This window comes from Megascapheus bottae, chromosome 12, assembly GCF_031878675.1.
Source record: "Megascapheus bottae isolate mThoBot1 chromosome 12, mThoBot2.hap1, whole genome shotgun sequence".
Classification (NCBI taxonomy): domain Eukaryota; kingdom Metazoa; phylum Chordata; class Mammalia; order Rodentia; family Geomyidae; genus Megascapheus; species Megascapheus bottae.
Genome location: NC_143520.1, coordinates 60,824,750 through 60,896,838, shown reverse-complemented (window position 1 = coordinate 60,896,838; position 72,089 = coordinate 60,824,750).

Genomic DNA, 72,089 nt, shown 5'->3' with positions numbered 1-72,089 from the left:
ACCATAACCCTCGCCCTCACCCTAACCTTAACCCTAAAACTACCCCTAAAACTACACCTGAATCTCACCCTCACACTCACCCTCAACCTCACCCTGACACTAACCCTCACCCTCATCCTCACCCTCGCCTTCATCCTCACACTTTCCTTAACCCTAACCCTCATCCTCACTTTCACCCTCATCCTCATCATAACCCTATCCCTAACCCTAATACTAAAGCTATCCATACCCTTACACCCTAACTCAAACTCTAACCCTAACCCTAAAACCCTAACTATAACCATAACCTTCACCCTAACCTAACACTCACTCTCAACCTCACCCTAACCCTCACCCTAATTCTAACCCTAATCCTAAACCTCACCCTCATCCTAACCCTCACCCTAACCCTCACACTAAATCTAATCCTAACTCTAACCCAGACCCTAACCCTCACCCTCACGCTCACCCTAACCCTAACCCTAACCTTCACCCTCACCAGCACCTAATTTTAACCTTAACACTAAGGCTAACCCTCACCCTAACACTAAATGTAACTCAACCTAACCCACACCTTCACCCTTACACTCACCCTCACACTCATCCTAACCCTAACCCTAACCCTAACCCAACCATAACCCTAAGAGTAACCCTAATCCTAAACCTAACCATAAAACTAACCCTAAACCTCACCCTCACCCTAACCCTTCACCTAACCTAAAGCTTCACCATCACTCTCATCTTCACATTCACCCTAACCCTAAACCTAACTCTCACCCTCACCAAACCCTAATGCTCACCTAACATTATCCTTAATCATATTCCTAATTGTAAACCTAACCTTAACCCTCACACTCACCCTCATTCTCACCCTCACCCTCACCATAACCCACAACCTCACCCACACCATCACCCTAACCCTAACCCTAACCCTAACCAACAACCTAACAGTAAACCTCAAACTCAAATGCAAACTCACCCTAACCCTACCCCTAATCCTAACCCTCACCCTCACCCTCACCTTCACCATCACACTAACCCTAACCCTAAACCTAAACCTAACCCTAGATCTCACCCTCATCCTCATCCTCACCCTCACCCTAACTCTAACCCTAACCCAAACTCTCACCCTCATCTTAACCCTAACCCTCACCCAAAGCCTAACCTTAACACTAACACTAAATCTCACCCTCACCCTCACCTTAACCCTAACCCTAACCCAAACCCTCCCTAACACTAACCCTAACCATAACCCTAACCCTAAACCTAACCCTAACCCTAAACCTAACCCACACAAACACCCTCCCCCTCACCCTAACACCAACCCTAACCCTAAACCTAATGCTAACCCTCACCCTCACCCTCACACTAACTCTAACTCTAACCCTAAAACACTAATCCTAAAACCCTAACCCTAACCCTAGCCCTAACCCTAAAACCCTAACACTAAACCTAACCGTAATGCTCACCATAAACCTAACCCTCACACTAACCCTAACCCTAACCCTAACTTACACCTTCACCCTCACACTCAAACTCATCACCCAAACCCTAACCCTAACCGTAACCCTAACCCTAAGTCTACCATAACCCTAAGCCTAAGCCTAACCCAAAACCTCCACCTAAAACTCACTCTCACCCTCACCCTTAACATAACCCTAACACAAAGCCACACCTTCAACCTCACCCTCACCTCAACCTCACCCTAACCCTAACTCTAAACCTAAACCTCACCCTAACCCTAACTCTAAACCTAAACCTCATCCTAATCTTAACCCTAAACCTAAACCTAAACCTAACCCTAACATTAACGCTAACCCTAACCCTACACCTAACCCTAACCCTAACACTCACACTCACCCTCACCCTCACCCTCAGTCTAACCCCAACCCTAACCCTAACCCTAACCCTCACACTCAACTACCCCCTTTCTCTCACCCTAACGCTCACCCTCACCCTCAACCTAACCCTAACCCTAAACTTCACTTCAACCTCACCCTCACCCTAACACTAACCCTAACCCTAATCCTCACCATCACACTCACCATGCCCCTCACCCTAACCCTCAAACTAAAAATAACCCTCACTTGCACCCTATCCTAATGCAAACACTAACCCTAACCCTAACTCTCACCCTAACCCTAACCCTCACACTCAACTTCCCTCTACCCCTTACCCTAACGCTCACCCTCACCCTCAACCTAAATGTAACCCTCACCCTCACTCTCACCTTCACCCTCACCCTAACACTAACCCTAATCCTCACCTTCACCCTCATCCTGTCCCTCACCCTAACCCTCAATGTAAACCTAACCCTCACCCACACCCTATCCTGACTCAAACACTAACCCTAACCTTAACCCTTACCTAAACCTTACCCTCACCTAAACTTATCCGTCACCCACACCCTATCCTAACCCAAACACTAACCTTAACCTTAACCCTCACCTAACCCTAATGCTAAAACTAAATGTCACCCTTACCTTAACATTAACCATAACACTAAACCTAACCCAAACCCTAACCTTCAGCTTCACCCTCACCCTAAGCCTAACTTTAACCCTAACCCTAAACTTAACCGTCACATTCATACTCATCCTAATGCTCACACTAACCCTCACCATTACCCTAACCCTAACCATAACCCTAACCCTAACCCTAACCCTAATACCAACCGTGACCCTAACCCCACACCGAACCCTGAACCTAGCCAAAAAGCTACCACTAACACTAGCTGTAAACTTAACCCTCAGACTCACGTTCACCCACAACCTCACCCTCAATATCACCCTAACCCTCACTCTCCATCACCCTCACCCTCACTCTCACACTAACCCTAACCCTAACCCTCACCCTAAACCTAAGCCTCAACCTCAACCTCACCCTCACACTCACCCACAACCTAATCCTAACCCTAACCCTTACCCTCACCATCAGCCTAGACTAACCCTAACCATAACTCTCACCCTCACCTTCACTCTCAACCTCACCGTAACCCTAACGCTAACCCTAACCCGAACATTAACCCTAACCCTAAACCTCAACCTCAACCTCACCCACACCTTCATCCTCACCTTAACTCTCAGCCTAACACTAACTATAACCCTAAACCCCTAACCCTAAAAGTCTAACACTAACCGTAACCATAACCATAACCCTCAACGTAACTGTAAACCTAATCCTAACCCTAACAATACCCTAACCCTAACCCTGACCTAAAACTAACCGTAATCCTAACCTTAACACTTAGCCTAAGCTTAACCCTTACTCTCTCTGTTATATTAAACCTAACTCTAACCCTAACACTCACCTTCACCATCAGCTTCAACCTAACTGTAACCCTAACCCTAACAGTCACTCTAAACCTCACTCTCACCATCACCCTCAAACTAACCCTAACCCTAAGCCTGAAACCCTAACCCTAACCATAACCATAACCCTAACCCTAAAGCTGAAACCATAAAACCCTAACCCTAAATCTAAACCTAACCCTAAACCTAACCCTAAACCTCACCCTCAAACTTACACTAACCCGAACCCACACCTTCACCCTCACCCTCACCCTTACCCTAACCCTAACCCTAACCCTAAATTTAATCCCACCCTCACCCTTACCCTAACCCTAACCGTAACTCTAACCCTAGCCCTAACCCTAACCTTAACTCTACCCTAAACCTAACCCTAAACCTAATTCTAACTGTAACACTAACCCTAACCATAACCATAACCATAACCTAACACTAACCCCAACCCTAACCCTAAAACTAATCCTAAACCTCACCCTCACCCTCACCCTAAACCTGACCCTTACCCACACCTTCATCACACCCTCACACTCACCCAAACCCTAATCCTAAATGTAAACCTAACACTAACACTCACCTTCACCCTAACCCTCACCCTCATCCACATTCTAAGCCACACCCTAAGCCTACCCCGAACCTGAACCCTAAACCTAACCCTACCCTATCCCTAAACCTAACCCAAACCTAACCCTAATCCTAACCCTAATCCTATCCCTAAACCTATCCCTCACCTTCACCCTCACAATAACTCTAACCTAACCGTAACCCAACCCTCAGCCTCAACCTCACCCTCACCCTACCCTCAACCTAAACCAACCCTAACCCTGAAATCCTAACCCTAAAACCCTAACTTAACCCAAACCCTAACCGTAAGCCTGAAACCCTAACCCTAATCCTAACCATAACCCTAACCCTAAACCTAACCCAAAACTTCACCCTCACAATAACCCTAACCCTAACTGTCAGTCTAACCCTAAACCTAACCCTCAACCTCACCCTCACCCTTACACTAACCCTAACCCACACCTTCACCTTCACTCTCACCCTCACCCTCACCCTACCTCTAACCCTAACCTTAACCCTAACCCTAACCCTAACCCTACCCTAACCCTAACTCTAAACCTAACCCAACGCTAACCCTAACCCTAACCCTAAACCTAACCTTAAACCTCACCTTCACCCTCACCCTAATCCTAACCCTAACTCAAACAAACACCCTCCCCCACCCTCACCCTGACACCAACCCTAACCCTAAACCTAACGCTCACTCACACACACCCTAAACCTCACCCTCAAACTCACCCTCATCCTAACCCACACCATAACCCTAACCCAAACCCTAACACTAACCGAAACCCTAACACTAACCCTCTAACAATAACCCTAACCCTCTAACCATAGCCCTAACCCTAAACCCAATAATAACCCTAACCCTAAACCTAACCCCAACTTTAACCCTAACCATAGCCCTACCGAAACCTCATGATCAGCCTCATCCTCATCTTAACCCTCACAATCACACTCACCCTCACTCTAAACCTTAACCTAAACCTCACCACAATGCTAACCCTCATCGTAACCCTAACCGTCAGCCTCACACGTAACCTCAACCTAACCCTAACACTAAAACTAACCCTAATCTTTACCAGCACAGAAACCTCTGTCTATCCCTAACACTAACCCTAACCCTCACCTCACCCTCAATCTCACCCTATCCCTAACCCTAACCCTAAACCTCACCCTCACCGTAACCCTCGACCTCACCCTCACCCTCACCCTTAAACTCACCCTAACCCTAACCCTAACCCTAAACCTCACCCTCACCCTCACCCTCACCCTAACCCTCGACCTCACCCTTACCCTCACCCTTAAACTCACCTTAACCCTAATCCTAACTCTAACCCAAACACTAACTCTCAACCTCACACTAACCCTAACCATAACCCTCACCCTAACCTTAACCCTAAACCTCAACCTCATCCTAACCCTCAGATTCAGGCTCACCCTCAACCTCACCCTCAACCTCACCCTAAACCTCACTCTCACCCTTACCATCACCCTTGTGATCACCCTCACCCTAACCCTTACCCTAACCAACAACCTAAGAGTAACCCTCAAACTCAACCGCAACCTCACCCTCACCCTCAGACTAACCCTAACCCTAAAGCTCACCCTCATTGTCACTCTCATCCTCATCCTCACCCTAACCCTGACCCTAAACCTAACCCTAACACTAAAGCTCACCCTAACCCTCAGCCTCAGCCTCACCCTCGACCTCAACCTCAACCTCACTTTAACTCCAACCTTAACATTAAAACCGTAACCCTAAAACACTAACCCTAATGATAACCCTATCCCTAATCTTAAAACCCTAATCCTAACCCTAACTCTAAGCCTAACCGTAACCCTAACCCTAACCATAAAACTAATCCTAACCCTACCCTAACCCAAGCTTAACCCTAAACCTAACCCTAAACCTACCCTAAGCCTACCCCTAAACATCACCCTCACACTGACCCTAACCATAACCCTAACCCACCCTCACCCTCACCATAACCATAACCATAATCATAACCTCACCCTCACTGTCACCATCACTGTCACCCTAAACCTAACCCTAACCTTAACTCTACCCTAACCTCACCAAACCCTAAACATAAACCTAAGACAAACCCACACCTTCAACCTCACCCTAACGCTAAACCTAAACCTAACCCTAACCCTAACCGAAACCCGAAAGCTCACCCTAACATTAACCCTAACCCTAACCATAAACCTAACCCTAATCCTAACACTCACCATCACCCCCACCACCACTCTCATCCTGACCTTCACCCTAACGCTAATCCTAATCCTAACCCTAACCCTAACCCTTACACTCAACATCCTCCTCCCCCTCCCCATACCCACACCCGCACCCTAATGCTCACCCTCACCCTCAACCTAAACCTAACCTTAACCCTCACTCTCACCCTCACACTCACCCTAACACTAACCCTAATCATACTCCTCAACCTCACCCTAACCCTCACCCTCACCCTAACCCTCAACCTAAACCTAACCCTCACGGGCACCCTAATCCTAAACCTAACACTAACCTTACCCTTAACCCTCACCCTCACCTAACCCTAATGCTAACCCTAATCCTCACCCTTACCTTAACACTAACCATAACACTAACCCAATCCCTAACCCTAACCCTTGCTTCACCCTCACTCTAAGCCTAACTCTAACCCTAAACCTAAAGTTAACCCTCAGCCTCATCCTAAACCTAATGCTCACACTAACCTTCACCCTTACCCTAACCCTAACCTTAACCCTAAACCTAACCCTAACCCTCACCTTAACCCTAACAATAACCGTAACCCTAACCCTAAACCGAACCCTGAACCTAGGCCTAAAGCTAATCCTAACCCTAGCTCTAAACCTAACCCTCAGACTAACGCTCACTCTCAACATCACCCTCAACCTAACCCTCACCGTCACTCTCACCATCACCACTAATCTCAACCTCACCCTCACCCTCACCTTAACCCTAACCCTAATCCTCACCCTAAGCCAAACCCTCAACCTCACCATCACCCTCACCCTCACCCTCAACCTAAACCTAACACTAACACTTACCTTCACCCTCACCCTCACCCGAATCTTAACCCAACCCTAATCCTCAACCTCATACTCACCCTCACCCTAACCAGAACTCTAACCCTAAACCCCTAACCCTAAAACCCTAAGCCTAACCATAACCCTAACCCTAAACCTAAGCCTAAGCCTAACCAAAACCTGAAAGCTCACCCTAACATTAACTCTAATACTACCCTAACCTAAACCTGAACATCACCATCAACCTTACACTAACCCTAACCCACACCTTCACACTCACACACACACTCACCCTAACCCTAGCTCTAACCATAACACTAACCCTAACCTTAACCCTAACCCTAACTCTAACCCCAACCTAACCCTAATCCTAATCTTAAACCTAACCCTAAACCTCACATTCACCCTCACACTCACCCTAAACCTAAACCTAAACCTAACCCACACATTCATTCTCCCCCCACACTCACCCTATCCCTAACCCTAACGCTAAACCTAACCCTAACACTCACTCTCACCTTAACCCTCATCCTCAACCTCACCCTCATCCTAACCCACACCCGAACCCTAACCCTTAAACCTAACTCTAACCCACTAACCATAACCTGAACCCTCTAACCATAGCGCTAACCTTAAACCCAATCCTAACCCTAACCCTAACACTAACCTTAATCTTAACCCTATGACTAAGCTGAAACATCACCCTCACCCTCACCCTAACCTAACCCTAACCCTCAAACTCACCCTAAACCTAACCCTAACTCTAACCCAAACCCTGACCCTCTCCCTCAACCAAACTCTAACCCTAATCCTAAACCTAACCCTAACCCTCACCCTCACCTCACCCTCACCCTAACTCTAACCCTAACCCTAAACCTAGCCCTAACCCTAACCCTAATGTTCACCCTAACCCTAACCCTAACCCTAAACCTCAATCTTGCCCTCAGCCTCACTCTAATCCTAAACCTAACCCTAACCCTAAACCTAACTCTAACCCTAACCCACTTCTTCACCCTCACCCTCACCCTCACACTCACCCTGACCCTAAACCTAACACTCACCCAAACCATAACCCTAAACCTAACCCTACCCTAACCCTAACCCTAAAAGTTACCTTAAAACTAACCCTAAACCTCACCCTGATCCTAACCTGACCCTAATCCTAACCCAAATATTCACCTTCACCCTCAACCTCAATCTCACCCTAACCTGAACCCTAATCTAACACTCACCCAAACCCTAATGCTCATCCAAATATTTACGCTAAACCTAATCCTAACCCAAACCCTAAACCTAACCCTCCAAATAATTCTCACTCTCACCTTCAACCTCTCCCTAACCCTAACCTCACCATCACCCTCACCCACACGCTCACCTTCACCCTAACCTTCACACTAAATTCCTAACCCTAAAACCCTAACCCTAACTCTAACCCTAACCCTATATTAAAACTCTAACCCTTACCCTAATGCTAACTTTAAGTCTACCCTAACCATAACCCTAACCATATCCCTAACTTTAATCCTAACCCTACCCTAACCTTAACCCAACCATAACTGTAAAAATAACCCTAACCCTAACCCACACCTTCACCCTCACATTCACCCTCACACTCAACTCAACCCTAACCCTAACTCTAACCGTAACCCCAACCCTAATCCTAACCCTAACCCTAACCATACCCTAACCCTAATCCTAAACCTAACCCTACCTCTAACCCTAAAACTTTAACCCTAATCCTAATGCTAACCTAAACCTTACCCTAACAATAACCCTAAACATAACCCTAACCATGACCTTCAACCTCACTCTCACCTACACCCTCACCCTAAACCTAACCTTCACCCTAACACTCAACCTCACCCTGACACTAACCCAAATCCTAACCCTAAAAATAAATCTCACCCTCACCATAAACCTAACCCTGTAGATACCCTAAACCTCACCCTAACCCTAACCATAACGGTAATCCTATACCTACCCTAACCATAACCATAACCATAACCCTAACCCTAACCCTAATTCTGAGCCTAACCCCAAACCTAACCCACACCCTCACCCTACCTCTCACCCTAACCCTCACACTCACCATCACCCTGACCCTCACCCTCACCCTCAGCCTTACCCTCACCCTCACCCTTACCATCACCCTCACCCTCACCCTAATACTAACTCTCAAGTTCACCCTAACCCTAACCCTCAACCTCACCAGCACCCTAAATTTAACCCTAAACTAACCCTTACACTCAATCTCACACATACACTCACCTCAACCTAAACCCTAACCCTAAACCTCACCCTAACACTCACCCTCACCCTCACCCTCGCCCAAAACATAATCCTAACCCTCGCCTTCACCCTAACCCTAATCCTACCCTTATCCTCACCCTAACACTCACCCTCACCCTAACACTCACCCTCACCCTAACCTAACCCAATCCCTAAACCTAACAATCACCCTCACCCTAAATCTAACCCTCACCCTAACCCTCACCCTAAAATTCACCCTAACCCTAATCCTAAGCCTAACCCTTACCCTATCTTCAAACCTAACCCTCAACCTCCACCTCACCCTCACCCTCACCCTCATCCTAACACTAACCCTAAAACCCTAACTCTAATCATAACCCTCACCTTAACCCTAATCCTAAAACCCTAATCCTAATCCGAACCCTAACCCTCCCCCTCCCCCTCACCCTAACTCTAACCCTCACCCTAAACGTCATCCTCAATCTAACCTTAACTCTACAACTAAACCTTACTTTAACCCTCACCCTCAACTTCTCCCTCACCATAACTCAAACCTTAACCCTGACCCTCACCCTTACCTTATCCCTAACCCTAACCCACACCCTAACCCTAACCATAACACTAACCCTAACCCTAACCTTAACCCTCATCCTCAACCTAAATTTCACCCTCACCCTAACACTAACACTAACCCTAATTCTAACACTCACCCTGACCCTCACCCTTACTCTAACCCTAAACCTCACCTTAACCCTCTTCTTCCCTGTCACCTTCACACTAACCCTAACCCTAACCCTAACACTCACCCTCACCCTATCCCTAAACCTAACCATAACCCTCACCCTAACCCTACCCTAACCATAACCATAACCATAACCCTCACCCTCACCCTAACACTCTCATTCACCCTCACCCTATCCCTAACCCTAATCCTAAACCTAACATTCACCCTAACCATATCCATAACCATAACACTCACCCTCACCCTCAACCCCATGCTAACCTCACCGTAACACTAATCCTAACCCTAACCCTAACCCTGACCCTAAACCTAAACTTAACCCTTACCCTCACCCTCACCTCACCCTCACCCCACCCTCACCCTCACCATAACCTAACCGAAAACCTAACCCAAAAGCTATCGCTCAACCTAACATTAACACTTACCCTAAACCTAACACTAACTCACACAATCAACCTCACCCTCACCTTCACCCTCATCATCTCCCTGAACCTCACCCTAAACCTAAGCCTAACCCTAACCCTCACCTATCCCTCACCCTATCCCACACCCTCACACTCAGCTTAACCCTAACCCTAACACTAACGCTAACCCTCACCCTCACCCTCGCACGAAACCTCACCCTCACCCTCACTCACATCCTTACCCCTGAATCTCACCCACAGCCTAACCCTCACCCTAACCCTAACTGAAACCTAACCCTAACTCTAACCATAAGGCTAACCGTAACCCTAACCATAACCCTAACACACAACTTTACGCTCACACTCACCCTCATCCTCAACTCAACCCTAACCATAAATCTAACTGTAACCCTAACCCTAACACTAACCCTAACCCTAAACCTGACCTTCACCCTGATCCAACCCTCAACCCAACCCTTACCCTAACACTCATCCTCATCCTCACCGTCAACCACATCTTCAGCCTCAACCTCACCATCACCCTCACCCTAACCCTAACCCTCACCCTAAATCCAACCCAAACCCTCAAGCTCACCATCATCCTCACCCTAACCCTAACCCTAAAACTAACCCTCACTCCTACGCTAACCCTCAACCTTACCCTCACCCTCACCCTAACCTTAATCCTAACCATAAACCTAACCCTAACCCTCACCTTCACCCTCATACTCAACCTAACACTAAACCTCACTCTAACCCTCACCTTCACTCTAACCCTAACCCAAACCCTAACACTCACCCTCACCATAACCCTACACCTAACCCTAAACATCACCCTAAGCCTAACCCTAACCCTAATCCTAATCCAACCCTAAGCCTCACCCTGATCCTCACTCTCAGCCTCACCCTCACCATCAACCGCACCCTCACCCTAACCCTAACCGTAACCCTAACTCGAACCCTAACCCTAACACTAACACTAGCACTCTAAGCGTAACCATAACACTCTAACCATAGCCCTAAACCTAAACTGAATCCTAACCCTAACACTAACCATAACCATAACCTTAACCCTAAACCTAAAACCCTAACCCTAAACCTAACCCAAAACTTAACCCTAAAACTCTAAGAATTACCCTAACGCTAACCCTAACCCTAATTATAACCCTAACCTAACCCTAACCCTAACACTAACTCTACCCTAAACCCTAACCCAAACCTAACCCTAATCCTAACCCACACCTTCACCCTCACACTCACCCTCACCTCGACCCTAACCCTAACCCTAACTGTAACCCTAACCCTAATCATAGCCCTAACCCTAACCCTAACCTAACCCTAACATGAACCCTAACCCTAACCCTAAGCCTAAGCCTAACCCTAAACTAACCCTAACCCAAACCCTAACACTCACACTAACATTAAACCTAATCCTAAACCTAATTCTCATACTCACTCTCAATCCCATCCTCACCATCACCCTCACTGTCACACTAAACCTCACCATCAACCTCACCATCACCCTCACCCTCACCCTAACCCTAACCCAAATGCTAACCCTCACCCTAAAGGAATCCCTCAACCTCACCCTCAGCCCCACCCTCAGATTCACCCTCCAATCAACCTTCGCCTAACCCTCACCCCAACCCTAACCCTAAACCTCACCCTCAGACTCAGAGTCACCCTCACACTACCCTCACCCTAAACCCAAACCTAAACCTAATCCTAACCCTCATCCTAATCCTCACCTTAAACATCACACTCACCCTCACACTCACCCTAACCCTAACCCTAATCCTAACCCTCACCCTCATCCTCACCCTAACCCTCACCCTAACCCTAAACCTCACCCTCAGCCTCAGAGTCAGCCACACCCTAATCCTAACCCTAACCCTAACACTAATCCTCACCCTCAATCTCAACCTAACCCGAATTGTAACCCCAACCCTAACCCAAACTCTAACACTCTCACCATAACCGCAACCCTCTAACCATAGCCCTAACCCTAAACCCAAACGTAACCCTTTCCCTAACCCTAACCCTAACCCTAACCCTAACTCTAACCCTAAACCTAACCCTCAGCCTCAGTCTAACCCTAGCCGTAATCCTAACACTGAACTTAAACCTCACCCTCAACCTAACCTTAACGCTAATCCTAACCCTCAACCTAACCATAACCCAAACCTTAACCTTCACCATAACCCTAACAAAAACTGTAACCATAACCCTAAACCTAACCATCACCCTAAACCTTACCCTCACCATCGCCCTCACCCTCACCTTCACCCTAACACCAAACCTAAACCTAACCCAAAACAGAACGCTCAATCTATCATTAACCTGAACCCTAACCCTAATCATAACACTAACACTAACCAGAACCCTGACACTCACCCTCACCCTCACCCTAAACCTCAACCTCAACCTCACGATCACCCTCACACTCACCCTAACCCTAAATCTATCCCTAACCCTCACCCCAACACTAAACCTCAACCTCACCTTCACCCTTACCCTAACCCTAAACCTAACCCTAACCCTAACCCTAACCCTCACCCTCACCCTGACCCTAACCCAAACCGTAACACTAAACATCACCCGCTAACCCTCACCTTCACCCTCATCTTCACTCTAACCCTAACCCTAAACCTAACACTCACCTTCACCCTAACACTAACCCAACCCTAACACTAACCCTAAACTTAATCCTGACCAAAACCCTAATGCTCACCCTAACATGAAACCTAACACTAAACCTAACCCTAACACTAAACCTCACACTCATCCTCACTCTCACCCTCACCCTAAACCCTACCCTCACCCTCACCCCTCACCCTAATACCAAACATAACCTAATCTAAAACATAATGCTCAACCTATCATTAACCCAAACCCTAACCTAATCATAACACTAACACTAATCCTAACCCTGACACTCACCCTCACCCTCACCCTAACCTTCACCCTCAGCCTCACAATCACCCTCACGATCACCCTAACCCTAAACCTATCCCTAACCCTCACCCCAAATCTAAACCTCAACCTCACCCTCACCCTAACCCTAACCCTAAAACCTAAACCTAACCCTAACCCTAACCCTCACCCTCACCCTTAACCTCACCCTGACCCTAACCCAAACCTTAACACTAAACATCACCCCCTAACCCTCACCTTCACCCTCATCTTCACTCTAACCCTAACCCTAAACCGAACACTCACCTTCACCCTAACACTAACCCAACCCTAACGCTAACCCTAAACCTAACCCTGACCAAAACCCTAATGCTCACCCTAACATGAAATGTAACACTAAACCTAACCCTAACACTAAACCTCACATTCATCCTCAGTCTCAACCTCACCCTAAACCTTACCCTCACCCTCACGCTCACCCTAACCCTAACACCAAACCGACATCTAACCCAAAACATAACATGCAACCTATCATTAACTCTAACCTTAACCAAAACCCTAGCCTGATCCTAACCCAAACCTAACCGTAAAACTAACCCTAACACTAACCCTAACCACAATTCTACCTGAAGCCTAACCCCATAACCGAACTCTAACCAAACCCTAATCTTAACCTATACCTAAATCTAACACTAACCCTAAAACTAAACCTAACCCTAAACCTCACCCTCACCCTATCCCTCACCCTCAACCTAACCCTAACCCTCACCCTCACCTTAACAATAACCCTAACCCTAAACCTAACCCTAACTCTCACCCTAACAATAACCCTAACCCTAAACCTAAACTTCACCCTCACCCTCACCCTCACCCTAACCCTCACCCTCAACCTCACCCTCATCCTCACCCTAAACCTAACCCTAACCCTCACCCTCACCCTTACCCTCACCCTAACCCATACCCTAATCCTAACCCTATCGTTAACACTAAAACTCACACTAACCCTCAGCTTCACCCTCATCTTCACTCTAACCCTAACCCTAACCATAACACTAACACTCACCCTCACCCTAAACCTAAACCTAACCCTCACCCTCACCCTAAACCTAACCTTAAACCTCACCCTCACCCTCACTCTCACCCTAACCCTCACCCTAAACCTAACCTGAACCCTACCCTAACTAACCCTCACACTCACCCTCACCACCTAACCCTCACACTCACACTCAATCTCACCCTAACCCTAATGCTAAACCAATCCCTAACTCTTACCCAAACCTAAACCTAACCCTCACCCTCACCCTCACCCCAACCCTAACCCTAACCCTAACACTCATCCTCACCCTCACCCCAACCCTAAAACTCACCCTCACCATCAACTGCACCCTCACCCTAACAATCACCATAACCCTAATCCAAACCCTAACCCTAATCCTACCTCTAACACTCTAACCATAACCATAACCCTAAACCTAACCTGACCCTAACCCTAAAACCCTAACCCTAACCCTATCCCTAAGCCTAACCCTAAAGCTCTAACCCTTACTCTAATGCTAACCCTAACCCTAACCCTAATCATAACCCTAACCTAACCCTAACCCTGACTCTACCTTAACCCTCACCCTAGCTCTAACTCAAACCTAACCTTAACACTAACCGTAACCCTAACCCTAAGCCTACCCTAACCCTAATCCTAACCTTAAACCTAATCCTAAATTTAACCCACACCTTCACCCTCATAATCACACTCACCCTCACTTCAACCCTAACCTTAACCCTAACCGTAACCCTAACCCTAACTCTAACCCTACCCTAATCCTCACACTAACCCTAACCCTAACCCTTAGTCTAACCCTAAACTAACCTCTCATCCTCACCGTCGCCCTCACCCTCACCCTAACCCTAAAAATAATCCCAACCCTCACCCTAACATATCCCTCAACCCTAACCTCAGTGTCACGCTCACCCTCACCCTAACCCTCACCCTAACCTCATCCTCAGCCTCAGAGTCACCCTCACACTTACCCTCACCTTAACCCTCACCCTAATCTTAACCCTAACCCTCACCCTCAACCTCAACCTAACCCCGAAACTAACCCTAACACTCATCCTAATCCTAAACCTAACCCTATCCCTAAACCTAAACCTCACCATAACCCTAACACTAACCATAACCCTAAACCTAAGCCTAACCCTGACCCTAACCCACACCCTAACCCTAACCCTCAACTTCAACCTCACCCTCACCCTAACAATTACCCTAATCTGAACCATAAACTTAACCCTATTCGGCACTCTCACTTTCACACTCACCTTAACCCTAACCCTAACACTAAGTCTAACCGCAAACCTAACCCTCACCCTCATGCTCACCCTCAAGCTAACCCTAACCCTAATCCCAATCCTACACTTCAACCTAATCCTCTCCCTCACACTCAGCCTCACTTTAACCCTAACCCTAACCCTAACCCTAAGCCTAACACTAATCCTAACCCTCAACCTAACCCTAACCCCCACCCTCACCCTTACCCTCACACTAACCCTAACCCCTTCCTTCAGCATAACCCTCACTCTAACCCTAACCCTAACTCTAACCCTCAGCCTCACCCTCACCCTCACCCTTACCCTAAACTTAACCCTAACCCTAACCCTCACCCTCAGAGTAACACTAACCCTAATCCTAACCCTTACCTTCAAGCTCACCCTCATCCTCACCCTCAAGCACATCTTCATCCTAACCCTCACCTTAACCCTAATCCAAACCATAAATGTAACCCAAGCCCTAACTCTAACTTTCTAACCATAACCCTAAAAATCAAACCATAGCCCTAAATCTAAACCCAATCAGGACCCTAATCCTAACCCTAACCCTAACACTAGCCCTAACCTTAACCCTAAAACCTTAACCCTAAACCTAAACCTAACCCTACCCTCACCCTCACCCTAACCCTAACCCTAACCCTAACCCTCACCCTAATCCTAACCCTCCACTTAACCCTCATCCTCACCCTCACCCTCAATCTCACTCTCACCCTAACACCAAACCTAAACCTAACCTAAAATTTAATGCTCACCCTATCATTAACGCTAACCCTAACCCTAAATATAAGTCAAACCCTAAACCTAATCCTTACCCAAACCTTCACCCTCACCCTCACCCTAACCCTAACGGTAACTCTAAACCTCACCCTCATCCTCACACTCACCCCACCATCACCCTCACCCTCACCCTCACCCTATCCCTAACCTTAATCCCACCATCACCCTCACCCATACCCTCACCCTCACCTTAACTCTAACTAAAACCATAAAATTCACCCTCACCCTCACCCTCATCCTCATCTAACCCTAACCCTCACCATAACAATAATGCTCACCCTAAACCTAACCCTAACTTTCACACTTACATTCAGCCTACATCTCCCCCCCACTCTCAACCTAACCATAAGCCAAACTCTAACCCTAACCCTCACCAGAACCCCAACCCTCACCCTAACCCTAACATTAAAACTCACCCTCAACCTCAACCTCATCCTGACCCTCATCCTCACTCTAATCCTAACACTCACACTAACCCTCACCCTCAACCTAAACCTCAACCTCACCCTCACCCTCACCATCACCCTTACCCTCAGCCTAACACTAACCCTAACACTAACCATAACCCTAACCCTCAGTCTCACCCTCAGCCTAACCCTAACACTAAACCTAACCCTATACATCACCCTCACGTTCACCATCACCTAACTCTAACCCTAACCTAACCCTAACCCTAACTCTAACCCTAAACCTCAACCTCACTTTCACCCTCACCCTCACACTAATTCTGACCCTAACCATAACCCTAACCCTAAACCAAACCCTAACCCTCAAAATCAAATTCACCCACACCCTTACCATCATCATCACCCTCACCCTAACGTTCCTCTAACTCTAATCCACACCCTAACTCTAACCCTCAATCTCAACCTCACCCTCATACTCAGCCTTATCCTAAACCTAATCTTAACCCTAACCCTCACTCTCACCATCACCCTCACCCTCACCCTAACCCTAACACTAACCCTAAACCTCACCCTAAACCTCACAATCACCCTCAGTCTCACCCTCAGCCTAAACCTAAACCTAAACCTAACCCTAACCTTTATTCTATACCTAACCTAATCCTAACTGTCACCCTCACCCTCAACCTATCCCTAAGCCTGACCCTAACCCTAACCCTCACAAGAAGCCTAAGCCTCACACTAACCCTAACCCTAACCCTCACCCTCAACCTCAACCTCACCCTCATCCTCACCCTCACCTTCACCTTCACTCTCACAGTCACCCTTACCCTAACACTAACACTAACCCTAAAACAACCTCACCCTAACCCTCACCCTCACCTTCACTCTAACTCTCACCCACAACCTAACCCCCACCCTCACCATCACCCTAACCCTAAACCTTACCCTAAACATAACCCTAATCCTCACCCTAAGCCTAACTCTAACCCTAAACATAACCCTAACCCTAAAACCCTCACGTTAAAACCCTAACCCTATCCCTTATGCCAACCCGAAATCCCTAGCCCTAAACCTCACCCTCACCCTAATTCTAACACTAATCGTAACCCTAAAACTCACTCTAAACCTAACCCTAATCATAACCCAGACCCTAACCCTCACCATAAACTCAACCCTCACCCTCACCCTAAAAGACAACCTAACCCTAACCCTCACCCTCACCTGCACCCAAACTCTAAATCTAACCCTAACCCTAAACCTAAACCTAACCCTCACCAGAACCCTAAGCCTCACCCTAACCCTAACTGTAACCCTCAACTGCACCCTACCTTTCACCCTAAACATAACCCTACTTCTAACCCTAAACCTAACCTCATCCTCTACCTCAGCCTTACCCTCAGCCTAACCCTAACCCTAACCCTAACCTTCTAAACCTACCCTAACCATAAAGCAAATCCTACCCCTATCCCTACCCCTAAACCTAACCCTAACCCTCTCCCTAAACCTAACCCTAATCATAACCCTTATCCTAACCCTCACCCCAACCCTAACCCTAACCCTCAACCTAACCCTCACCCTCACTCTCAACCTCACCCTCACCCTAAACCTAACCTTACCCCTAACCCTTACCCCTCAGCCTCACCCTCTCCCTAACCCTAACCCTAATCCTAACCCTAACCCTAACCCTAACCCGCTAACCATAACCCTAACCATAAAGACAATCCTAACCATAACTCTAATCACAATCCCAACCATCACCCTAAACCTAACTCTCACCCTCACCCTAACTGTAACCCTAACCCTAACCATAATCCCAAACCTAAATTACACCCTAACCCTAATCCTAACCATCAAACTCAACCTCACCCTCACACTCACCCTCACCTTCACCGTCACCCTCACCATCAAAATCACCCTCACCCTAAGCCTCACCCTCACCCTCAATCTCACCCTCACCCTCACCATAAACCTAACCTACCCCTAACCCTACCCCTAACCCTCACCCTCACACCAACACCCTAAACCTCACCGTTAATATCACCTTCACCCTAAACATAACACCAACCCTATCCCTAACACCAACCCAAATCTAACCCTCACGCCGACCCTCACCCTCATCCTCACCCCACCCCAACCCAAACACTCACCCTCACTCTAACAGTCAACCTCACCCTAACTCTAACCCTCACCCTAACCCCAACCTGAACACTAACCCTAACATTAACACTCTAACCATAGCCCTAAACCTCCTAAGCCTAAGCCTAATCCTACCCATAACCATAACACTAAACCTAACCCTAAAACCCTAACCCTAAAACCCTAATCTTAACCCTAACCATTACCCTAAAACTGTAACCATTACCCTAATGCTAACCCTAACCCTAATCCTAACCATAACAATAACCTAACACTGCCCTAACGCTAACTCTACCCTAACCCTATCACTAACCCTAATCCTAACCCTAACACTAACAATACCCTAAAAATCACCCAAACCTAACCCTTTCCCTAACCCTAACGCTAAACCTAACCTTAACCCTAACACACACCTTCACCCTCACACTACAGTCAACTTCACCTCAACTCTAACTCTAACCCTAACCGTAACCAAAACACTAACCCTAACCCTAAGCCTAACTCTAAACTAACCATAACCCAAACCCTAATGCTCACTCTAACATTAAACCTAAACCTAAACCTAACTCTCAAACTCACTCTCCCCCCTCAACCTAACCCTGAAACTAACCCTAACCCTCACCCTAACCTCACTCACATCCTCAAACCCTAACGCTAAACCTAACCATAACCCTGACCTAAACCCTAAACCTAACCCTTAACTTCACCATCACCCTCACCCTCACACTCACCCTCACCCTATCCCTAAACCTGTCCCTATCCCTAACCCTAACACTATCCCTCTAACCATAGCCCTAAGCCTAAACACAAACCCTAACACTTAAGCTCAACCTCACACTCATCCTCACCTGAAACCTAATCATAACCCTAAACCTAACCCTAAACCCCTAACCTTAAAACCCTAATCCTGGAAGATGGTGCCGAGACAATAGGGACGCTGCCAGCTCTCTCACAAATAGAGAGAACCAGGGAGTCCCACGAGCCAACTACCTTAAGAAATCCACAACAACAAACATAAAAAGCAACAGAGAAGGACTCAAACCAGAAAAGTAATCCAGATAAAGGTTACATCCAACTTTCTCAAAGAATTCGGAACCCGAGGACCCCTCCCCCACCTCTCTCCGCTGCAAGCCACGAATGCCGCAGAAAGCCACAAACAGCGGCGGCGAGTGCCGGATCCACGCCAGAAAAGCGGCGGCGAGTGCCGGCTCCACAACAGAAAAGCGGTGGCGGGCACCAGCCCCAAGCAAGGAAAAGGGGCGGCAGTGGAGGGTGCCAGGCCGGGAGCCCAAGTGCTGCAGAAACCAGAACAGAACCGGGCCAGCAAACGGCGGAAGCAGCAGAACCCAGACGCAGATCTAGAACAGCAAGCAGTGGAACCCAGACAGAGAACACAGGCGGCGGCGGAGACCCAAGGGGAGTGAAAGACTCCCCACCACCGTGGAACACCCGCAGAGGGACACAGAGGCGTGAGTAATATAGCGTGTCCCCAAACACATCGGGAAAGCAGAGCGGGTGCCAAGCAATAGAACTTAACTCAGACCCCAACACCCCGCCCGAGAAAGACTGGCGGAAGCAGGGGGCAAGGAATTTAGAAACCTGTCCCTTCCCTCAACAGCCCACCCCCTCAGGCTCAACCCCCAGCCCTCTGACTGGAGAGTGACAAATGGGCAGACCCTAAGACTCAGCACCCCACCAGGGGAAGCGGAACTATCCCAGCTCCCACCTGCCCACCAGGCTCCTCTCCCAGGCCACTGGATCTGGGGAGTGGAGGGTGCTGGGTCCCTGCCTTACAACAGCGGGTAGGGGGTGCAGGAAAATAGGAGCCAGAATTTACCCCCTCTCAATTCTTGAGCGGGGCAGCCTCCAGCTGGGAATCCTGAGCAAGACAGCACCGAGAGGCCCCCCACAGTCACAGACTCTGACAAAGCAGTGGAAACACAGCAGGGATCACAAGGGCCAACCAGCCAACAAGCTTCCCTTCTGAGAATCAAAAAGGCAAGGCTCCGCTCTTGGAGCCCAAGTCCTCAGCTGGGCCCCACCCCTGGGAACAGAGGGGTCTCCTGGTGGCCCTGCTGAGAGCCCCTGAAAATCTCAATCCCCAAACCTTTGGCTTGGGGCCGCCCCTGGAAGCAGCACAGGAAAACGTCCACCAACCGCGCTCACATGGAAGCTCGCAGATCCATCCCATGGTCCAATGTGAGGCCACTGGTTGGGCTAAGAGCTAGTTGTGCAGCAACACATAAGTTTTATTCTAATACTTTCCAAACTTTGTACTCAAATACACTACCTACTTACCAACTTAGGTCAGTTATCCTTACACTATACCTTTTCTTCATTACTACAATATTCTTACGCTCCTATGTTAATCCTCTTGTACCTCCCCTGACCTCTCTCATTCTATTTTTATATCTCTGGACCTCTGTTCATCTTTCAACCCTTATACTGCACGGATCTACACTTGATGGCTGTTGAGCAATACTGTATATCTAGGTGTTTAATTATTCTCTAGGCTCAGAGGGACTTAAAGACAATAGAGATTGGACTGAGAGGCTTATAGTTTTGGGTATAAATCGCTTATCAGTGGATGTCTTAGACTGGTCTGTAACTGCACAAAAAGAAAGAGTGATAACACCAATCAAAACTTGTGAACATCTAGTGTCTGCCAGATACAGAGGTCTAGGTTGGTTATATCTGAAAAACTGTAATCATGTTTAGTATTAATCTTGCTCCCATTTTCAAATGGGCAGAACAAGAAAGTCAAGAAAAATGGCAAATCAAGAAACAACATCCCCCACCCAATGTAAACAGACAATGGAACACTCACTAGCAATCCTAGAGGAGAGTCTTCCAAATGCTATACAAATGCAATTGATAAACATCATGAATGAAAAATGTGAAAATATAAAGAAAGAAAAAAGGGAGGAAACCATAGCTAAACAAGAGGAAACCATAAACAAGGTGATAAGTGAAAAAGAAGAAGCCATAAAGGAGGCAATAATGGTTTTTCAAACAAAGATGGATGAATTCATAGAATCCAAAAATAAAAAGGTGACCGAACTCCAGCAAATGTCCAAAGAAAATAAACCTACTGAGATAACCACTCAAATGGAAATCAAGGAGCTAAAGAAATCCATACATGATCTAAAAGACGAGATGCAAGGCATCAAAAATGAGCAATTAGAAGCAAGGGAGATGAAGAATAAAATAGATAACTATGATAGCAGGTTAGACAATGCAGAGGAGAGAATTTCTGGGGCTGAAGATAATTTAGTTATTATAGAGAAAGAACAGAAAATGAGTCAATACAAATCTAGGAAAAATGAGAGAGTGCTTCAGGAGGTCCAAGATACAATTAGGAAGCCTAATTTAAGGCTAATTGGTATTGAGGAGGGCGTGGAGAAAGAGGTCAAAGGTATTGGAAATATACTTCAGGGAATCATCTCAGAGAATTTCCCAAATATCCAGAAGGGCAGGCCCATCCAGATACAACAAGATTTTAGAACCCCAAACAGACCTGACCAGAGAAGAACATCCCACCGCCACATCGTAATCCAAACTGGATCAATAGAAACCAAAGAAAAGATTCTAAAGGCAGCCAGGGAAAAGGGATCAGTAACCTATAAAGGAAAACCAATCAGAATAATCCCAGATTTCTCAGCAGAGACCATGCAAGCAAGAAGTGACTGGAAGCATATATGTCATGCCCTTAAGTCAAATAACTACCAACCAAGAATACTGTACACAGATAAGCTCTCATTCATAACTGAGGGAACAATAAAAACATTCCATTCCAGGGAAAAGCTGCAACAATACATCGCAACAAAACCAACACTACAGAGAATTCTCAAAGATGTTCTATACATAGAAAACCAAAATAAATGCAACATAGGAAAAGAAATGGCACGTAAACAGCACACCATCTAAGGACCACAAGAACTGTCAAGACACAGACCCTAATAAAAGCTTTTAAAAATGGTAGGAACTAATAAATATCTCTCAATCCTAACTCTCAATATCAATGGACTTAACTGTCCAATTAAATGGCATAGTTGGATCAAAAAGCAAGAGCCATCGTTCTCCTGTTTTCAAGAGACACATCTTACCCCAAAAAATAATCATCTTTTCAAAGTGATAGGTTGGAATAACCTCTATCAAGCTAACGGCTCCCTTAAATAGGCTGGAGTTGCCATCCTCATATCAGATGAAATAGACCTCAAACTAAAATTAGTAAGAAAAGACAAAGAAGGTTACTACATACTACTAAAGGGATCTTTCCTCCAGGAAGACATAACGATCCTAAATATTTACACACCCAATCCCGGAGCTCCAAACTTAATCAAGCAAACTTTACTTACACTGAAACCATACATAGATCGAAATACAGTGATTGTCGGTGACTTCAACACACCACTCTCACCTATGGACAGATCAACAAGGCAAAAACTCAACAGAGAATCCTTAGAAATGAACAACTATATAGAGCGACTATATTTAACAGACATCTGCAGAGTATTCCACCCAGCAACAACACAATATACGTTTTTCTCCGCAGCACATGGAACATTTTCCAAAATAGATCACATCTTAGGCCATAAAACAAACCTGGAGAGATTCAGAAACACTAAAATTATTCCATGCACACTCTCAGACCACAAAGGCATCAAATTGGAACTGAACACACATCTCCACCAACGAAAACCCTGTAACTCATGGAGACTGAACAACATATTGTTGAATCACCAATGGGTCATGGAAGAGATCAGAACAAAAATCCAACAGTTTATGAAATTTAACAGTAAGGAGCACACAAAATACCAACTCCTTTGGGAGACAGCAAAGGCAGTAATCAGAGGAAAATTTATAGCGCTGAGTGCTTATGACAACAAGTTGGAAAAATCGCAAACCAACAAGTTAATGTCTCACCTTAAGCTCCTGGAAAAAGAGCAACAAACCCACCCTAATCCCAGTAGAAGAAAGCAAATTATTAAAATCAAAGCAGAATTAAATGATTTGGAATCCAAAAAAAACTATAGAAAGAATCAACAAAACAAGGAGTTGGTTCTTTGAAAGAATTAACAAAATTGACAAGCCCTTAGCAAATCTTACCAAAAAAAGAAGAGAGCATATCGAAATAAACAAAATCACAGATGAAAATGGTAATATCACGACAGAATTTTCCAAGATCCAGAGTATCATGAAGGAATACTTCTCAAAACTTTATGCCAACAAATTTGAGAATCTAGATGAAATGGATGAATTCCTAGCCAATATTAACATACCACACTGAACCAAGAAGAACTAAGCCAACTCAACAGGCCTATTTCAAGCTCTGAAATAGAAATGGCAATTAGAGAACTTCCACCTAAGAAAAGCCCAGAGCCAAATGGATTCACAGCTGAATTCTATAAGGTCTTCAAAGCAGAGCTCACACCAATACTCCTCAAGCTCTTCAACAAAATTGAAAATGAAGGTTCCTTACCAAACGCATTCTATGAAGCCAGTGTAATGCTCATCCCCAAACCAGACAGAGATTCATCAAAGAATGAGAACTATAGATCTATTTCTTTGATGAACATCGATGCAAAACTTCTCAACAAAATCCTGGCCAACCGTCTACAACAACTCATCAAAATAATTATACACTATGATCAAACCGGATTCATCACAGGGAGGCCAAGCTAATTCAACATACTCAAATCAATTAATATAATTCAACACATCAACAGGAGCAAGGACAAAAATCACATGATTGTCTCAATAGACGCGGAAAAGGCATTTGACAAGATCCAACACCCCTTTATGTTAAAAGCTCTGGAGAAACTAGGAGTCCATGCAACATTCCTCAATGCAATAAAGTGTGTGTATGAGAAACCCACTGCAAGTATTACACTTAATGGTGAAAATCTAAAGCCATTCCCTCTAAAATCAGGAACGAGCCAAGGATACCCACTCTCTCCACTACTCTTTAACATAGTACTAGAATTCCTAGCGAGTGCAATAAGGCAAGAAGCAAGCCTAAAGGGGATCCAAGTATGGAAAGAGGAAATAAAACTATCCCTCTTTGCAGATGACATGATTCTGTATTTAAAGAATCCTATAGACTTTACTCCCAAGCTCCTTGAGCTGATTCAAAACTTTGGAAGAGTAGCAGGATATAAAATCAACCCTCAAAAATCAACTGCCTTCCTTTAGGCCCACAGTGAGAGGAACGAGGCAATAATCAGGAAAGAAACTCCTTTCACAATAGCCTCAAAGAAAATAAAGTACCTAGGAATTAGCTTAACTAAGAATGTAATGGATCTTTTTGATGAAAACTTTAAAACCCTAAAAAAGGAAATTAAAGCAGAACTAAGGAAATGGAAAAACCTCACATGCTCCTGGATTGGAAGAATCAACATTGTGAAAATGACAATCTTGCCAAGCGCTATCTAAAAATTCAACGCAAAACCCATCAATATCCCAATGTCATTCTTTAAAGAACTAGAAGAGGCAATCCAAAATTTCATATGGTATAATAAAAGACCCCATATAGCAAAAACACTTCTTAGCAGAAAGAACAGCACAGGAGGAATTTCAGTTCCAAACTTTAGACTCTATTACAGAGCTATAATTATCAAAACAGCTTGGTACTGCCACAGGAACAGGCCTGAAGACCAATGGAATAGAACTGAGGACCCAGATATTAAACCACAGACCTATGGCCACCAAATCTTTGACAAGGGAGCCAAGAAAATAAAATGGAAAAAAGACAGCCTCTTCAACATGTTGTGCTGGCAGAACTGGTTAAGCATCTGCAAAAAACTAAAGTTGTCACCTTGCACTAGAATTAACTCCAAATGGATCAAAGACCTGGAGGTAAAAGCTGACACACTGAAAACTTTACAGGAAGGAATAGGAGATACACTAGTCCTCCTTGGCACAGGTCGAAACTTTCTTAATAAGGACCAAGAATCACAACAAATCAGAGAAAGGCTGGATAAGTGGGACTGCATTAAACTGCAGAGCTTTTGTATGGCAAAGGACATAGCTAGTAAATTAATTAGGAAGCCTACAGAGTGGGAGAAAATCTTCACCAACCAAACAACGGACAAAGGCCTCATATCTAAAATATATCAAGAACTCAAAAATTGAATCACTCAAAAACTAACCTCCAAAGTAACAACCATCCCATTAAAAATGGGCCAAAGACTTAAAGAGAGTCTTCTCTGAAGAAGAAACAAAAATGGCCTATAGACACATGAAGAAATGCTCAAGATCTCTGGTCATAAAGAAATGCAAATCAAAACAACTCTAAGATTCCACCTCACTCCAGTTAGAATGGCCAGGATCAGGAAAACGAATAATAACAGATGCTGGAGGGGATGTGGCCAGGAGGGATCACTACCACACTGTTGGTGGGAGTGCAAACTCATTCAACCACTATGGAAAGCAGTGTGGCAGGGCCTCAAAAGGCTAAACATAGAACTTCCCTATGACCCAGCAATTCCACTACTTGGCATTTACCCAATCATCCAGAAACAAGGACATACTAAATCCACTAGCACAGCAATGTTCATTGCAGCACTATTCACCATAGCAAAGATATGGAACCAACCTAGATGTCCCTCAGTTGATGAGTGGATCAACAAGTTGTGGTATTTGTACACAATGGAATTCTATGCTGCTGTCAAAAAGAATGACATCACCCCATTTGTTAGGAAATGGAAAGACTTAGAAAAGTCCTATTAAATGAAGTAAGCCAGACTCAAAGAACTTAGGCTCAATGGTTTCCCTCATTCGTCATAATCAGTAGAAAACTTGGACTCTACTAGCAGAGATCTGTAATAGAGCAAAATCTTGATACATAAGGCCATATAATGTGAAGCTAATTGAAAGGACCTCCAGGATATTGAAACAAAAGCCATATAAGGAATGATTGTTGTCCTTAATGTACTATGTTGTCTCTCATCTCCTTTGCTGTCCCTTGGTTATCTCATATTGGTATAGTATCTCACTTTGTTATGTGATATATTGAATTTATTTGTATTTGGATATTTGAAATTTGATAGGGAAGGGGGGAAAACCAAAACGGGTGTGGGGATATGTGGGGGGGAGGGTAATGGGTACCAAGTCATGTGAAAGGGTATCAATGTATGTGAATTAATGCACCTTCTATCTGGCAAATATCATGTAACCCTTTACTAATTACAATAAAAAAACAAAGTATTCGAAGAAGTAAAAGCAGATACACTGAAGTTGCATACGGAAGAATAAATGAGCCTGTTTAGACAGAATAATTCTTAGCAGATGGAACAATAGTGGAAGAAGTTCAACCACCAAATTCTGTGTCTGTTTTACTGGATCAAAGACCTCGAAGAAATAAAAACAGATACAGTGAAGTAGCATAAGGAGGAATAAAAGAAAACCTTTGGACAGAACAATTCTTAGTAGATAGAACAGTGCAGGAAAAATTCAAGGCAAAAATTCAGTCTCCATTATCAAATACTGGAAGAAGTAAAAACAGATAGACTGTAGTGGAATATGAAAGAAAAATAAAAACCCATTCAGGTAAAGAAATTCTTAGCATTAGAACAATGCAGGAGGAAGCTCAATGAAAAAATTCAGTTTCCATTATCCTGAGTTAAACCGCTTGGTAGTGGCACGAATCTAGGCCTGAAAACCAATCTCCTGAGAAAAAGAGATGTTTAGACAAAACAATCTTAGCAGATAGAACAATGCAGGAAGAAGTTCAACGCAAAAATTCAGTCTGCATTATGAAGGCTCAAACAACTCCAAGAAATAAACACAGATTAACTGAAGTTGCATATAGAAGACTAAAAGACCCCAGTTTAGACAAAGCAATTCTTAGCAGATAGAACAATGCATGAGGTTGTTCAACGAAAAAATTGAGTCTCTATTATACTGAATCAAAGACCTCAAAGAACTAAAAGCAAATACACTGATGTTGCATATGGAAGAATAAAAGACCCCGTTTAGACAGAGCATTCTTAGCAGATGGAATAAAGCAGAAGGATGTTCAACCTCAAAATTCAGTATCCATTGTACGGGAACAAAGACCTCGAAGAAGTAAAAGCAGTTAAGCTGAAGTTGCATATGGAAGTATAAAACACCCCGTTTAGACAGATCAAATCGTACAAGATAGAACAATGCAGGAGAAACTTCAAGGCAAAAATTCAATCTCCATTATCAAGGATTCAAGAACTCGACTAAGTAAAAACAGATAGACTGAAGTTGCATATGGAAGAAAAAAAAACCCTTTAGGCAAAGCAATTCTTAGCAGATAGCACAATGCAGGAGAATGTTCAAAGAAAAAATTCAGTTTCCATTATCCTGAGTTAAACCGATTGGTATCGGCACGAGGCTCCGCCCAAAGACCTATGGCTGGAGAAAGACCCATGATTAGACAAGCAATGTTAGCAGATAAAACAATGCAGTAGAAATTTCAGCACAAAAATCCAGTCCCCATTATCCTGGATAGAAGACCTCAAAGAAGTAAAAATAGATACACTGAAATTCAGTATTGAAGAATAAAACACCTCGTTTATACAGAACAATTCTTAGCTGATAGATAGCACAGTGCAGGAGGTAGTTCAACACAAAAGTCCAGTCTCCAATGTACTGGATCACAGACCTAGAAAAAGTAAAAGTAGATACACTGAAGTTGCATATGGAAGAATAAAACAGCCCATTTATACAAAACAATTCTTAGCAGATAGATCAATGCAGGAAGAAAGTCAACCCAAAAATTCGGTCTCCATTATACTGGATCAAAGATTTCGAAGAAGTAAAAGCAAATACCCTGAAGTTGCACATGGAAACATAAAATACCCCGTTTAGACAGAGCAGTTCTTAGCAGATAGAAAAACACAGGAGAAATTTCAGCGCAAAAATTCAGTCTCCATTATCCAGGATCAAAGAACTCGAAGAAGTAAAAACAGATAGACTGAAGTTGCATATGGAAGATTTCAAGACCCCTTTTAGACAGAAAAATTCTTGGCAGATAGAACAATGCAGGAGGAAGTACAAGGAAATAATTCAGTTTCCATTCTCCTGAGTTAAACTGCTTGGTATTGGAACGAGAGCCGGTCCGAAACCAATGGCCTGAGAAAGATGGACGTTCAGACAAATCAATTTTTGCAGATACAACAATGCAGGAGGATGTTCAATGCAAAAATTCAGTGTCCATTTTACTCCATTAAAGACCTCGATGAAGTAAAAGCAGCTACACTAAAGTTGCTTATGGAAGACTGAAAGATCCCGGTTAGACAGAGCAAATCGTAGGACATAGAACAATGCAGAAGGATGTTCAACCCCAAAATTCAGTCTCCATTATACTGGATCAGAGACATAGAAGTAAAAGAATAGAAACTGAAGTTGCATATGGAAGAATAAAGACCCCGTTTAGACAGAGCATTCTTAGAAGATAGAACATTGAAGGAGGAAATTCAATGCAAAAATTCAGCCTCCATTATGAAGGATCAAAGAACACAAAGAAATAAAAACAGTAGGCTGAAGTTTCATAGGAAAGGCTAAAAGACCCCATTTAGACACAGCATATCGTAGGAGATAGAACAGTGCAGGAGGAAGTCCAACGAAAAAATTCAGTTTCCATTATCCTAAAACACCCTGTTTAGCCAGAGCAATTGTTAGTAGATGGAACAATGCCAGAGGAAGTTCAACGAAAAAATTCAGTTTCCATCATCCTGAGTTAAATCGCTTGATATTGGCATGAGACTTGGTCCAAAGACCAATGGCCTGAGAAAACTGGTTTAGAAAAAACAATCTAGGCATATAGAACAATGCAGGAGGAAGTTCAACAAAAAATTCAGTCTCCATTATCCTGGATCAAAGATTTCGAAGAAGTAAAAGCAGATACACTGAGGTTTCATATGGAAGAATAAAAGACCCAGTGTAGACAGAACAATTCTTAGTAGATACAAAAATGCAGGAGGCAGTTCAAAGCAAAAATCCCTCTCCATTACCCTGAATCAAAGACCTCGAAGAAGTAAAAGCATATACACTGAAGTTGCATATGGAAGAGTAAAAAACCCGGTTTGACAAAACAATTCTTAGCAGATATAACAATGCAGGTGAAAGGTCAAGAAAATATTCAGTCTAAATTTTACTGGATCAAAGACCTTGACGAAGTAAAAGCAGATACCCTGCAGTTGCGTATGGAAGAATAAACACCCCGATTAGAACAATATTCAGCAGATAGAACAATGCAGGAGGAAGTTCAAGAAAAAAATTCAGTCTCTATTTTACAGGATCAAAGACCTCGAAGTAGTAAAAGCAGACACACTGAAGTTGCATGCAGAAGAAAAAAAGACACCTTTTTGACAGAACAATTCTTAACAGATAGAACAATGCAGGAGAAAGATTAACCCAAGAATTCAGTCTCCTTTATACTGGATCAAAGACCTCAAAGAAGTCAAAGCAGATATTATAAATTTGCATATGGAAGAATAAAATAGCACATTTAAACAGAACAATTCTAAGCAGATAGAACAATACAGGAGGAAGTTCAATGCAAAAGTACTGTCTCCATTATACTTGATCAAAAACTTCAAAGAAGTAAAAGCAGATACACTGAGGTTGCATATGGAAGAATGAAAGACCCCGTTAAGACAGAGCAATTCTTAGCAGATAGAACAATGCAGGAGGAAGTTCAATGCAAAAATCCAGTCTCCATTGTACTGGATCAAAGACTTCGAAGAAGTAAAAGCAGATACACTGAGGTTACATATGGAAGAATTAAAGACCCTGTTTAGACCAAACAATCTAGCCAGACAGAACAATGCAGGAGGAAGTTCAACGAAAAAATTCATTCTCCATTATCCTGGATCAAAGACCACGAGAAAGTAAAAGCAGATACACTGAAGTAGCATATGGAAGAATGAAAGACCCCATTTAGACAGAACAATTCTTAGCAGATAGGACAATGCAGGAAGAAGTTCAACGCAAAAATTCAGTTTCCAGTATACCAGATCAAAGACCACAAAGAAGTAAAGCAGATACATTGAAGATGCATATGGAAGAATAAAAGACCTTGTTTAGACATAGCAATTCTTCACAGATAGAACAATGCCAGAGGATGTATGATGAAAAAATACAGTTTCCATCATTCTGAGTTAAACTTCCTGGTATTGGCATGAGTCTTGGCCCAAAGACCAATGGCCTGAGGAAGACGGACATTTAGACAAAACAATCTAGGCAGATAGAACAATGCAGGAGGAAGTTCAACCCAAAAATCCAGTCTCCATTATACTGGATCAAAGATTTTGAAGAAGTAAACCAGATACACTGAGGTTGCATATGGAAGACCTATGGCCTAAGAAAAACTGACATTTACACAAAATAATTCTTAGCAGATAGAAAAATGCAGGAGGAAGATCAAACCAAAAAGTCATTCTCCATTATACTGGATCAAACAAAAAGCAGATACACTCTATTTTCATATGGAAGAATAAAAGACCCCATTTAAACAGAACAATTCTTAGGAGATAGCACAATACAGGAGGAAGTTCAACACAAAAACTTTAGTCTCAATATAATGGATCAAAGACCTTGATAAAGTAAAATCAGATACAACTATAGTAGCATATGGAAGAAAAAAAGACCCTGATTAGCCAGAAAAATTCTTACCAGATATTCTAAATTTGCATAGGGAAGAATGAAATGCCCCATTTAGACAGAACAATTCTTGGAAGCTAGAACATTACAGGAGGAACTTATACGCAAAGATCCAATCTCCATTACACTGGAACAAAGACCTCAAAGAAGTAAAAGCAGATACTCTGAAGTTGCATATGAAAGAATAAAATACCCCATTTAGACAGAGCAATTCTTAGCAGATAGAACAATGCAGGAGGAAGTTTAATGAAAAAAATCAAATTTCCATTAAACAGGATCAAAAGACCCGAAGAAGTAAAAATAGACTGAATTTGCATATGGAAGACTAAAAGACCCTTCTTTGACAGAGCAATTCTTTGAAGATAGAACAAAGCCGGAAGAAGTTCAACGAAAAAATTCAGTTTCCGTCATACTGAGTCAAACCTCTATGTATTAGCATGAGACTCAGCCCAAAGACCAATGGCCTGAGAAACCCACGTTTAGTTAATACAACCCAGGCAGATAAAAAAAATGCAGGATAAGTTCAACGCAAAAATCCAGTCTCCATTATCCTGGACGAGAGACCTCAAAGAAGTAAAAGCAAATTCACTGAAGCTGCATATGGAAGAATAAATACCCTGTTTAGGCAGAACACTTTTAGCAGATAGAACAATGCAGAGGGAAGTTCAACAAAAAAATTCAGTCTCCATTATCCTAGATCAATGACCTCGAGGAAGTGAAAGCACATACACTGAATCTGCATATGGAAAAATAAAAGACCCCCTTGGGACAGAACAATTCCTAGCAGATAGAACAATGCAGGAGGAAGTTCAACAAAAATTCAGTTTTCATTATCCACTGTGAAACCGCTTGGTATTGGGAAGAAACTCGGACCGAAGACCAATGGCCTGAGAAAGACAAACATTTAGACAAAACAATTCTTAGCAGATAGAAAAATGCAGAATGAAGATCAACCCAAAAATGCATTCACCATTATACTGGATCAAAGTCCTCGAAGAAGTAAAAACACATCCACTGAATTTGCATAGGGGAGAATAAAAGACCCTGTTTAGACAGAACAATACTTAGCAGTTAGAACAACACAGGAGGAAGTTCAAACCAAAAATTCATTCTCCATTATACTGGATCAAAGACCTTGAAGACGTAAAAGCAGATACACTGAATTTGCATATGGAAGAATAAAATTCCCTGTTTAGACAGTTCAATTCATAGCAACAGAACAATAAAGGAGGAAGTTCAATGCAAAAAATTCAGTCAACATTATACTGGAATAAAGAACTTGAACAAGTAAAATCAGATATATTATAGTTGCATATGGAAGAATAAAAGACCCCGTTTAGACAGAAAAATTCTTAGCAGATAGAACAATACAGGAGGAGGTTCAATGCAAAAATTCAGTCTGAATTATCCAGGAAGAAAGACCTCGAAAAAGTAAAAACTGGAAGACTGAAATTGCATATGGAAGCAGAAAAAAAAACCCGCTTAGATAGAACAGTTCTTAGCAGATAATACAGGAGGAAGTTCAAGAAAAAAATTCAGTCTCCATTATACTGGATCAAAGACCTCGAAGTAGTAAAAGCAGAAACACTGAAGTTGCATACGGAAGAATAAAAGACACCATTTACACAGAACAAGTCTTAACAGATAGAAAAATGAAGGAGGAAGTTCTACGCTTAAATGCAGTCTTTATTATACTGGATCAAAGATATTGAAGAAGTAAAACCAGATACACTTAGTTGCATATGGAAGAATAAAAGACCCATGTTAGACAACAATTCTTAGCAGATAGAGCAATGCATGAGGAAGTTCAAGGCAAAAATCGAGTCTCCTTAATATTGGATCAAAGACCTCGAAGTAGTTTAAGCAGATACATTGAAGTTGCATATGGAAGAATAAAAGACGCCATTTGGACAGAATAATTCTTAGCAGATAGAATAATGCAGGAGGAAGTTCAAAGAAAAAATTCATTTTCCATTAGCCTCAGTGAAACCGCTTAGTATTGGGACGAGACCAGGCCTGAAGGCCAATGGCCTGAGAAAGACCGACGTTCAGAAAAAACAATTTTTAGAAGAGAGTAAAATGCAAGAGGAAGATCAACCCCAAATTTCATTTGCCATTATACTGGATCAAAGACCTCGAAGAAGTGAGAGCAGATACACTGAAGTTGCATATGGAAGAATAAAGACCCTGTTTTGACAGAACAATTCTTAGCAGATAGAAACAATGCAGGAGGAAGTTCAAGACAAAATTCAGTCTCCATTATCCTGGATCAAAGACCTCGAATAAGTTAAAGCAGAAACACTGAGGTTGCATATGGAAGAATAAAAGACCCCGTTCAGACAGAACAATTCTTAGCAGATAGAACAATAACAGGAGGAAGTTCAACGCTTAAATCCAGTCTCCATTATATGGGATCAAAGACATTGAAGAAGTAAAAGCGGATACACTGTGGTTACATATGGAAGAATTAAAGACCCATGTTAGAAAACAAGTCGCAGCAGAAAAAAACAATGTAGGAGGAAGTTGAACGAAAAAATTCAGTCTCCATTATATTTGATCAAAGTCCTCAAAGATGTAAAAGCAGATACATTGAAGTTGCATATGGAAGAATAAAAGACCCCGTTTAGACAGATCAATTCTTAGCAGATAGAACAATGCAGGAGGAAGTTTAACAAAAATTTAAATTTTCATTATCTTGACTGAAACCGCTTCGTATTGGAATGAGACTCTGTCCGAAGACCATGGCCTGCGAAAGACCGACATGTAGACAAAACTATTCTTAACACATAAAACAATGCAGGAGTTAGGTCAACCAAAAAATTCAGTCTCCATTATACTGGATCAAAGATTTCAAAGAAGAAAAATCAGATATACTGAGGTTGCACATAGAAGAATAAAAGACTCGTTTAGCCAGATCAATTATTAGCAGATAGAACAATGCAGGAGGAAGTTCAACGGAAAAATTCAGTCTCCATTATCCTGGATCAAAGACCTCGAAGAAGTAAAAGCAGATACACTGAAGTTGCATATGGAAGAATGAAAGACGCATTTTAGAGAAAAATTCTTAGCAGATAGAACAATGCATGAGGAAGTTCAACCCAAAAATTCAGTCTCCATTTTCTTGGTGAAAGACCACGAAGAAATATAAGCCGACTCACTAAATTGCATATGGAACAATAAAAGACCCCGTTAGACAGAACAAGTCTTAGCAGAGAGAACAATGCAGGAGGAAGTTCAAGCTTAAATCTAGTCTCCATTACCCTGGATCAAAGACCTCGAAGAAGTAAAAGCATGTACACTGAAGTTGCATACGGAAGAATAAAAGACCCCATTTAGACAGAACAATTCTTAGCAGATAGAACAATGCAGGAAGAAGGTCAACGAAAAAATTTAGTCTCTATTGTACTGGATCAAAGACCTTGAAAAAGTAATAGCAGATAAACAGCAGTTGCATATGGAAGCATAAAGACCCCATTTAGACTGATCAGTTCTTAGCAGATAGAACAATTCAGGAGGAAGTTCAACAGAAAAAATCCAGTCTCCATTACACTGGATCAAAGACCTCAAAGAACTAAAAGTAGAAACACTGAAGTTGCATATGGAAGAATAAAATACCCAGTTTACATGGAACAATTCTTAGCAGATAGAAAAATGCAGAAGGAATTCAATGAAAAAATTCACTCTCCATCATCCAAGGTCAAAGTAATCAAGGAAGTAAAAAAAGATACACTGAAATTTCTTATGGAAGAATAAAAGACCCTGTTTAGACAGAACAATTCTTAGCAGATAGAACAATGCAGGAGAAGTTCAATGAAAAAATTAAGTCTCCATTATACTGGATCAAAGACATAAAAGACGTTAAACAAGATAAACTTAAGATGCATATGGAAGAATATAAAACCTTGTTTGGACAGAACAATTCTTAGCAGATAGACCAATGCAGGAGGAAATTCAACCAAAAAATCCAATCTCCAATATACTAGATGAGAGACCTAGAAGAAGTAAAAGCATATACACTGAAGTTGCATATGGAAAAATAAAAACCACCATTTAGGCAAAGCAATTCTTAGCAGATCGAACAATGCTGGAGGAAGTTCAATGAAAAAAATCAGTTTCCATTATCCTGAGTTAAACAGTTTTGTATTGGCATTAGACTCGGCCTGAAAACCAGTGGCCTGAGAAAGTCCAACGTTTAGACAAAACAAACTTAGCAGATAGAAAATTGCAGGAGAAATTTAAACGCAAAAATCCAGTCTCCATTACACTGGATGTAAGACCTCGAAGATGTAAAAACATGTACAATGAAGTTGCATATGGAAGAATTAAAGACCCCGTTTGGACAGAACAATTCTTAGCACATAGAAAAATGCAAGAGGAAGTTCAATGCAAAAATCCAGTCTCCATTATACTGGATCAGAGACCTTGAAGAAGTAAAAGCAGATACAGTGACGTTGCATTTGGAAGAATAAAAGCCCCATTTAGGCAGAACAATACTTAGCATATAGAGCAATGCCGGAGAAAGTTCAATGCAAAAATTCATTCTCCATTATCCAGGATCAAAGTATTTGAAGAAGTAAAAACAGAGAGACTGAAGTTGCCTATGGAAGAATAAAAGACCTCTGTTTAGGCAAAGCAATTCTTAGCAGACAGAACAATGCAGGAGGAAGTTCAATGGATAAATTCAGTCTCCATTATCCAGGATCAAAGACCTCAAAGAAGTAAAAGCAGATACACTGAAGTTGCATATGGAAGAATGAAAGACCCGGTTTAGCCAAAACAATTTTTAGCAGATAGAACAATGAAGGTGGAAGTTCAACGAAAAAAAATCAGTTTCCATTATCCTGTGTTAAACCGCTTGGTATTGGCACAAGACTTGGCCAGAAAACCAATAGCCTGAATAATACCGACCTTTAGACACAACAACCTTAGTAGATAGAACAATGTAAGAGGAAGTTCTAAGCAAAAATCCAGCCTCAAAGACTTGAAAGAAATAAAAGCAGATAAACTGAAGTTGCACGTGGAAGAATAAAGACCCCATTTAGACAGAAAAATTCTTAGCAGATAGAACAGTGCAGGAGGAAGTTCAAGGAAAAATTCAGTCTCCATTATCCTGGATCAAAGACCTCGAAGAAGTTAAAGCAGAAACACTGAAGTTGCATATGGAAAAATTAAACACCCCATGTAGACAGAGCAATTCTTAGCAGATAGAACAATGCAGGAGGAAAAAAGGCCAAAAATTCAGTGTCCATTATACTGGATCAAAGATGTCAAAGAAATAAAAGCAGATACTCTGAAGTTGCATATGGAAGAATAAAAGACACCTTTAGACAGAGCAACTCCAAAATCCATTCTCCATTTTCCTGTTCAAAGACATAGAAGAAGTTAAACCAGATAAACAAGTTGCATATGGAAGAATAAAGACCCTGTTTAGACAGAAAAATTCTTAGCAGAAAGAAAAATGGAGGAGGAAGTTCAACGAAAAAATTCGGTCTACATTATCCTGGATCAAAGACCTCGAAGGAGCAAAATGAGATACATTGAAGTTGCATATGAAAGAATAAAAGATCCCTTTTAGACAGAACAATTTTTAGCAGATAGAACAATGCAGAAGTTCAACGCAAAAATTCAGTCTCCATTTTCGAGGATCAAAGACTTCGAACATGTAAAAGCAGTATCACTGAAATTTCATATGGAAGAATAAAAGACCCCAATTGGACAGAACTGTTCTTAGCAGATAGAACAATGCAGGAGGAAGTTCAACCCAAACATTCAGTTTCCATTATCCTCAGTGGAACCGCTTGGTATTGGGACGAGAATTGGCCCAAAGTCCAATGGCCTGAGAAAGACCGACATTCAGACAAAACAATTCTTAGAAGATAGAAAAATGCAGGAGGAAGATCAACCTAAAAATTCATTCTCCATTATACTGGATCAAAGACCTCGAAGAAGTAAAAGCAGATACACTGAATTTTTATATGGAAGATTAAAAGACCCCATTTAGACAGAACAATTCCTAGCAGACAGAACAATTCAGGAGGAAGTTCAGCACAATAAATTCAGTCTCCATTATACTGGATCAAAGACCTTGAAGAAGTAAAGTCGGATAAATACACTATAGTTGCATATGGAAGAATAAAAGACCTCGTTTACTCGGAACAATTCTTAGGAGACAGAACAATGCAGGAGGAAGTTCAATGCAAAAATACAGTCTGAATGATCCAGGAAGAAAGACCTCGAAGAAGTAAAAACCGATAGACTGAAACTGCATATGGAAGAAGAAAAATCCCGTTTAGACAGAACACTTCTTAGCAGATTAATAATACAGGAGGAAGTTCAAGAAAAGAATTCAGTCTCAATATTCATCCAAGAAATAGATCTATAGGTCTCTTTCTTTGATAAATCTCTGTCTGGTTTGGGGATGAGGGTTATAAACACTTCGTAGAATGAGTTTGGTAAAGAGCCTTCATTTTCAATTTCGTTGAAGAGCTTGAAGAGTATTGGTGTGAGCTCTGCTTTGAAGACCTTATAGAATTCAGCTGTGAATCCATCTGGCCCTGGGCTTTCCTTAGTTGGAAGGACTCTTATTGCCATTTCTATTTCAGTGCTCGAAATAGGCCTGTGTAGTTGGGTTAGTTCTTCTTGGTTTGGTGTGGGTATGTTAATACTGGCTAAAAATTCATCCATTTCTTCTAGATTCTCAAATTTGTTGGAATAAAGGTTTGAGAAGTATTCCCTCATGCTACTCTGGATCTTGGTAATTTCAGTCATGATATTACCATTTTTGTCTGTGATTTTGTCTATTTTGTTATGCTCCTTTCTTTTTTGGTAAGATTTACTAAGGGTTTGTTAATGTTGTTAATTCTTTCAAAGAACCAACTCCTTGTTTTGTTGATTCTTTCTATAGTTTTTTTATTCCAATTAATTTACTTCTGCTTTGATTTTAGTAATTAGCTTCCTTCTAGTGGGATTATGGTTAGTTTATTGCTCTTTTTCCAGGAGCTTAATGTGATACATTAAATTGTTGGTTTGCGATTTTTCCAATTTTTTATTGTAGGAGCTTAGAGCTATAAATATTCTTCTGAGTACTGCCTTTGCTGTGTCCCAAAGGAGCTGGTATTTTGTGTGCTCCTTACTGTTAAATTTCATAAACTGTTGGATTTCTGTTCTGATCTCTTTGATGACCCATTGGTGATTCAACAATGTGTTGTTCAATCTCCATGGGTTACAGGGTTTTCGTTGGTGGAGATGTGTGTTCAGTTCCAATTTGATGCCCTTTTGGTCTGAGAGAGTGCAGGTAATGATTTCAGTGTTTTTGAATCTGCCCAGGTTTGTTTTATGGCCTAAGATGTGATCTGTTTTGGAAAATGTTCCATGTGCTGCTGAAAATGAGTATATTGTGTTGTTGCTGGGTGGAATAATTTGCAGATGTCAGTTAGATATAGCTGGTCTATAAAGTTGTTCAATTCTAAGGATTCTCTGTTGAGTTTTTGCCTTGATGATCTGTTCAAAGGTGATAGTGGTGTGTTAAAGTCACCAAAAATCACTGTGTTTTGATCTATGTATGGTTTCAGAGAAAGTAAAGTTTGCTTGATGAAGTGTGGAGCTCCGGAATTAGGTGTGTAGATATTTAGGATGGTTATGTCCTCCTGGAGGAGAGATCCCTTTATTAGGATATAGTAATATTCTTTGTCTTTTCTTACTAATTTTAGTTTGAAGTCTATTTTATCTGAGATGAGGATGGCAACTCCAGCTTGTTTATGGGGGGCGTTAGCTTGAGAAATTTTGTTCCACCCTCTTACTTTCAAAAGATGATTGTGTCTCTTGAAGACAGCAGAACGATGGATCTTGCTTTTTGATCCAACTAGATAATCTATATCATTTAATTAGAGAGTTAAGTCCATTGATATTGAGAGTCAGGATTGAGAAATATTTATTTGTACTTTCCATTTTTACAAGCTTTCATTAGGGGCTGTGTCTTGATAGTTCTTGTGGTACTTAGATATTATGACTTTTAGGTGCCATGTCTTCCTCTGTATTACATTTGTGTTGGTTTTCTATGTGTAGAACATCTTGAGAATTTTCTGTAGTGTTGCTTTTGTTGCTGCATAATATTGCAGCTTTTCCCTGGAATTGAATGTTTTTATTGTTCTCAGAGTTATGAATGAGAGCTTAGCTGGGTACAGTATTCTTGGTTGGTAGTTATCTGACTTCAGGGCACGACATATATCCTTCCAATATCTTCATGCTTGCAGGGTCTCTGCTGAGAAATCTGGGGTTATTCTGATTGGTTTGCCTTCATGGGTGATTGTTCTCTTCTCCCTGGCTGCTTTTAAGATCCTATCTTTGGTTTCTATTGATCCAGTTGGGATTATGATGTGGTGATGGGATGTCCTTTTCTGGTCAGGTCTGTCTGGGATTCTAAAAGCTTCTTGTATCTGGATTGGCCTGCCCTTCTGGATATTTGGGAAGTTCTCTGAGATGATTCCCTGAAGTATATTTCCAATACCATTGACCTATTTCTCTAGACCCTCCTCAATACCAATTAGCCTTAAATTAGGCTTCCTAATTGTATCTTGGACCTCCTGAAGTGCTCTCTCATATTTCCTAGATTTGGATTGACTCATTTTCTGTTCTTTCTCTATAATAACTAAATTATCTTCAACCCCGGAAATTCTCTCTTCTGCATTGTCTAAACTGCTATCATAGTTATCTATTTTATTCTTCATCTCCCTTGCTTCTAATTGCTCATTTTTGATGCCTTGCATCTCTTCTTTTAGGTCATGTATGGATTTCTTTAACTCCTTGTTTTCCATTTCAGTGGTTAGCTCAGTAACTTTCTTCCCATTGGACATTTGCTGGTGTTTGTTCATGTTTTTGTTAGTGGATTCTATGAATTCATCCATTTTTCTTTGAAAAAATTCTTTATTATGGCCTCCTTTATGGCTTCTCCTTTTTCACATATCACCTGGTTTATGGTTTCCTGTCATTTAGCTATGGCTTCCTCCCTTATCTCTTTCGTTATTTTTTCACACTTTTCATTAATTATGTTTATCAATTGCATTTGTATAGCATTTGGAAGACTCTCCTCTAGGTTTGCCAGTGACTGTTCCACTGTCTATTTATATTGGGTGGGGGATGTTATTCCTTGATTTGCCTTTTTCTTGAGTTTCTTGTTCTGCCCATTTCAAAATGGGAGAAAGATTAATACTAAGCAAGATTACAATTTTTGAGATATAACCAACCTAGACCTCTTTAGTTGGCAGACACTAGATGTTCACAATTTTTGATTGGTATTATCACTCTCTCTTTATTTTTGTGCACTTACTTACCAGTCTACTACAACCAATGACAACCGATTTATGACCAAAACAAAAAGTCTTTCAATCCAATCTCTATTATATTTAAGTCCCTCTGGATCTAGTGTATAATTGAACACCTAGATATACAGTATTGCTCAACAACCATCAAATGTAGATCCATGCATTATAAGAATTAAAGTATGAACAATGGATCAGAGATAGAAAACTAGTATGAGAGGCAACAGGGTAGGTTCGAAAAGAATAATGCTGGAGTGTAAGATTATTATACTAATGAAGAAAATGTATAGCGTAAGGATAACTGACTTAAGTTTATAAGCGGGTAGTGTATTTGAGTACAAAGTTTGGAAAGGATTAGATAAAACTTATGAAATTAAGAAGGGTAATAAGAAGAATATATCAAGAAAAGAGGGAGGTAGATATAGGAGATTTCAATGATGACAAATTTTAAAAAGAAAGAAAAAAGAAGCAAAGTAAGACAAAAACAACAACAAACAAAAAATACAGAATGAAAAACAAAAAACAAAACCAAAAATCAACAACAACAAAAACAAAACCAAAAAACAAGAAAAGAAAAAGAAAAAGGTTGGGGGAGATTCCTCACTATGGTCAGCTCTTATCTAAGAAATACTAGGGTTGAGAACAGGAGATTAGAAAGCAGGTTTCTGTATCAATATAGATAACGTTTTTTATTCAGACTGTACCCAGAGTTGTCACTATGTTGCCAACCACAGTGACAGAGGGAGGTGGAAAAGGAAAGAAAAAAAGAAAAGTAAAGAATCATAACATTAAAAAATGGGTAAGTAAAATGGTAAAGAGAAAATAAGAACACCTAAAAATGCAAATGAAAAAGGGGTAGAAGAAAAAAAGATGAAAAATACAAAACAAAAAGAACAAAAAGAAAACCCAAACAAACAAAAAAAGGGTATTTTCAGGGTTTTTTGGGGGGTTGGTATGGCAGAATAGGAAACTTGGGTCTCCAGTAAATTCGTGATATGAACACTTCAGAAGTCTTTCTCTCTTGTGATTTGGCTTTGAGTTTTTTCAGTTCTGATTGCTTGCTTGGAAAGACGAAGGTGAAAGATTCGCGGGCTTGTTTTGTTTACCAGGCTTGTAGCCTGGCGCAGGGGACAGAATTGAGCAGAGTAAACGGGGTCTTTTATTTTTCCATATCCAACTTCACTATATCTACTTTTATTTCCTCGAGGTCTTCGCTCCAGGAAAATGGAGACTGAATTTTTGGGTTGAACTTCCTCATGCATTGTTCTATATGCTAAGAATTTTCTGTCTAAACGGGGTCTTTTACTTTTCCATATGCAATGTCAGTGTATCTGCTTGTACTTCTTCCAGATCTTTGATCCAGGATAATGGAGAATGAATTTTTCGTCGAACTTCCTCCTGCATTGATCTATCTGCTAAGATTTGTTCTGTCTAAACGGGGTCTTTTCTTCTTCTATATGCAAATTCAGTGTATCTCTTTTTACTTCTTCGATGTCTTTGTTCCAGTATAATGGAGACAGAATTTTTTCGTTGAAATTCCTCCTGCATTGTTCTATCTGCTAAGAATTTTCTCTCTAAATGGGACTTTTATTCTTCCATATGCAATATCAGTGTATCTGCTTTTACTTCTTCGAGTTCTTTGATCCAGAATAATGGTACTGAATGTTTTCGTTGAACTTCCTGCTGCATTTTTCTATCTGCTAAGATTTGTTCTGTCTAAACGGGGTCTTTTATTCTTCCATATGCAACTTCAATGTATCTACTTTTACTCCTTCGAGGTCTTTGATCCAGGATAATGGAGATTGAATTTTTTCATTGCACTTTCCCTGCATTGTTTTATCTGCTTAGAATTGTTCTGTCTAAACGGGGTTTTTGTTCTTCCATATGTAACCTCAGTGTATCTGTTTTAACTTCTACGAAGTCTTTGATCCAGTATAATATAGACTACATTTTTGTGTTTAACTTCCTCCTGTATTGTTCTATCTACTAAGAATTGTTCTGTTTAAATGGAGTCTTTTATTCTTCCATATGCAAAATCAATGTATCTGCTTTTAGTACTTCCACGTCTTTGATCCAGTATAACGGAGACTGGATATTTGTGTTGAACTTCCTCCTGCATTTTTCTATGTGCTAATAATTCTTTTGTCTAAAAGTCAGTCTTTCTCATGCCATTTGTCTTTGGGCAGAGACTCACAGTTTCACTCAGGATAATGAAAACTGAATTCTTTCGTTGAACTTACCCTGCATTGTTTTATCTGCTAAGAATTGGTCTGTCTAAATAGGGTCTTTTATGTTTCCATATGCAACCTCAGTGTATCTGTTTTAATTTCTACGAAATCTTTGATCCAGTATAATGGAGACTGCATTTTTGTGTTGAATTCCCTCCTGTATTGCTCTATCTGCTAAGAATTGATCTGTCTAATTGGTGTCTTTTTTTCTTCCATATGCAAAATCAGTGTATATGCTTTTACTTCTTCGAGGTCTTTGATCCAGTATAATGGAGACAGAATTTTTTCCTTGAACTACCTTCGGCATTGTTATATCTGCTAAGAATTGTTCTGTTAAATGGAGTTTTTTATTCCACTACATGCAACATCAGTTTATCTGCTTTCAAGTCTTTGTGGTCTATGATCCAGTAAAACGGAGACTGAATTTTTGGGTTGAACTTGCTTCTGCATTTTTCTATCTGCTAACAGTTTTTCTGTCTAAACGTGGTCTTTTGTTCTTCCATATGCAACTTCAGGGTATCTGCTTTTACTTCTTCAAGGTCTTTGATCCAGTATAATGGAGACTGGATTTTTGCATTGAACTTCTTTCTGCATTGCTCTATCTGGTAAGACTTGCTTTGTCTAAATGTGGCATTTTTTCTCCATATGCAACTTCAGTGTATCTGCTTTCACTTCTTCGAGGTCTTTGATCCAGCATAATAGATATTGAATTATTGGGTTGAAGTTCCTCCTGCATTATTCTATCTGCTAAGAATTGTTTGGTCTAAACAGGGTCTTTTATTCTTCCATACACAACTTCAGGGTATCTGATTTACTTCTTCAAGGTCTTTTATCCAGTGTAATTGAGACTTAATTTTTGTTAAACTACCGCCTGTATTGTTCTATCTGCTAAGGATAGTTTTGTCAATCAGAGGTCTTTTCTTCTTCCATATGAAGCTTCAGTCTATCAGTTTTTATGTCTTCGAGGTCATACATCCTGGATAATTCAGACTGAATTTTTGCATTGAACTTCCTATTGCATTTTTCTATCTACTAAGAATTCTTCTGTCTAAACTGCATCTTTTATTCTTCCATATGCAACCTCAGTGTATCTGCTTTTACTTCTTCGAAATTTTGATCCAATAAAATGGAGACTGAATTTTACTTTTACTTCTTCGAGGTCTTTGATCAAGTATAATGGAGACTGAATTTTTTGTTGAACTTCCTCCTGCATTATTCTCTGTGCTAAAAATTGTTCTCTCTAAGCTGGATCTTTCATTCTTCCATATACAACTTCTGTGTATCTCCTTTACTTCTTAGAAATTTTGATCCAATAAAATGGAGACTGAAATTGGGTTGAACTTCCTCCTGCATTTTTTTATTGACTAACAATTGTTCTGTCTAAATGGGGTCTTTCATTCTTACATATGCAACTTCAGTGTATCTGCTTTTACTTCTTCAAGGTCTTTGATCAAGTATAATGAAAACATTATTTTTGCGTTGACCTTCCTCCTGCATTGTTCTATCGGCTAAGTAATGTTCTGTATATTTTTGCTATATGGGGACTTTTATTATTCCATATGAAATTTTGGATTTCCTTTTCTATTTCTATAAAGAATGACATTGGGATATTTATGGGTATTGCGTTGAATTTGCAGATAGCCCTTGGCAAGATTGTCATTTTCATGATATTGATTCTTCCAATCCAGGAGCATGGGAGGTTTTCCATTTCCTCAGTTTGCTTTAATTTCCTTTTTCAGGGTTTTCAAGTTTTCATCAAAAAGGTCCTTTACATTCTTTATTTTATAATTTTTTATTGTAATTAATTAAAGGGTTACAAGATATTTGCCAGGTAGAAGTTGCATTAATTCACATACATAGATATCCCTTCACATGTCTTGGTACCCATCACCCTCCCCCCATCCACCACCCACTCCCATCTTGGTTTTCCCCCCTTCCATATCAAATTTCAAATAACCAAATACAAATAAATTCAATATATCAGATAACAAAGTGAGATACTGTAACAATAAGAGATACCCAAGAGACAGCAAAGTCTTTCCATTTCCTAACAAATGGGGAGATGTTGTTCTTTCTGACAGTAGCATAGAATCCATTGCATACAAATACCACAACTTATTGATCCACTCATCAACTGAAGGACATCTAGCTTGGGCCCATATCTTTGCTATGGTGAATAATGCTGAAACGAATATTGTTGTGCTAGTGGATTTAGTATGCCCTAGTTTCTGGATGGTTGGGTAAATGCCAAGTAGTGGAATTGCTGGGTCATAGGGGATCCCTGTTTAGTCTTTTGAAGAACTGCCATACTGCTTTCCATAGTGGATGAACGAGTTTGCACTCCCACCAACAGTGTAGTAGTGATCCCTCTTGGCCACATCCCCTCCAGCACCTGTTGTTATTCGTTTTCCTGATCCTGGCCATTCTAATTGGAGTGAGGTGGATTCTTAGAGTTGTGGAGCATTTCTTCATGTGTCTATAGGCCATTTTTGTTTCTTCTTCAGAGAAGAATCTCTCTAAGTATTTGGCCCATTTTTTAATGTGATAGTTGTTACTTTTAGTTTTGGAGTGATTCAATTTTTTGAGTTGTTGATATATTTTAGATATGAGGCCTTTGTCCGTTGTTTGCTTGGTGAAGATCTTCTCCCACTCTGTAGGATTCCTATTTAATTTACTAGCTATGTCCTTTGCCATACAAAAGCTCTGCAGTATAATGCAGTCCCACTTATCCAGCCTTTCTCTGATTTGTTGTGATTCTTGTTCCTTATTAAGAAAGTTTCAATCTGTGCCAAGGAGGACTAGTGTATCTCCTATTCCTTCTTGTGAAGTTTTCAGTGTGTCAGCTTTTACCTCCAGGTCTTTGATCCATTTGGAGTTAATTCTAGTACAGGGTGACAAAGAAGGATCCAACGTTAGTTTTCTGCAGGTGCTTAACCAGTTCTGCCAGCACAGCTTGTTGAAGAGGCTGTCTTTCTTCCATTCTATTTTTTTGGCTCCCTTGTCAAAGATTAGGTGGCCATAGGTCTGTGGTTTAATATCTGGGTCCTCAGTTCTATTCCATTTGTCTTCAGGCCTGTTCTTGTGCCAGTACCAAGCTGTTTTGATAATTATAGCTCTGTAATAGAGTCTAAAGTTTGGAATTGAAATTCCTCCAGTGCTGTTCTTTCTGCTAAGAAGTGTTTTTGCTATACAGGGTCTTTTATGATTCCATATAAAATTTTGAATTGCCTCTTCTATTTCTTTAAAAAATGCCACTGGGATATTGCAGGGTATTGCGTTGAATTTGTAGGTAGCCCTTGGTAAGATTGTCATTTCCACAATGTTGATTCTTCCAATCCAGGAGCATGTGAGGTTTTTCCATTTCCTCAGTTCTGCTTTAATTTCCTTTTTTAGGGTTTTAAAGTTTTCATCAAAAAGATCCTTTACATTCTTAGTTAAGCTAACTCCTAGGTACTTTATTTTCTTTGAGGCTATTGTGAAAGGAGCTGCTTTCCTGATTATTGCCTAGTTCCTCTCACTGTGGGCATAAAGGAAGGCAGTTGATTTTTGATTAATTAATTATAGCCTGCTACTCTTCCAAAGTTTTGAATCAGCTCAAGGAGCTTGGGGGTAGAGTCTACAGGATTCTTTAAATACAGAATCATGTCATCTGCAAGGAGGGATAGTTTTACTTTCTCTTTCCCTACTTGGATCCCCTTTGTGCTTGATTCTTGCCTTATTGCACTGGCTAGGAATTCTAGTATTATGTTAAAGAGGGGTGGAGAGAGTGGGCATCTTTGTCTTGTTCCTGATTTTAGAGGGAATGGCTTTAGATTTTCACCATTAAATGTAATACTAGCAGAGGGTTTCTCATACACAGCCTTTATTATATTGAGGAATGTTCCATGGATTCCTAGTTTCTCCAGAGCTTTTAACATAAAGGGGTGTTGGATCTTGTCAAATGCCTTTTCCACGTCTATTGAGACAATCATGTGATTTTTGTCCTTGCTCCTGTTGATGTGTTGAATTATATTAATTGATTTGCGTATGTTGAACCAGCTTTGCCTCCCTGTGATGAATCCAGTTTGATTATAGTGTATAATTTTTTTTGATGAGTTGTTGTAGACGGTTGGCCAGGATTTTGTTGAGAAGTTTTGCATCGATGTTCATCAAAGAAATAGGTCTATAGTTCTCTTTCTTTGATGAATCTCTGTCTGGTTTGGGGATGAGGCTTATACTGGCTTCATAGAAGTAGTTGGGTAAAGAACCTTCATTTTCAATTTTGTTGAAGGGCTTCAGGAGTATTGGTGTGAGCTCTGCTTTGAAGACCTTATAGAATTCAGCTGTGAATCCACCTGGCCCTGGGCTTTTCTTAGGTGGAAGTTCTGTAGGTGCCACTTCTATTTCAGAGTTTCAAATAGGCCTGTTTAGTTGGCTTAGTTCTTCTTGGTTCAGTGTGGTATGTTAATATTGGCTAGGAATTCATCCATTTCATCTAGATTCTCAAACTGGTTGGCATAAAGTTTTGAGAAGTATTCCTTCATGATAGTCTGGATCTTGGTAATTTCTGTCGTGATATTACCATTTTCATCTGTGATTTTGTTTATTTCGATGTGCTCTCTTCTTTTTTGGTAAGATTTGCTAAGGGTTTGTCAATTGTGTTAATTCATTCAAAGATCCAACTCCTTGTTTTGTTGATTCTTTCTATAGTTTTATTGGATTCCAAATCATTTAATTCTGCTTTGATTTTAATAATTTGCTTTCTTCTACTGGGATTAGGGTGGGTTTGTTGGTCTTTTTCCAGGAGCTTAAGGTGAGACATTAACTTGTTGGTTTGCAATTTTTCCAACTTCTTGTTGTAGGCACTCAGCGCTATAAAATTTCCTCTGAGTACTGCCTTTTCTGTGTCCCAAAGGAGTTGGTATTTTGTGTGCTCCTTACTGTTAAATTTCATAAACTGTTGGATTTCTGTTCTGATCTCTTCCATGACCCATTGGTGATTCAACAATGTGTTGTTTAGTCTCCATGAGTTACAGGGTTTTCGTTGGTGGAGATGTGTGTTCAGTTCCAATTTGATGCCTTTGTGGTCTGAGAGTGTGCATGGAATAATTTCAGTGTTTCTGAATCTGACCAGGTTTGTTTTATGGCCTAAGATGTGATCTATTTTGGAAAATGTTCCATGTGCTGCTGAGAAAAACATATACTGTGTTGTTGCTGGGGGAATATTCTACAGATGTCTGTTAGATCTAGTTGGTCTATATAGTTGTTCAGTTCTAAGGTTTCTCTGTTGAGTTTTTGCCTTGTTGATCTGTCCATAGGTGAGAGTGGTGTGTTAACGTCACCGACAATCACTGTGTTTCTATCTATGTATGGTTTCAGCTTGATGAAGTTCGGAGCTCCGGGATTGGGTGTGTAAATATTTAGGATCGTTATATCTTCCTGGAGGAAAGATCCCCTTAGTAGTATGAAGTAACCTTCTTTGTCTTTTCTTACTAATTTTAGTTGAAGTCTAATTTATCTGAGATGAGGATGGCAACTCCAGCCTATTTATGGGGGCCGTTAGCTTGATAGAGTTTATTCCACCCTCTCACTTACAGAAGATGATTGTTTTTTTGGGTAAGATGTGTCTCTTGAAGATAGCAGAATGATGGCTCTTGCTTTTTGATCCAACTAGACAGCCTATGCCATTTAATTGGAGAGTTAAGTCCATTGATATTGAGAGTTAGGATTGAGAGATATTTATTAGGTCTTACCATTTTTAAAAGCTTTTATTAGGGCCTGTGTCTTGACAGTTCTTGTGGTCCTTAGATGGTATGCTGTTTAGGTGCCATTTCTTTCCCTATATTGCATTTATTTTGGTTTTCTCTGTGTAGAACATCTTTGAGAATTCTCTGTAGTGTTGGTTTTGTTTCGACATATTGTTGCAGCATTTCCCTGGAATGGAATGTTTTTATTGTTCCCTCATTTATGAATGAGAGCTTAGCTGGGTCCAATATAATTGGTTGGTAGTTATTTGACTTAAGGGCATGACATATATGCTCTTGTTCAGCTGTGGCTTCCTCCCTTGTCTCTTTCTTTATTTTTTCACATTTTTCATTAATGATGTTTATGAATTGCATTTGTGTAGCACTTGGAAGACTCTCTTCTAGGTTTGCCAGTGACTATTCCATTGTCTGTTTACATTGGGTGGGGGATGTTGTTTCTTGATTTGACATTTTTCTTGAGTTTCTTGTCTGCCCATTTGAAAATGGGAGCAAGATTAATACTAAACATGATTATAGTTTTTCAGATATAACCAACCTAGACCTCTGTATCTGGCAGACACTAGATGTTCACAGGTTTTGATTGGTGTTATCACTCTTTCTTTTTGTGTTGTTACAGACCAGTCTAAGACATCCACTGATAAGTGATTTATACCCAAAACAATAAGCCTCTCAATCCAATATGTATTGTCTTTAAGTCCCTCTGAGCCTAGAGAATAATTAAACACCTAGATATACAGTATTGCTCAACAGCTATCAAGCGTAGATCTGTGCAGTATTAAAGGTTGAAAGACGAACAGAGGTCTAGAGATAGAAAAATAGAATGAGAGAGGTCAGGGGAGGTATAAGAGGATTAACATAGGAGTGTAAGAATATTGTAGTAATGAAGAAAAGGTATAGCATAATGATAACTGGCCTAAGTTGGTAAGTAGGTAGCATATTTGAGTACAAAGTTTGGAAAGTATTAGAATAAAACTTATGTGTTGCTGCAAGACTAGCTCTTAGCCAACCTGTGGCCTCACAGTGGACCATGGGATGTATCTGCGAGCTTCCGTCTGAGTGCGCTGGGCAGACGTTTTCCTTTGCTGCTTCCAGGGGCGGGCCCCAAGCCAACGGACTGGGGATTGAGAGTTTTCAGGGGCTATCAGCAGGACCAGCAGGAGAACCCTCTGTTCCCAGGGGCGGGGCCCAGGTGAGAACGTGGGCTCCAAGGGTGGAGCCTTGCCTTTCTGATTCTCAGAAGGCGATCTTGGCTCCTGGTCGGCCCTTCAGATCCCTGCTGTGTTTCCACTGCTTTGTCAGAGAGTCTGTGACTGTGGGGGGGCTCCTCGGTGCTGTCTTGCTCAGCATTCCCTGCTGGAGGATGCCCCGCTCAAGAATTGAGGGGGGACAGGTGCTGGCCTATTTTCCCGCACACCCTACCCGCTGTTGTAAGGCCGGGAACCAGCGCCCTCCACTCTCCAGATCCAGTGGCCTGGGAGAGGAGCCTGGTGGGCAGGTGGGAGCTGGGACAGCTCTGCCTCCCCTGGTGGAGTGCTGTGTCTTAGGGTCCGCCCGCTTGTCAGTCTCCAGTCAGAGGACTGGGAGTTGAGCCTGTTGGGCGGGTGGGAGGTGGGACAGCCCCGCCTGCCTTGGTGGGGTGATGGGTCTTAGGTAGCCCGCCTGTCAATCTCCAGTCAATGACCTGAGGGAGGGGGCTGTTGAGGGAAGGGACAGGATTCTAAATTCCTTGCCCCCCTGCTCCCGCCATCTTTCTCGGGCGGGGTAGAGGGGTATGGATTAAGTTCTATTGCTTGGCACCGCTCTGCTTTCCAAAGTGTTTGGGGACACACTGTATGTCTGGATTAAGTTCTATTGCTTTGCACCGTTCTGCTTTCCCAGTGTGTTTGGGGACGAGCTGTCTTACTCACGCCTCTGCATTCCATCTGCGGGTGCTCCATAGTGGTGGGGAGTCTTTCACTCCCCTCGGGTCTCCGCCGGCACCTGTTTTCTGCGTCTGGGTTCCACTGCTTGCTGTTCTGGTTCCGCATCTGGGTTCCGCTGCTTCCGCCGTTCTCTGGCCTGGTTCTGTGCTGGTTTCTGCAGTAGTTGGGCTCCTGGCCTGGCACCCTCCACTGCAGCTGCTTTTCGTGGCTTGGAGCCGGTGCTCACCACTGCTGTTTACGGGTTGGAGCTGGCGACAGCCGCGGCTTTTCGGGGCTTGGAGCCGGTGGAGAGAGGTGGGGGAGGGGTCCTCGCGTTCCAAATTCTTTTAGAAAGTTGGATGTAAGGTTTATCTGGATTTCTTTTCTGGTTTGGGTCCTTCTCCGTTGCTTTTTGAGTTTGTTGTTGTAGATTTCTTAAGGTAGTGGGCTCGTGGGACCCCCTGATTCTCTCTTTTTGTGAGAGAGAGCTAGGCAGCGTCCCTATTGTCTCGGCGCCATCTTCCTCTGTCCCAAAAAGGTCCTGTACATTCTTAGGTAAGCTAGTTCCTAGGTACTTTATTTTATTTGAAGCTATTTCAAAAGGAGTTGCTTTCCTGATTTTTGCCTCATTCCTCTCACTGTTGGCATAGAGGAAGCCAGTTGATTTTTGAGGGTTAGTTTTATAGCCTAGTAGCCTTCCAAAGTTTTGAATCAGCTCAAGGAGCTTGGGAGTAGAGTCTATAGGATACTTTAAATATAGGGTCATGTCATCTGCAAAGAGGGATAGTTTTACTTCCTCTTTCCCTATTTGGATCCCCTTTATGCTTGCTTCTTGCCTTATTGCACTGGCTAGCAATTCTAATACTATGTTAAAGAGGAATGCAGAGAGTGGGCATCCTTGCCTCCTTCCTGATTTTAGAGGGAATGGCTTTTAGCTTTTCACCCTTAAGTATAATACTAACTGAAGGTTTGTCATACACAGCCTTTATTATATTGAGGAGTGTTCCATGGGTTCCTAGTTTCTCCAGAGCTTTTAACATAAAAGGGTGTTGAATCTTGTCAAATTCCTTTTCTGCATCTATTGAGACAATCATGTGATTTTTGTCACTGCTCCTGTTGATGTGTTTCTTAGCAGAAAGAACAGAGCAGGAGGAATTTCAATACCAAACTTTAGACTCTATTACAGAGCTATATTTATCAAAACAGCTTGGTACTGGCACAAGAACAGGACTGAAGACCATTGGAATAGAACTGAAGACCCAGATATTACACCACAGACCTATGGCCACCTAATCTTTCTCAAGGGAACCAAAAAAATAGAATGGAAGAAAGATAGCCTCTTCAACAAGTGGTGCTGGCAGAACTGGTTAAGCACCTGCAGAAAACTGAAGTTGGATCCTTCTTTGTCACCCTGCACTAGAATTAACTCCAAATGGATCAAAGACCTGGAGGTAAAAGCCGACACTCTGAAAACTTTAGGAGAAGGAATAGGAGATACACTAGACCTCCTTGGCACAGATTGAAACTTTCTTAATAAAGACCAAGAATCACAACAAATCAGAGAAAGGCTGGATAGATGGGACTGCATTAAACGGCAGAGCTTTTGTATGGCAAAGGACATAGCTAGTAAACTAATTAGGAAGCCTACAGAGTGGGAGAAGTTCTTCAACAACCATACAACGAACAAAAGCCTCGTATCTAAAATATATCAACAGCTCAAAAAAGTGAATCAATCCAAAAGTAATCTCCAAAGTAACAAACATCCCATTAACGATGGGCCAAAGACTTAAAGAGAGTCTTCTCTGAAGAAGAAACAAAAATGGCCTATAGACACATGAAGAAATGCTCAACTTCTCTGGTCATAAAAGAAATGCAAATCAAAACAACTCTAAGATTCCACCTCACTCCAGTTAGAATGGCCAGGATCAAGAAAACTAATAACAACAGATGCTAAAGGGGATGTGGCCAGGAAGGATCACTACTACACTGTTGGTGGGAGTGCAAACTCGTTCATCCACTATGGAAAGCAGTATGGCAGTTCCTCAAAAGACTAAACAGAGATCCCCTATGACCCAGCAATTCCACTACTTGGCATTTACCCAATCATCCAGAAACAAGGACATACTAAATCCACCAGAACATCAATGTTCATTGCAGCACTATTTACCATAGCAAAGATATGGAACCAAGCTAGATGTCCCTCAGCTGATGAATGGATCAACAAGATGTGGTATTTGCACACAATGCAATTCTCTGCTGCTGTCAGAAAGAATGACATTGCCCCATTTGTTAGGAAATGGAGAGACTTGGAACAGATCATATTAAGTGAAGTAAGGGAGACTCAAAGGAACTTAGGCTCAATGGTTTCCCTCATTTGTCATAATCAGTAGAAACCTTGGGCTCTCCTAGCAGAGATTTGCAATAGAGCAAAACCTTGATACATAAAGCCATATAGTATGATGCCAATTGAAAGGATCTCTAGATAGAAACATCAGCCATATAATGAATGATTGTTGTTCTTAATGTACTATGTTATCTCTCATCTCTTTTGCTGTCCCTTGGTTATCTCATATTGTTACAGTATGTCACTTTGTTACCTGATATATCAGATGTATATGTATTTGGTTATTTGACATTGGATAGGAAACGAGGGAAAACAAGATGAGGGGTGAGTGTGGGGGGAAGGAAATGGGGACCAAGACATGTGAAAGGGTATCAATGTATGGGAATTAATGCAACATCTATTTGGCAAAAATCATGTAATCCTTCTATTAGTTACAATAAAAATATATGAAAAAAAGAAACGTTCTGTGTAAATGGGGTATTTTATTCTTCCATATGCAACTGTAGTGAATCTGCTTTTACCTCTTCGAGGTATTTGATCCAGTATAATGGAGACTGAATTTTTTCATTGAACTTCCACTTGCATTGTTCTATCTGCTAAGATTATTTCTATCTAAATGGGATCTTTTATGCGTACACATGCAAATTCAGTGTATCTGCTTTTACTTCTTCATGGTCTTTGATCCAGTATAATGGAGAATGAATTTTTGTGTTGATCTTCCTCCTGCATTGTTCTACCTGCTAAGAATTTTTTTGTCTAAACGTTGGTCTTTTTCAGGCCAATACCAAGCAGTTTCACTCAGGAAAATGGAAATGAATTTTTTTGCTGAACTTCCTGCTGCATTTTTCTTTCTGCTAAGAATTGTTCTGTCCAAATGGGATCTTTTATTCTTCAATAGGCAACTTCATTGTATCTGCTTTTATTTCTTCTAGGTCTTTCACCCAGTATAATGGCGACTGAATTTTTGGGTTGTACTTCCTCCTGCATTCTTCTATCTGCTAAGAAACGTTTTGTCTAATCTGGTCTTTTATTCTTCCATAGGCAACTTCTGTATCTGCTTTTACTACTTCGAGGTATTTGATCCAGTATAATGGAGACTGAATTTTTTCATTGAACTTCCTCCTGCATTGCTCTATCTGATAAGATTTTTCTCTCTAAACGGGGTCTTTTATTCTTTCATATGCAAGTTCAGTGTATCTGCTTTTACTTTTTTGAGGTCTTTAATCCAGGATAATGGAAAATCAATTTTTTTGTTGAACTTACCCTGCATTGTTTTATCTGCTAAGAATTTTTCTGTCTAAATGGTGTCTTCTATTCTTTCAGATGCAAATTCAGTGTATCTGTTTTACCTTTTGAAGGTCTTTGATCCAGTATAATGGAGAACTAATTTTTGGGTTGATCTTCCTCCTGCATTGTTCTCTCTGCTGAGAGTTGTTTTGTCTAAACATCTGCCTTTCTCACTGCACTCTTCTTCCTGGTATATCTCGGCCCAGTACTAAGCGGTTTCACTCACATAGTGGAAACTGTATTTTTCGTTGAACTTCCTCCTGCTATCTTCTATCTCCTCTTCTATCTGCTAAGAATTGTTCTGTCAGAACAGTGTCTTTTATTCTTCCATATGCAAAATCCGTGTATTTGCTTTTACTTCTCGAATCTTTGATCCAGTATAATGAAGACTGGATTTTTGGGTTAACTGAAGTTTCATATGGAAGAACAAAAGACCCCCGTTTAGATAGAACAATTCTTAGCCAATAGATCATTGCAGGAGGAAGTTTAGGGAAAAAATTCAGTTTCCATTATCCTGAGATTAACCGCTTGGTGTTGGCATGAGACTCGGCCCGAAGATCAATGGCCTGAGATAGATAGACATTTAGCCACAACAATCTTTTCAGATAAACATATGCAGTTAGTTGCATATGGAAGAATAAAGACCCCTGTTAGACAGAATAATTTTTAACAGATAGAACAATGCAGGAGGAAGTTCAATGCAAAAATTCATTCTGAATTATCCAGGATGAAAACCTTGAAGAAGTAAAAATCGATAGACTGAAGTTGCATATGGAAGAAGAAAAGACCCCCAATGGACAAAACAATTCTTAGCAGATAGAACAATGAAGGATTAAGTTCAACAGAAAATTAAGTTTCCATTATCCTGAGTAAACCACTTGATATTGGGATGAGACTCTGCTCGAAGACCATGGCCTGAGAAAGACCGACATTTGGACAAAATAATTCTTAACAGATAACAATGCATGAGGAAGATCAATCCAAAAATTCAGTCTCTATTATACTGGAGCAAAGACCTCAAAGAAGTCAAAGCAGATATTCTGATTTTGCATATTGAAGAATAAAAAATCCATTTAGACATATAAATTCTTAGCCGATATAATAATACAGGAGGAAGTTCAATGAAAAAATCAGTGTTGAACATCCTGGATGAAAGACCTCGTAGTAGTAGAAGCACATACAATGAAGTTGCATATGGAATAAAGACCCCATTTAGACAGAACTATTCTTAGCTGATAAAGCAATGCAGGAGGAAATTCAAAGAAAAAATTCAGTCTCTGCAATACTTGATCAAAGACTTTGAAGAAGTAAAAGCAGGTACACCGAAATTGAATATGGAAGAATAAAAGAGCCCTATAGAAGAATAAAAGAGCCCATTTGGAGAGTACAATTCTTAGCAGATAGAATAATGCAAGACGAAGTTCAATGAAAAAATTCAGTCTCCATTGTACGGGATCAAAGACATTGAAGAAGTAAAAGCTGATATCCTGAAGTTGCACAAGGAAGAATAAAAGACCCATTTAGACAGAACTATTTTTAGCAGATAGAACAATGCCGGAGGTAGTCCAACGCAAAAGTTCAGTCTGAATTATTCTTCATGAAAGACCTAGAAGAAATAAGAACTTTTAGACTGAAATTGCATATGGAAGAAGAAAAGACCCCATTTAGACAGAACAATTCTTAGCAAATAGAACAATGCATGAACATGTTGAACGCAAAATCCAGTCTCCATTATACTGGATCAACATGTCGAAAAAGTAAAAGCAGATATACTGTAGTTGTAGATGGAAGAATAGAAGACACCGTTTAGACCAAACAATTCTTAGCAAATAGAACAATGCAGGAGAAAGTTCAACCCCAAAATCCAGTCTCCATTTTACTGAATCAAATACCTCAAAGAAGTGAAAGTCGATACACTGAAATTGCATGTGGAAGAATAAAAGATCACATTTAGACAGAACAATTCTTAGCAGATAGAACAATGCAGGTAGAAATTCAATGCAAAATTCAGTCTCCATTATCCTGAATCAAAGACCTCGAAGGAGTAAAGGTAGACACAGTGAGGTTGGATATAGAAGAATAAAAGATCTGTTTAGATAGAAAAAGAAGGAGATAGAACAATACAGGAGGGAGTTCATCCCAAAAATCCAGTCTTCATTACACTGGATCAAAGCCTTCAAAGAAGTAAAAGCAGATACACTGAAGTTTTATGTGGAAGAATAAAAGATCCGCTTTTAACAGACCAATACTTAGCAGATAGAACAATGCCCGAGGAAATTCAACAAAAAAAATTCTGTCTCCATCATACTGGATCAAAGGCCTCGAATAGGTAAAAGCAGATACAATGGAGTTGCATATGAAAATACACAAGACTCCGTTTAGACAGAACAATTCTTAGGATATAGAAAATGCAGGTGGAAGCTCAACACAAAAATCCAGTCTGCATTACACTGGATCAAAGACCTTGAAGAAGTAAAAGCAGATACACTGAAGTTGCATGTGGAAGAATAAAATACCCCATTTTTACAGAACAATTTTTTAGCAGATAGAACATTGCAAGAGGAAGTTCAACGAAAAAATTCAGTCTCCATTACACTAGAGCAAAGACCTCACAGAAGTAAAAGCAGATACACTGAAGTTGCATATGGAAGAATAAAAGACCCCGTTTAGACAGAACAATTCTTAGCAGATAGAACAATGCAGGAGGAAGTTCAATGCAAAAATTCAGTCAAAATTATCCTTGATAAAGACCTAGAAGTAAAAACCGATAGACTGAATTTGCATATGGAAGAAGATATGACCCCATTTAGACAGAACATTTCTTAGCAGATAGAATAATGTAGGAGGAAGTTCAACAAAAAAAATTCGGTCTTCATCATACAGGATCTAAGACCTCGAAGAAGTAAAAGTAGATACACTGAATTTACATATGAAAGAATAAAAGACCCCATTTACAAGAACAATTCTTAGCAGATAGAACAATGTAGGAGGAAGTTCAATGCAAAAATCCAGTCTCCATTAAGCTGCATCAAAGACGTCCCAAATTTGCATATGGAAGAATAAAAGACCCATTTTAGACAACAATTCTTATCGCATAGAACAATGCAGGAGGAAGTTCAAAGTAAAAATTCAGTCTTCATTATACTGGACCAAAGGCCTTGAAGAAGTAAAAGCAGATACACTTGAGTTGCACGTGGAAAATAATAGATCCCGTTTAGACGGAACAATTTTTAGCAGACAGAAGAATGCAGGAGGAGGTTCAACGAAAAATCCATTCTCCATTACGCTGGATCAATCCACGAAGAATTAAATGCAGATATACTGAAATTGCATATGGAAGAATAAAAGACCCCATTTACATAGAAAAAACTCTTAGTAGATAGAACAATACAGGAGGAAGTTTAACGAAAAAATTTAGTTTCCATTATCCTGAGTGAAACTGCTTGGTATTGGGACGAGACTTGGCCCAGACACCAATGGCCTGAGATAGACCAACGTTTAGACAAAACAAATTCTTAGCAGATAGAACAATGCAGTATGAAGATCACCCCAAAAATCCAGTCTCCATTATACTGGATCAAAGGCCTCGAAGAAGTAAAAGCAGATACACTGAGGTTGCATATGGTAGAATAAAACTCCCCGTTTATATAGAAAAATTCTTAGTAGATATAACAATGCAGGAGGAAGTTCAATGAAAAATTCAGTATCCATCATACTGGGTCAAAGACCTTGAAGAAGTAAAAGCACATAGAGTGCAGCTGAATATGGAAGAATAAAGGACCCGTTTAGACAGAACAATTCTTAGCAGATAGAACAATGCAGGAGGAAGTTTAATGCAAAAAGTCTGTCTCCTTTATACTGGATCAAAGACTTCGAAGAAGTGAAAGCAGATACACTGAAGTTGAATATGGAGGAGAAAGGCCAGGTTTACACAGAACAATTCTTTGCAGATAGAACAATGCAGGAAGAAGTTCAATGCAAAAATCAAGTCTCCATTATACGGGATCAAGACCTCGAAGAAGCAAAAGCAGATATACTGAAGTTGGATGTGGAAGAATAAAAGACCCCGTTTAGACAGAACAATTTTGAGCAGATGGAACAATGCAGGAGGAAGTTCAATTAAAAAATTCAGTCTCCATCATCCTGGATCAAATACCTTGAAGAAGTAAAAGTAGAGTGAAGTTGGATATGGAAGAATATAAGACCCGTTTAGAAAGAAAAATAAGCAGACAGAACAATGCAGGAGGAAGTTCACCCAAAAATCCAGTCTTCATTACACTGGATCAAAGGCCTTGAAGAAGTAAAAGCAGATACACTGAAATTGCATGTGGAAGAATAAAAGATCCCGTTTAGACAGAGTAATTCTTGGCAGATAGAACAAGGCAGGATGAAGTTCAAGGAAAAATTCAGTCTCCATTACACTGGATCAAAGACCTCGAGGTATTAAAACAAGATACACTGGAGTTGCATATGGAAGAATAAAAGACCCCATTTGGACAGACCAATTCTTAGGAGATAGAATAATGCAGGAACGAAAAAATTTAGTCTCCATTATACTGGATCAAAGACCTTGAAGTAGTGCCGGGGACAGCCAGCAGCGAACCAGGATTCCTTGAAATGGAGCATGGACTTGGAAAAAATAGAAGAGAGACAAGCAGGTGGGGTTTGGGAGGTCTGCAGCCCAAGAAGGCTGTGTGCTTAAGACTGCAGCCCAGTTTATTTCCAAACTAAGGCTTATATACTTTCTTGAAACCAGGGAACTGCCAGGTGTTACATCCAGATGGTAAATCAGGGAACTGTTAGGGGTTACATTCATATGGTAAATCTGAGATCAGTTAAACAGAATAAGGCCAAAAAACAATAAAGCTATAAAGCAATTATATGATGCAAATCAAAGGACAGTTTGATTCCACTCTGGCTCCCAACCTTTCCCCCGCATTTAAAAAAAAAACAAAAACGAACTGCCTGTCTTAGGTTGGGTGAATCACTAACTCTGCCTTACCCGTCATGTGGAACTTCTTCAGATCAATCTGAAGGCCCAACCTAAGAGTTGGTCAGAGTGCATCCCCTCAGAGTCTTTGACTGTGATTCCTCTCGGGGGGGGGGGGGGAAGAAATCTCATCCATCTGGAGCTTGAATCTGTGGAGTTGTCCTGCAAGGTTTAGCAATGAATTCTGCAAGATCTTTATCACACAAGGCAGGCAAATAATAATTTTTATAAGCAACATTACTGGACCAACAAAGGTCATCAGCAAGTCTTTTAGGTTATTCAAGGAGAGAACATAGTGCTGAGACTGTTTAAACAACTCCTTGGCTGTCTGTGTAATCTCAGTGTCAAGAGATGGCACCTGCTACTATTAATCTGATAAACCTCCTAGGGCACATTAGGTCTTTCATTTGCTGTAAAGGCAAGATACCAGAATCTTCATACCAGGGTCTAGACATAGTCACAGGCAACATAGTAAAAAGTGGTTGTTTAACAATAATAACAGAGGTAGCTAATCCACTATACATACAATTTGTAAAAGAACAATTATCTCATGTTACATTAAATTGTGTAGAATTAATGGATATGTTAAAATGTCCATACATAATAGCAAAAGGAGGTGAAACACAGCTCATAATGTTCTTTTGATAGGAGGAGCTGGGCCAGGTCACATTACCAAGGACTGCTGCAACCATCCATACTTGATGTTGAGGGCGGCCATTCATCCACCACAGTCCAGGATTAAAATGCTGGGTAGAATTGGCTCCTGACCAGTCTAGTAGCTGTGAGGAAGTCCCAGTAATATTGGTGATAAAAGGTTGATCATGTCTGTACTTCACAGGGTTGAGTTCACCTGTGGATTCCATCACTTGAGTTGTATTGACACACCGGGGATGGAGACACATCCTGGATGGAGTCATTGTCACAAAGTTTAAAGCACAGAGGGGTGCCGATTCCAGAAGCAGAGAATCTACCCTTTTGAATGTGTTGAATAAACGTATCAGGAGCAGTCCCATATGCTGATCGGTTGACACACATGAATAGCTCAGGTCCTTCCCACATCGCAGGATGCACCACTGGAGGGTCAGGGATGTAGGCCCAGTGAGTCACTGCTTGGATGGCCACTGTTACTCTCCACAATCCGAACACAGTCTTCAGGCAGCCAGTGGGTGTCATTTTCTTCCTGTGAAAAAACATATACATGTCCTTGACCCCATGTTAGAACGGGATTGGGTCCATGCCAAGCACCAGTTAGGGGATCCTTCCACTTTACTAGGGCAAAAGCATGCTGCTCTCTTTTTTCCAAGAATCACTGAGCAGTGGATAAATTATTTGAATCGAAATTTAAAAAATTTAAAACAAATAAAGCATGATTAAGTATATTCACAGGGGTAGCAGGATACAACTCCTGCTTCTTTATTTTAAAAATTTGATGTTTTAGTAATCCATTAGCTTGCTCCATAATACCGTGAACAAGAGGATTATAAGGAATGCCTGTAATATGAGTGATGTTATAAGAATGGCAGAAGGATTGAAATGCACGTCCTGCATAACCAAGGCCATTATCTGTTTTAATTTGTGAGGGAATCCCCATCACAGCAAAACAGCGAAGGCAGTGGTAAATACAATGTTTAGTAGCTTCCCTAGCAAGGGGGATGGCCAGGATAAAATTAGAATAAGTATCTACTGTAACATAAACATATTTTAACTGGCCAAATGATGGAACATGTGTGACATCCATGAGCCAAATGTGATTAGAAAGCAGACCCCATGGATTTACACCTGTATGGGGGGGCTGGTGAAAAAGGGACACAGTTGGAGCAAGTTTTAACTATTTGTCATGCCACTTCTCGAGATAATTTAAACTGTTGGCACAAGGCTCGACTGTTTTGATGGTGGTTGGCAAGTGACTGCTTTGCAAGTTCAATCTGAGTTAAAAAAAAACTCTGGTGGCAGAGTCAGTAACTGCATTGCCCTCACTTAAAGGGCTAGGATGATTAGTGTGAGCTCGAATAAAGCAAAAAAAAGGGGGTGGTTACAGGAACAAAGTAAAGTTTGTACCTGGTGAAATTCGGTCTGAATGTTGGAGTTAGTAGTTCCAATAAAAGGAACAGTTTCTATGACTTGAAGAGCACGAATTACATATTGACTGTCTGAGTATAAGTTAAAGGGCTCACCTTGTAACAGGACAAGTGCCTGTAAAACAGCCTCTAATTCTACCTCTTGGGTGGAGGAAAAAACCTGTAACCCAAGATTGAGTTTTCCCATTAATGGTTAAAGCAGCCGTTACATTAGAGGATCCACCTGCAAAAACTAAAGCAGCAGAAGACAAAGGCGAGGCCTGTACTATGGACGGAAAAAGAAATGTATGGGATGCAGCAAATTGGAGACGTTTATTAGATGGGTAGTGATGCAAAATTTTTCCTGTATAATTGGCCCAAACAATAGCCCAAGAATCACAATGTTAGATGGGTAGTGATGCAAAATTTTTCCTGTATAATTGGCCCAAACAATAGCCCAAGAATCACAATGGGTGAATAGCCAATCATGTTGTTGTAAATTAAACACAAATAAAATGAGGTTCCTGGCCTAAATATTTGCAGGAATTCACTCGGCACATATGCACTAGAGTGGCTACTAATTCATAATAAGGAGTCAGCACTTTGCTAGGTGTTGATGGCAGATAAAGCCATAAAAGCGGGCCATTCTGACACAAAACAGCAGTTGGGGGGAGTGAGAAGTAGCTAAAATGTAAGCTCCCCAAGTTAATGAATAATCACAATAGTTCACATGCTGCTGGGAAAGTGCCTCTTCTACAATTTGAATGGACCTCCTGGCACCAGGAGTTAAACAGCGCAAGGATGTAGGATTGGTATTTCCCTTTAAGAGATCAAAGAGGGGTTTTAACTCTGCCATAGATAGTTTTAGGTAAGGCTGGAGCCAGTTTACATCTCCCAAGAATTGCTGAAAATCATGCAGAGTACTTAAGTGTGAAGTTTTTAACTGTATTTTTTGGCTTTTAAAGTATATATATGGCCCAAATATGTAAATGGGGGGTATTCCTGAACCTTTTCAGCTCTATTATGAGGCCAAAACGGCTCAGAATTTGCTTTAGTTGTCAAACAAGTAAAAGCTGATAAACTGAAGTTGTATGTGGAAGAATAAAATACCCTTTTTAGACAACAATTCTTAGCACATAGAACAATGTGGTGGAAGTTCAACCCAATAATTCAGTCTCCGTTAAACTGGATCAAAGACCTGGAAGAAATAAAAGAAGATACACTGAAGTTTCATATGGAAGAATAAAAGATCTCATTTAGACAGAAAATTCGTAGCAGATAGAACAATGCAGGAGGAAGTTCAACGCAAAAATTCAGTTTCCAGTACACTTGATAAAAGACCTCGAAGAGGTAAAAGAAGTACACTGAAGATACATATGGAAGAATCAAACACCCCATTTAGACAAAACAATTCTTAGCACATGGAACAATGTAGGTGGAAGTTCAACGAAAAAATTCAGTTTCCATCATCCTGAGTGAAACCGCTTGGTATTGGGATGAAACTCGGCTTGAAGACCAATGGCCTGAGAAAGACCCAGGTTTAGACAAAACATTTCTTAGCAGATAGAACAATGCAGCAGGAAGATCAACCCAAAAATTCAGTCTCCATTATATTGGATCAAAGACCTCAAAGAAATAAAAGCAGATGCATTGAATTTGTATATTGAAGAATAAAAGAACCCATTTAGACAGAATAATTCTTAGCAGATTGAACAATACAGGAGGAAGTTAAACCAAAAAAATCCAGTCTCCCTTATCCTTGATCAAAGATCTCGAAGAAGTAAATGCAGATATAATGAAGTTGCATATGGAATAATAAACACCCAGTTTAGACAGACAATTCTTAGCAGATAGAACTATGCAAGAGGAAGTTCAACCCAAAATTTTAGATTGAATTATCCAGGATGTAAGACCTCGAAAAAGTAAAAACCAATAGACTGAAGTTGCATAAGGAAGAAGAAAAGATCCTTGTTTGAAAAAATTGATACTTAGCAGATAGAAAAATGCAGAAGGAAGTTCAACAAAAAAATTCAGTCTCCGTTATACAGGATCAAAGACCTCAAAGAAGTGAAAGCAGATACACTGAAGTTGAATATGAAGAAGGAAGTCCAGGTTTAGACAGAACATTTAGTAGTAGAGAGAACAAAGCAGGAAGAAGTTCAAAGAAAAACCCTGTCCACATTACACTGGATCAAGACCTTGAAGAAGTAAAAGCAGATACACTGATGTTGCATGTGGCAGAATAAAAGACCCGTGTAAACAGAAAAATAAGCAGATACAACAATGCAGGAGGAAGTTCAACAAAAAAATTCAGTCTCCATTATACTGGATCAAAGACCTGGAAGAGGTAAATCAGATACACTGAAGTTGCATATGGAAGAATAAAAGACCCCGTTTAGACAGAACAATTCTTAGCAGAAAGAACAATGCAAGAGGGAGTTAAATGCAAACATTCAGCCTGAATTATCTTTGATGAAAGACTTAGAAGTAAAAACCGATAGACTGTATTTGCTTGTGGAAGAAGAAAAGACCCCATTTAGACAGAACAGTCTCTTAGCACATAAACAATGTAAGAGGAAGTTCAACAAAAAAATTAAGTCCCGCTTATACTGGATCAAAGACCTCGAAGTAGTAAAAGCAGATACAATGAAGTTGCAAATGGAAGCATAAAAGACCCCGTTTAGACAGAACAAATCTTAGCAGACAGAACAATGCTGGAGGATGGCGGCGTTTGAGTGTGAGACGTACTGAGCTCCTGCCAAGATTCATGTACTGGCAGTGCAGGAGACAGTCCTCTACCAGAAATTGATCCTAAGTAAGCTTTAGGACCACAGAGAACTCAGGCAGAGAGGAAAAAAAGGCAGAATACAAGCGCAAGAAGAGACCGTGGAGTCCCGCCATCCGAGGAGTGGCCGGGGAGACAAAGGCTCTTCTGAATCAGAGCAGAGACAGCATCTCAACAGCACAGACCCGCTGGCTGCAGACAGAGCCACACAGAGCCTGCGCGAGCCCAGAGCCAACATTCAGCCATGCACGGACCTGCCAGCTTCACGGAACCAGACAATAAAGCAATTTGTGAGTATCTCCAAGGAGAAGTTTCCACTTCTGCTCACAGATTGGCATTGGGAGGGAGCCCCTCTCCCTCCAGCTGAGAGCAGCACCATCTTGAGTACTGGCAAGGACCCGGCCAAAGCAATTGGAGCCTGAGAGGTGTTGCTGAAAGAGTCATCTTTCTAACTGGCAAAGGATTTCCCAGAGATCCCTTAGCAGGAAATCCGGCCCCAGCACTGCTGAAGTCCATCCCCTTTGCTGACCCCAGACCTGGTAAACAAAGCCACCCACGGATCTTTCAGCTTTGTTTTACCAAACAAGCAATCTGATCCGAAAAACTGCAAAGCCAAATCACAGGAGAAAAAGACTTTGTTTAGTGTTTAGATCCCTAATTTAGGGAGACACAAGTTTCCTATCCTGCCCCCCCACAAAAAACTGAAGAATACCCTTCTTTTTTCTTCTAAGCCATTTCATTTGCATTTTTAGATGTTCTTATTTTTCTCTTTGCCATTTAACCTACACCTTTTTTCTAATGTTATGGTTCATTCCTTTCTTTTTCTTTTTTTTCTCCTCTCTTTTCCCGCAATCCTGCTGTCACTGTGGTCATTCCTAGAAACACAGTGACAGCTGTGGGTACAGTCTGAATAAAAATGATATCCATATTGATACAGTCACCTGCTTTTTAAACTCCTGGTTCTCAACCTTAGTATCTCTAGGGTAAGAACTCAGAACAGTGAAGAATCTCCCCCCAACTTTTCCTTTTTTAATTTTTGTTTTTGTTTTGTGTGTGTGTTCTGTTTTTTATTTTGTTCCTGTTTTATTTCTTTTTTTCTTTTTAAAATTTGTATCATTGAAAGCTCCCATATCTACCTCCCTCTATTCTCTATATCTTCTTCTTATCACTCTTCTTATTTTCATGAATTTTATCTAAGTACATCTAACTTCATACTCAAATATTCTACCTGTCTATCACCTTAGGTCAGTTATCCTTACAGGATACCTTTTCTTCATTACTATAATAATCTTACACTCCTGCATTTTTCTTTTCCTACGTCCCTTGTCGTCTTTCATATTATTTTTCTATCTCTGGTCCTCTGTTCATCCTTCATCTCTTATATTGCATGGATCTACATTTGATGGTCGTTGAGCAATGCTGTGTATCTAGGTGTTCAATTATACTCTAGATCCAGAGGGACTTCAATACAATAGAGATTGGATTGAGGGGCTTATTGTTTTGGTCACAAATCAGTAATCTGTGGTTGTATTAGACTTGTATGTAAGTGCACAAAAAGAAAGAGAGAGTGGTATTACCAATCTAAAAGAGCGAACATCTATTGTCAGCCAACTGAAACCATCTAGGTTGGGTACATCTGAAAAATTATACTCTTGTTTAGTATTAATCTTGCTCTCATTTTCAAATGGGCACAACAAGAAACTCAAGAAAAATGGCAAATCAAGAAATAGCATCTCCCACCCAAGATAAACAGGCAATGGAGCAGTCAGTGGCAAATCTAGAGGAAAGTTTTCCAAGTGCTATACAACTGCAATTAATAAACATCATTAATGAAAAATGTGAAAACATAAAGAAAGAGATAAGGGAGGAAGACATAGCTAAACAAGAGGAAACCATAAACAAGGTGATATGTGAAAAAGGGGAAGCCATAAGGAGGCCATAATAAAGGTTTTTCAAAGAAAAATGGACGAATTCATGGAATCCACAAACAAAAAGGTGACCTAATCCCAACAAATGTCCAAAGAGAATAAAGCTGCTGAGCTAATCACTCAAATGGAAATCAAGGAGTTAAAGAAATCCATACATGACCTAAAACAAGAGATGCAAGGCATCAAAAATGAGCAATTAGAATCAAGGGAGATGAAGAATAAAGTAGATAGCTTTGATAGCAGGTTAGACAATGCAGAAGAGAGAATTTCTGGGGCTGAAGATAATTTAGTTTAGTTATTATAGAAAAAAAAGAAAATGAGTCAATTCAAATCTAGGAAATATGGGAAAACACTACGGGAGGTCCAAGATACAATTAGGAAGCCTAATTTAATGCTAATTGGTATTGAGGAGGGTCTAGAGAAAGAGGTCAATGGTATTGGAAATATACTTCAGGGAATCACCCCAAATATCTGGAAGGGCAGGCCCATCCAGATATAAGAAGCTTTTAGAACCCCAAACAGACCTGACCAGAAAAGGACATCCCACCACCACATTATAATCCAAACTGGATCAATAGAGGCCAAAGATAAGATCCTAAAAGCAGCCCAGGAGAAGAGAACAATCACCTATAAATGCAAACCAATCAGAATAATCCCAGATTTCTCAGCAGAGACCATGCAAGCAAGAAGATATTGGGAGGATATATGTCATGCCCTGAAGTCAAATAACTACCAACCAAGAATTCATAACTGAGGGAACAATAAAAACATTCCATTCCAGGGAAAAGCTGGAACATTATGTAGCAATCAAACCAACATTACAGAAAATTCTCAAAGAGGTTCTAACATAGAAAACCAACCCAAATGTAATACAGAAAAAGAAATGGCACCTAAAAGTCATAACATCTAAGTACCACAAGAACTATCAAGACACAGGACCTAATGAAAGCTTGTAAAAATGGCAGGAACTAATAAATATTTCTCAATCCTGACTCTCAATATCAATGGACTTAACTGTCCAATTAAATGACATAGACTATCTAGTTGGATCAAAAAGCAAGATCCATCGTTCTGCTGTCTTCAAGAGACACATCTTCCCCCAAAAAACAAACATTTTCTTAGAAGAGGCATTTTTTTTCTTTTCTCAGTTTAGGTTACTGCCTAGAACTCCAGCAACACTTTAAACTCAAATAATTTTCTCCTTAAAGCCAGAACTATAAACATCATCAGTGCACCAAAAGTCCAGACTTAGTTTCCTTTTTTCTAAATACATTCAATTGCGAAATAGCATGAAACCAAATCATAAAGAGATAAACCTTTAAACTTTCCTTTTAAAACCCTTTTTCCCAATTTAATATATTTTAGGGGGCAGTTTAAGAAGTAATAATCACATTGCCCACATTTTACCATCAGATTTCCAGTGTCAGTTTGCAAAAAAAAAGAGGATGAAAATGGTCCACTCAGTCCATCTGACGAGGTTTAAATGAACAGCTTTTGTGCCAGCTCATCTTTTACCATGCGTGGACCCTCCCTTAGGGCCTTTTCCACCATGGGAACCCAGAGCTGCACCTTTGCCAGTTCTCCTCTCACTCCTAAAGATGGCCACACAGGACTATGCTGTTTTCCCATTCTTTCTCTTGTCATTTGATTACCTAAACAATTTTAGAAGACAGACAAAGTTTCTGACATTGATAAACAATTTTACATTTAAATTTTTGATATTTATTTCCAAATTTTAACTTGAAATAAATTCCAAATTCCTTAATGCCTCTGGGCTAAACAGGATACAGTATTTATAATTTAAACAGCTCTATGCATTTCCAGATTGTTTTAATGCAGATTTCAGAATCTTTAGAAAAATTCTTTTTTGCAAGTAGTTCCTCTTTAAAACAATGCAATAATCCTTTGATACATTGAATATATTTAAACATAATAATTTTCTTAAAGTTTAAACTTAGAATTACCCAATTGCCTATGTGTTCAAGTTTACACAGCATGCTGACAATTTAACCTTGAACCTGTTCACTCACACCCATTCATACACACATTCATACACAGAGATCTTAAAGTGTGCAAAATTAATATTGGCCATTCATTTTCCGGAAGTTTTAATATCATGAGAGTTTTGTCATTCTTACTCTTGCAGATGAGAACCAGGTTCAAAACAAAACATTTTACAAGGCAGCTTAATTACATATGGAATTTTACAAATGGGGGGGTCCATACATTATTTTAAAAGGAGTAAAGCCTAGCTGATAGGCAGAATTTCCTACTCTAAAAAAACAAAAGCAAGAAGTAACACCCGGTCCGCACCAGTCTTTAAGGTCAACTTGGTTAAAGTATCTTTAAGGGTCTGATTCATTCTTTCTACCTGTCCTGAACTTTGGGGTTGGTAATCATAATGCAATTTCCAATCTGACCTCAGTGCAGAGGCTACTTCCTGACTTACTTTTGAGACAAAGGTTGACAGTCCTTCCTTCTATTCTTGGGGCATCCTTTGACCCAGTGTCCTTTCTTGCAATAGGCACATTGGTTTTTCCCTAATTTTAGTCTTCTATTTTTATTTGCCTCTCTTGTCTTCTGTCTCTCTGTTCCTCTCCCTCTTGTCTCTCTCCCTCTCTTCCTTTTCCTTTCTTCTCTTTAGTCTCTCACTTATTATATACTTACTCTGCCACAGCTACTAACTCTCTTAATCCTTTCTTGCCAAGTCTTTCTAAGAACTGTATTTTTTTTCTTCCGATGTCTGGTGCTGCCTGGTTAATAAAGGCTACAGTGACCCACTTTTTAAAAAATCATTACACTGTTATTACTAGTAGTCTCCTGCACATCTTGCCAGTGTGTAAGGGTCAGATGTAAAGGAGTAGAGATGCTGCCTCCCATGTTAAAAGAATGAAATAGGAAGACTGGTAGACTAAAAACAAACAAACAAAAGATAACAAGCAACAAATTCAAAGAGACAAATTTCACAGAAAGTTCCCAGGACCAAATGGCACTCCCTTACTTTCACTTGGGAGCTGCCCAAACACACTCCACTCAGTGTGTCAAACCAGACGGACAGACACCTCTTCGGTGCCGCCAAATGGCTTAGGGTCCAGAAGACCCCTACCCAAAGCAGGGATCAGGACATCTCCCATTCCCTCCAGGATCACTGTCCGGACAGGTCTTCCCCAGCGAGAGCCTGCAAATACAAATGCAACCTATCGACTGCTACAAAGTGGAAGTGAAAACAGCAAGAACACAGACATAGACAAACAGCGAGTACTCTTACTGGTTACTGAGCAACAAACCTTTCGGGCCTCAGAGGGTCCCGGTGGGGTTCCTGGGGGATCCTGGATGAGCCCCTAAATGTTGTGCCCAAAGGAGGGGTCCCCCAGTGAAGACCACCGAGATCAAGGTGCCTGAAATACAATAGCAAAGGTTTATTGCAGGATACATGCCAAGCATGGAACTCATCCGAAGACACGTGGCACACCGAGGCCGGGAGGAGTTTCTTTTCAGGGTTTACACAATCTTTTTAAAGGCAAAAACCACAAACAGCTGCCAGAGCAAACAGGAACAGGGGTTTGCTTGCCTAGCTATTCTTTCCTATTTTTGTCCTTTTCTGCCTCCTTGTGAAACTGTTCAGCAAGCATCTTATAAAGATGACTGTTTAATAAGCATAAAAGGCCAGGGTTAGTTTGAGGGGGTCATCAACTTAAACTGAGTCTGGTACCTCATTTGATCCTTCTGTGTCAACCCACACCAGGAGTGGTAACTCCAAATGGATCAAAGACCTTGAAGGAAAAGCGGATACACTGAAGAAGCAGTCATAAGAAAGAATGAAATTTTTAGCAGATAGAATGAAGGAGGAATTTCAATGCCAAATTCATACACTCTTATCCTGAGTTAAACTGCTTGGTATTGGCATGAGACTAGTATTCCTGAACATCACCCGGATCTTAAACCACCGACCTATATGGCCAGCTCAGGTTTGCTAAGGGCGATTAAAGAAATACAATAGAAGCCACAAAGCCTCTTCAATAAGTGGTGCTGGCAGACTTGGATAAGCACCAGGAAAACATAAAGTTGGATCCTTCTTTGCCACCATACTCCAGGAGTGTTAACTTCAAATGGTTCAAAGACCTTGAAGTAAAAGCAGATACACTGAACAGGCTGGCATATGGAAGAATGAAAGACCCCCCCCCATTTAGACAAAACATTTCTTAGCATATAGAACAATTCAGAGGAATTTCAATGCCAAATTCATAGTCCTGAGGTAAACTGCTTGATATTGGCATGAGACTAGTATTCCTGAACACCACCCAGATCTTAACCCACTGACCTGTAGGTCACCTCAGATTTGCTAAGGGAGATAAAAGAAATAGAATGGAAGCCACACAGCCTCTTCCATGAGTGTGCTTGCAGACATGGTTAAGCACAGGCAAAATCTAAAGTTGGATAATTCTTTGTCAACCTGCACCAGGAGTGGTAACTCTAGATGGATCAAAGACCTCAAAGTAAAAGCACATACACTGAAGAGACAGGCATACAGAAGAATGAAAGACCCTGTTTAGACAAAACAATTCTTAGGAGATAAAACAATGCAGGATGAATTTAAATGAAAAAATGCATACTCTGTTTTCCTGAGTTAAACCTCTTGGTATTGGCACGAGACTAGTAGGCCTGAACATCACCCGGAAAAATCTAAAGTTGGATCCTTCTTTGTCACCCTGCACCAGGATTGGTAACTCCAGATGGATCAAAGACTTCAAAGAAAAAGCAGATACAATGAAGAGACCCGCAGACAGAAAAATAAAAGAACCTCTTTTGGACAAAACAATTCTTAGCGGATAGAACAATGCAGGAGGAATTTCAATGCCAAATGCATACTCTGTTATCCTTATTTAAACTGCTTGATATTGGCAGGAGAGTAGTATGCCTGAACACCACTTGGAAAAATCAAATTTGGGACCTTCTTTGTCACCCTGCACAAGCAGTGGCAACACCAGATGGATCAAAGACCTCGAAGTAAAAGCCGATACAGTGAAGAAGCAGGCATATGGAAGAATGAAAGAGCCCCATTTAAAAAAACAATTCTTAGTGGATAGAACAATGCAGGAGGAATTTAAATGCCAAATTCATACTCTGTTATCCTGAGTTAAACCACTTGGTATTGGCAGGAGACTAGTATTGAACACCCCCCATATCTTAACCCACCGACCTATATGGCCACCTCAGGTTTGCTAAGGGAGATAAAAGTAATAGAATGGAAGCCACACAACCTCTTCAATGAGTTGTGCTTGGCAGACCAGGATAAGAACCGGCAAAACATAAAGTTGGATCCTCTTTGTCACCCTGCACCACGAGTAGTATCTCCAAATGATTCAAAGACCTTGAAGTAAAGCAGATACACTGAAGAGGCTGGCATATGGAAGAATGAAAGACCCCTGATTAGACAAAACAATTCTTAGCAGATAGAACAATGCAGGAGGAATTTCAATGCCAAACTCATACTCTGTTATCATGAGTTAAACCACTTAGTATTGGCAAAACACTAGTAGGTGAAGACCACCGTGCAAAATCTAAAGTTGGATCCTTCTTTTTCACTCTGCACCAAGAGTGAGAACTCCAAATGGATCAAATACCCCAAATAAAAGCAGATGCACTGAAAAGGCTTGCAAAATGAAGAATGAAAGACCCCAGTTTAGAGAAACCAATTCTTAGCAGATAGAACAATGCAGGAGGAATTTCAATCCCAAATTCATACTCTGCTACCATGAGTTAAACTGCTTGGTATTGGGACGAGACTACTAGGCCTGAAGACCACCCGGCAAAATCAAAAGTTGGATCCTTTTGTGTCAACCTACATCTGGAGAGGTAACTTCAAATAGATCAAAGACCTCAAAGGAAAAGCGGATACACTGAAGAGGCAGTCATACGGAAGAATGAAATTCCCCCATTTAGACAAAACAATTCCTAGCAGAGATAACAATAGAGAAGGAATTTCAATGTCAAATTCATACTCTCTTATCCTGAGTTAAACTGCTTGGTATTG